The 71,685-nt window shown below is 44.9% G+C and overlaps 3 protein-coding genes across 3 annotated transcripts in view; 2 read left to right on the top strand and 1 right to left on the bottom strand.

The window, feature by feature from the left end:
• Nucleotides 1-2,802, top strand: part of HEBP1 (heme binding protein 1) — a 21,143-nt gene extending 18,341 nt beyond the window's left edge. Inside the window, exon 4 of the mRNA XM_006084261.3 lies at nt 2,270-2,802. Coding sequence (XP_006084323.1) covers nt 2,270-2,441 — 172 coding nt within the window. The 3' untranslated portion in view covers nt 2,442-2,802. The remainder of the gene's footprint in view (nt 1-2,269) is intronic.
• Nucleotides 2,803-20,782: 17,980 nt separating this feature from the next.
• Nucleotides 20,783-36,852, top strand: GPRC5D (G protein-coupled receptor class C group 5 member D). The gene is made up of 3 exons (XM_023749834.1): nt 20,783-21,696; nt 26,238-26,294; nt 36,629-36,852. The coding sequence occupies exons 1-3, from the start codon at nt 20,802-20,804 to the stop codon at nt 36,850-36,852; spliced, it is 1,176 nt and encodes a 391-aa protein (XP_023605602.1). The 5' UTR covers nt 20,783-20,801.
• Nucleotides 36,853-42,861: 6,009 nt separating this feature from the next.
• Nucleotides 42,862-59,606, bottom strand: GPRC5A (G protein-coupled receptor class C group 5 member A). The gene is made up of 4 exons (XM_006084260.3): nt 59,367-59,606; nt 45,227-46,155; nt 44,164-44,222; nt 42,862-43,865 (listed from the first exon to the last, which is right to left on the bottom strand). Exons 2-4 carry the CDS (start codon nt 46,146-46,148, stop codon nt 43,773-43,775), a joined length of 1,074 nt encoding a protein of 357 aa, XP_006084322.1. The 5' UTR covers nt 46,149-46,155; nt 59,367-59,606; the 3' UTR covers nt 42,862-43,772.
• Between the last annotated feature and the right edge of the window lie 12,079 nt (nt 59,607-71,685).

The following is a 71,685-nucleotide window of genomic DNA, read 5'->3' as shown; positions in this document are numbered from 1 at the left end:
AGCATGGCATTCAAGACCCTTCACAATGTACCTCCAGTCAATACACGTTTCCTGTTTGAATTCCCTCTACTGCCCCCTCAATATGTACTTCCAGTGTTTATTATATGAGTATGTGAACATGGAGGCAAACAGGCTTGAGGTCTATCAACCCGAAGACAGTAACTTCCATTGTTTATCCCAGAATTGCTCCATCTACAAGAAGTCTAATATGTGTCAGGCAGTGTGTTAGGTGCTCAGGATACACCAGTGAACAAAAAGTGACAAAGATCCTTGCCTTCATGGAGCCTGTATTCTATCAGGTAACTCAGACCATAAGCTATGAACGCGATGAGTAAAGAAAATGATCAAAGGAAGAAGAAAGAGGAACGGAAGAAGGTGTATAAGATTAATCAGGATTTTGAGATTAAATCTAACTGAGAAGGTGAGATTGCTAATGGAGTTTATTCTTTATTATTAGGCTTTCTTCCTGTGTTCATATACTACTTTCCCTCACCTCTGGAGTCAGGGAATTGAATGGTTGTTCTGAACAAATTATGAAATAACAATAATAGCTACAATTTCCTGTGACAGGAGCTTACTATGTGACAGGCACTGGGCTGAGAAGTTTGCATAGTTTTTTCTCCTTTAAGCTTTACAACAGCCTTCAAAGATTGATGCTATCATCCCTATTTAACAGATTACAGACCAAAGATTAGAGAAATTAAAGCATTTGCCCAAGCCCATGAGCTAGAAAGTAGCCAAAGTAGGAGTTGAGCACATGACTAGCCATTTTGCCTCCAACTGACAAATGAAGATAGTTGAGAACCACTCCTTTGGATGTTTCCCAAAACCAGTAGCTTAAAGAGCCAACACCATCCATTTTCACAAGAGAACAATTTCGTATCACAGCATGAGAGGGGCTACAGAGAACACTCAACACCTGCTCCCACATCCAGCATCTGATTATTTTCAGACAGATGGTTCTCAGCCTCAGTGCAGGCTTTTATTGCCAGAAAAATACTTCCTTCATGTCCATCCTCTGTCTACTAATCCAGTTTCCTCTCATTTGAGCCTCAATGAAGCTAGAGCTCAACTTTTTTCCTGCCTCATAATTTTTCTTCGATATATTTGAAGAGCCAAGCCTCCTCTATTCCAAATTGGTCTCAGCTCTGTCCACGTTCTGTAGCTGTTGTCTAGACATTATAATAACCAATCTCTTAGAGATGAAATCCTGGGTGTTTTCACATCAATAGCCCTGTAATCAACGTGCTGAATGCTTGTGGAGCATGACTAACCACTTATAAAAGAGCAAAGCATGAGTCAGAGAACCCCACCAAAAATAATGCATTTGGCCTAATCTTGGCCTGATGCGGATTCAGACTTCTGAGTCATAAAGCTCATTAGAAATGGGAATGTATTTGACTCTCATAAAGATCTTAGGGCAACACAGATTTAGAGTGGTATATTTAGGGTAGGCCACAGGACGAATTTTGGAGCGTAGGCAGATGACGTAAGGAGAGAATAATAATCTTGAAAAGAGAGACTTTGTTGCTTTCCTGTTCCCACCTTCTGCCATCAGGAGAAAAGCCTGATTTAGGGAAAGTCTCTTTATTTACTAGGAAAAGAAGGCTTTCGTGATCTGAGCAGGGGAAGGGATTTATTAGAAGCCATTTCTTTCTTTGGGCATGCTTAAAGCTTGCCAAGGAGTCCTCCAAAACTTCCTCAGGTCCCTGCCTTTGGCAGCTCTGTTTTTGAACAAAGCTGGCTGCTACTTCTCACTGCCATGAGGTGCTCACTCATTAGAAAACTGCTCTGCTCTGGGAGAAACGTTACCGGCAGCTGCACCATGACTCCCCTTGATCCTTCCTCCTTCCCCAGCTGGAGATAGAGGCCAAGAAGAGGAGCCGCTGGACAGTAGAGGGAGCTAGAGAAAAGGGTGTGCCTTGGGGCAGAAGGTCAGCCTGCCCTCTCGGGGTAATTTCAGAGAGGGAAGGGGAAGCTCACATTTCCTATGGAACTACTCTGTTTCAGGCTCTGCATTAGAGTTTTTCACATCCATTATTGCACTTAATGCTCATAAAAACCTTGAAGAAAAAAGAAAACATATCCCAATTTTACAAATGAGGATCTGAGGCTCAGAAAGCTCAAATCTACTCATCTAGGAAGTTCACAATCTCACCATCATAACGTGATTGTCATAATAAGTGTGGTGAGTGACCTTTTTTGAAAGATCCCCCTCTCTCAGAGACCATGTCCTTTCTTAACCAGTCTTTTGCTCTTGTACCCTCAGGCAGTTTGGGGGTTATGCCAAGGAAGCCGACTATGTAGCCCAAGCCGCCCAGCTACGCACCGCCCTGGAGGGCACAGCGACCTACCGGAGTCACATCTACTTCTGCACTGGGTACGACCCACCTATGAAACCCATTGGACGTCGCAATGAGGTCTGGCTGGTGAAGACATGAGTTGTTCAGAGCCAGCACTTCAGGGATGTGTGCTGGATCCACTCACTGGACGGGTAGGAGGGGTTCGAACTGCAACATCAGCTCAATCAACTTTCCTTCAAAGCCAGTTACTGCCCATTTTCTGAAATAAGTGTGTTCAATACAATAGGGCTCTTTTCCTCGTGATGGGAAATACAGCGGAGATAGGCCCCAACAGCATTTTCCCAGCTATCTGGGTTTCAAAAAATTGATATTTTAAAATTACCGAATCTGTATTTCTGTGATTGAGGGGGAAATGTAATTTGTGTGTGATCTTTATCTGTGATTCTTATAAGAGCTTTGTCTAAAAAGAAACTAAAAATAAAGTTATTTGACTTAAATAGCTAAGACAAATCCAAGTGTAATTATTTCAAGATTCTACAGTCCTTGGTTGCCAGAAGGGAAGGGGTTGGAGGGCTGGGTGAAAAAGGAAGGGATTAAGTACAAATTTGTAGTTACAAAATAGTCACAGGGATGTAAAAGTACAGCATCGGGAATATAATATAAATTGTAATAACGATGTATAATGCCAGGTGGGTACTGGAAACAGTGGGGGGAACACTTTGTAAAGTACATGATTGCCTAACCACTATGCTGTACACCTGAAATCAATACAAAACAATATTGAAAGTAAACTGTAATTGAAAAATAAAAAAATGATTTTACCATCTTATAAATAATACAGTTATGAGTATTACTGATGGTGTTTACTGTGGCAGGAATCCTATATTTAGAATTCCAAAATCCTCCCAAATGTAAACCCAACGATCCTGGGGTAGGAGGACAGGCACCGGACTCGGGGCCAAAAATGCAGCTGCATTAGGTCATGTCAAGGAGTTTGAATTTTATCCCAAGAAAAATGACAAGTCGATGGCTTTGAGCAGGAACATGATACTTCATGTGTAAGAGGGAAAATTCTGTCTTCAATGTGGAAACTGGATTGGAAGTAGATGACACAGGAGGCAGGGAGACCAATCACAAGATTCTAAGTAAAAGATGATGGAGGCCTCAATTAGGGTCATGGCGTGGGGATGGGGAGAAGTGGACAGTTTGGAGAGAGAAATAGGATCAACTGGACCTGGTGAGCAGCAGGTGAGTGAGATAAGGGAGCAGGGGTCAAAGTGCCCAGGATGGGGCTGCCACTCTCTGAGTAGGAAGCACAGGCGAGAAGCAGGTTGACTGGGGAACCGTGTCCACAAGAGGGTATTTAGGCCTGTGGTTCATCTGAGTGACACCATCTCATGAGCAGCTGGAAGTATGTCTGCTGCTAAAAAGAGAAACCTCATCTAAAGATATGGGTGATATCAGCAATATACAGACAGAGTGCATGAATTATGGACCCTGAATGGAGTAAAGAGAGAAGAGAGCTAGGGAGGAACCCCAATATTTAGAGGAGAGCTGAGGAAAAGAGCCTGAACAATGATCTAAAAGAAACGGCCAGTAGTATAGGAGGAAATCAGAAAATTAAAAAGAAAGAGGTGCCCAGTGAGTGTTAAACTCCATCATGAGCTGCCATGAAGCAAGTCCTAAATGATCTCCAGTTTATCTCCACTGGCACCATCCTAGAACACGTCGCCATCTTTCTTCCCTGGACTCCTGCAGCGGCCTCCTGACTGGTCTCCACATCTCCACTCTCACCTCCCTTTGCTCCATTTTCTGCCCAATATCCAGGGGGATCTTTGCTTAAAAACTCACTTTACCCTTAGACTAAAAGACAAACTCCATTTTATGACCTGCCAGGCCTGTGTGCTTTGGCCCCTGACCACCTCTCCAATTCCTGTCTTTCGAATCTCTCCCTAACTATCCTCCAGCCACGGTGAGCTTGTACTTCCTTGCACATACTTAGCTCTTTTGACCTTTGCACTAGCTGTTAAGTTTGCCTGAAACCCTTTTTACTTCCTTTGTGAATGGCAGGGTCTTCTCATCCTACAGGCCCTAACTTTACCTCCTCCTCCTCCAAGAGACTTTTCATGACCCCTGATCTAAAGTGCCCCCCCCCCCCAGAGTTCTCTGTTATAGCATTATTTTTTATGTCATAACGCTAACCACCATTTATAGTTTTTGGACTTATTTCTTTCCTTTTTTTCTGTGCCTCACACTGATTACGTATGATAAGAAGAACCCCCATACCTGCTTTGTTCTTCATTATACCCCCAGCACCCAGCTCGGGGTCATATATCATTTAGGAGTTAATTAAACTGTACCAGAAAACTGAACCAACAGTAGCTTAAACTACTAAGATTTTATTTTCTTGCATAGCAAGAAATCTAGAGGTAGATTTAGTGGCTACATGATTACATCTCTGCACTTGCCTTCCTCTTTCCCTCATGGCTGCAAGATGGCTGGTGCAGCTCCTGCCATCTCATCCATGTTCGTTCAAGTCAGGAAAAAGGGGAGAGGAGGCAAAGCTGTATCTGTTGCATCTGTCTCATTTTTTGAAGAAACAAAAGAGTTCCCAGAAGATTTCCATTTACCTCTAATGGTCCAGAACTGACACTGCAGTGGAGATGGGAAAGTGTATGTGTCTGGTTTTCCAGCCTCTCTAGTGGGGAGCAGCAAAGGTGAATGATATTCAGCATGGCTTTAGGGCAGTTAATCTACAGTGATTTCTGCAATGAGACAGTGAGTAGGTATGTACACCTTGAGTCAAGAGTTTGGAAGGTGAGAATTGGGGGACAGTTGGAGAGACTGACTGAGGCCAGATTGCACAGAATCTTAAAGGTTTTAGTTCTACATTCTAACTTCTGAGCCAATGCAAATGGATCAGGAGCACCAAACAAGCTCTCTTCCCAGTGTCTCCTGCTCCCCCCATCTCTCCTCTCTCCCCCTATGAAAATCCAAAACAGCCCTGGATTGAGCATTGTCCTATGCACCAAGAGGTTGCTGGTTCGTTCTATTCCCTGTCAGGGCACATGCTGGGTTGCAGGCTAGATCCCCAGTAGGGGGCATGCAGGAGGCAGCCTATCAGTGTTTCTCTCTCTTATGGATGTTTCTTCTTTTTTTTAATATATTTTATTGATTTTTCACAGAGAGGATGGGAGAGGGAGAGAGAGTTAGAAACATCGATGAGAGAGAAACATTGATCAGCTGCCTCCTGCACACCTCCTACTGGGGATGTGCCCGCAATCAAGGCAAATGCCCTTAGCTGGAATCAAACCTGGGACCTTTCAGTCCGCAGGTCGATGCTCTATCCACTGAGTCAAACCAGTTAGGGCTCTTATGGATGTTTCTATCTCTATCTCTCTCCCTTTCCCTTCCTCTCTCTCTAAAATCAATAAAAACATATTTTGAAAGAAAGAAAGAAAGAAAGAAAGAAAGAAAGAAAGAAAGGAAGGAAGGAAGGAAGGAAGGAAGGAAGGAAGGAAGGAAGGAAGGAAGGAAGGAAGGAAGGAAGGAAGAAAAGAAAATCCAAAACAGTGGAACATTCTCAAGGTGAAGAAGGAAGTGGTTGTCCCCTCCCCCACAGTGAGGACATAGGTTGACTGGATAGTGTGGATATAGTGATTAAGAAAAAAGAGGGGCCCTAGCCAGTTTTGGCTCAGTGGATAGAGTGTTGGCCCACAGACTGAAGGGTCCCAGGTTTGATTCTAGTCAAGGACACATATCTCAGTTGCAGGCTTAAGCATGTGTGGGAGGCAACCAGTTGATGTGTCTCTCTCACATTAATGTTTCTCTCTGTCTTTCCCCCTCCCTTCCACTCTCTAAAAAACAATGGAAAAATATCCTGGGTAGGATTTTTAAAAAAGAAAGAAAGGAAAAAGAGGGACAGGAGCTAAGGAAATAAGTTGTTTATCCTCATTCTGGATTCAATAATGAAAAACAGAACCACAGAGACCAGGGTTGCTAATTGCCAATCAGTAAAGCAATCTCTCTCCCTTACTCTAGCCCTGTGGTCGCAAGACCCCTTGAATGTGGGTCTTCCACAAAATACCGCCACACTCAAGGGGCCAAAGAGCCGCATGTGGCTCGTGAGCTGCGGTTTGCCGAGCCGCAAGTTTGTCGACCACTGCTCTAGCCCATTCTTTTATCAATATCTTTCCCAAAATAAATGTTGATGAAAAGACCACCCTGTGGTCCCATCTCACTCCTCCTCTCCCCAGGGTCTGGAGTAGAGCATATGGCCAGTTTTTTAGATTGTTGTATAATTAAGTTGGAAAACCATCAGCAGTAGAGTACAGATATTAATTAACAAGTATCCAGACTATGCTCTGGGGTTAGTGCTTATATAAGGATGCCCCGCCTTCTGCCCGAAGCCATCTTCCTGTGACATTAATCCTCTTGTACATTTTGTAAGCAACACCCAGTAAACGTCCTGCATGCAGCACAGCACAATACCACATTGTCCCGCTCCTGTGAGTGTTTAAGGGCCACCAGCTGATCCTGTGTATAAACACTGTGGAACCCTTGGCTGAGCTCAGGGAGTTGGTCACCACTTGTTTAAGGAAGACCTCCCTCATTTACATTTGGCTTCTCCACTCTTGAGTAATGGCACTTTGATCTTTGAGCACAGTAATTAAAGCCTCACAGCATGCCACATTGCTGGGTATTTATTTGGTTGAGTGCCATGGATTTTGCCTTAGAATCTATATTCTTGACTAGTTCTAGTGTGTGTGTGTTTTCTTTAGAAATATTTTGTTCCTATAGCAACCATCACTCTAGGAATTTGGGGAAACACCCAAGCAATATCCAGAAATGCAGAATCAAGAATCAATTCATGTCAAGTAGGAATTCCAGAGCAGACTGAAGGTGTGGTAGGAATTGGTGTGAGCTGTGTAGACCTACCTCATAATCAAACTTCAGGTAGAACGTGAATTAAGTTTTCCCTGGCAATGAATTAATTAGACTTTCATCGAAAAGTCATTTTATGAGCGGGCTGGAATCCCAGCCTCCTCTCATATCATGCTTCATCCTCCCTCCTGGGTTCCTTTTCCTAGTATCACAAGAATAAATGTTTGTTCCCCTAAGGCACTCCTCACCTCCCCATTCCAAGCCTTTGCTCACACTGCTCCCACACCTTGAATCCCCTCATGCCTGCCTGTCCATCCTCTACCCATCCCTCAAGTCCCAGCCTCAGAGTCTTTGAATTCTTCCCTGATCCCTCCAGTCACACCCCTCTTCCTCTGTGTTTTATGGTCCCCACATCACCCCCAGAGGACAAAGATATGTGCATAGTAGATGCTCAGTCTTATTAATGTAGATTAGTTTTAAAACTTACTAATTTAAAAAATAAGAGGTGTTGATAGCTCACATTTATTGAGCATTCATCCTGTCCCAGGCACTATGCACACTCATTCCATGAACTGCCTTATTTATTTGACACAATAACCCTAAGAGGTAGTCACAGGCACTGTATTCTCTACCCATTTACAGATTAACTGGGGCAGCTCAGCAGGTTCATTAACATGCTCCAGGCTACACAGATGGTACATGACAAAGCCAGAATTTGAACTCAGGCAGTTTAACTCCAGAACCAAATACTACTAAACACTCAGTTCGGTGTCTGGTTTCCTTGTCTGGCAAGAAAGGAAATGAGGCAGAATGTGACTCTACAAGTGAGTACACTGGGTGGATGCTCCCGCCTCCCTGTAGAAGTTATTTTGAGGCTCAGCCAAGGAGGCAGTGATATAACCCTATGTCCCTAGGGTGTATGCTGCAGAAATAGCACGGGTACCCATCAGCCACCTACGTGCCACCTGTTAGATCCGCAGCCCTGTCTATCTTTTCTCCCCTTCCCTCTCTAGTTCAGCTAAAAGAAGTTCTTATGCCACCAATACAAACACAGGACCATTTCCCCTCCTTAAATAAAAATAATGTTTATGAAAAACTTTTAAATATATAATGTGTGCTTGTAATCATGTTGTCTCTGCTCTCATTTTAGAGCCCTTTCTTATGGGCTAACAGGTTGTGGGTGTTCACCCTGTGTTTTATGAGTGGGGGGCCCTAAGCTAGAAGCAGAGCCCAGTGGAGGCTCAACCATTCGAGGAATCAAGAGGAACTTTCAGCACTTGGATGTCTCCTCAAGGGCTTCATGAAGGAAGTGGAGCTCAGGGAGTTGATTTCATTCCTTGAAGAAGCTCGATGGCCATTAGAAAACTCCATCCTTGATTCCTTTCCTCTCTCAGAGGATAAGGTGTCCCACCTGCCAACCAAGGTTAATCTTGTCACCTATGCTGGGGGTCAGCTCTCCCACTTCCTTAGGAATTCCATTCTATTTCACTCTGTCCTTGTGATTTCAGTGTCTCCCTCTTCCCTGGCTCTTTCCTCTCAACATATAATCATGCTCAGACTCTCCAATTAAAACAAAAAATACTTCCCTCAGTCCTATCTTGCTTTCTAGGTACCACCTCAGTTCTCTCGTTTTCTTCACCAACTAGAGACCCGATGCACGAAATTCATGCATGGATAGAGTCCCTAGGCCTGGCCAGCAATCAGGGCCAATCTGTGGGATGACTGGAGTGGATCAGGAGGCCCCCGGTGGCACCTGCCTTGGCCAGCCTGGAGCCGCCCGCTCACCAGCCCCACCCCCCACTGCTGCCGCCAGTTGCCTCCCTCTGTGGGGCTACTGGCAGGGCAATTGGGGGGCCCCGCTGGCACCCACCTTGACTGGCCTGGGGCCTGTGAGCTGGGGGCAGCTCCTGCATTGAGCATCTTCCCCTGGTGGTCAGTGTGCATCATAGCAACCAGTCGTTCCACCGGTCCTTTTGCTGTTTGGTCGATTTGCATATTAGGCTTTTATTATATAGGATTGCCTTACAAATTACTCACTAAGTGTTTTCTTTCCTTTCATTCCATTCACTCTATTCATCCACATTTACTTCCTCTGAAATGGACCTCCATTCGCAAAATCCAGCAGGTGCATTTTTAGTCTTTATCAAGTTAGCTGGCTCCTCTGGCTCCTCTGTATCACTTGACACTAAGACAGCTTCTTCTTTCTCCTTTGTGTTCCTTCTTTGGCACCTGTGACCTGTCATTCTCCAGGTGCACCTACTCCCCTACTTTCTTCACAGTCTTCTCTCTCCCTGCCCAGCCCTTAAATGTTGGTGTTCTCTGGGGAACATACACTATCCTCTATTATATCTAATCACTCTCCCAAGATGAGCCCATCAATGACAATTCGGATTATGCCCATAGGTTCTGTGACATTCATGTCCTGGTGACTCCCAAGGATTCATTTCCAGCCCACCTCTCTTCCTGACTTTATTTTTTTCTACATACCATCTCCTTTCAAAATGTGACCTTCACCAATGCTGAAATAAGAAATGGATCCATTGCTAAGACATACACTGAATAGTCCCTCCCTTAGCGAACACAAACAAATAACTAAAGCTTTGAAACTATCACTCATGAGGGCTCATAAGGAATTGATAAGAGTCCCTCTCTTTTGGGGGGGGTCTCTTTCTAGTAGAATTTTCACTAGTATGGAAGTATTAATTTATTCTTCAAGTTACACAATACTAAGAATACATAGATTTCAATGATTTGTCAGCATATCTCCCCAATTAATTGTGATTTTCTTAAGTGCTGATATTTAGTATTATGTATTTTCCCACTCTCAGTTCCCAGCAGAATACTAGTTCACAGCAAAAAAAGCTCGGTATATGATTGTGGGAGGAAATAAATGAATGAATGTGTTTCCCAATTCATGCAACTGCTGAAAGATCACTGGGAACTGAGGATGAAGAGGGCTAACCTGTCTGTCTGTATGCCACACAGCTTGGTACATGTCTAGGAGGCCAACAGGAACCTGGCACATAAAGGAAAGTAGAAAAAGAAAGAAGTAAGTCTATAACTCCCAGATGCTATGACCCACTTGACATAGTCACACAAGTAATTCACAGATAGCTCAGACTTGACATGTCCAACACTGAACTCTTGCTTCAGACTCTTCCATCCCCCAAAATCTTTTCCTCCCTCACTCTTCCTTGTCTCTCTAAAAAGCACCACCATTCACCTACTTGCTCAAGTCAAAACACTGGAAATCATCTTAAGGAGAGACAGAGTTTCCCTGTTTGCTGGATGGTCCTCCCCCATGCAGCTATCATCTGAAATCAGAATGTTTCTCTCGCCAATGAGGCCATTTGCCCCACCTTGGATAGCCCTACTGTGAACTTAATCAGTTGGCCAGTTGTTTTCTGTCTCCTCCCAATTTCTCTTACTTAAAATGAAGGGGTGGGTGGGGTAGAGAGTGATCCTCCCACAACACAAGGCAACAGTGCCTCCAGCCATTTCTGGCCAAAGTGAGAGTTTAGAACAGCAGTTGTCAACCAGTGGTACATGGACCACTGGTGGTCTATGAGGTCTGAAATGTTGGCGACCGCTGGTTTAGAAGACCACAGGCATTTTTCTACCCCCTGTGTCTTTCTTCTCTATTAACCCTGGTTTGCCTGTGCTTGTCTCCATGCTCTGGCTTAATACATTCTTGGATTCCATCTCATCATTCATTCATTTTGCAAATATTCATCAAGCCCCTGTTATATGCCAGGCATTGTTCTGGGAATTAGAGTTACCAGTGAACAAAACAAAGACCCATCCTTGTAGAATAGGGGATATAGATAGTAAACAATAGGCATAATAAATTGTTTCTTGCATTGTGTTTTAGAAAGTAATAAATGCTATGGCAGAATTAAAAAGTAGAGCAGGATAAGAAAATAGACAGTGTTTGAGAGTACGGGATGGAGATGGTGGTGTGAAATTTTTACTAGTATGGTCAGGGAAGGCCTCATAGAGAACAAAGATTTGAAAGGAGTGAGTGAGTTAGCCATGTGGGTATCTGGGGAGAAAATATTATAGGCATAGAAACAGTCAGTGCAAAGGCTCCAAGACAAGGTGAGTCTATGTGATTGAGGGACAGGTCAGAGAGGCTAAAGCAGGGTGAGCACAAAAGGAGATCAGAGAGATAATGGGAAGGGCCAGGTCATTTAAGTCCTTTGAGGCCACTTTCAAGACTTGGGCTTTTTCTCTATATAAAGTGGAGAAACCCATTACAGGATTAGAAGCAGAGAAGTGACATAATCAAACCCAGCTTTTCAAAGGGTACCTCTGGCAACTATATTGATTGTACACTGTAAGAGATTCAAGTTGGGATTGGGGTTGAGGGACAAGAGTGGGAGCAGATAGCCAGTTAGTAGGAGTCTACTGCAGCAATGCAGACAAGCGATGACAGTTACCAGGACCCAGGTGGTGACATTGCAGTGGTGAGAAGTGATCAGAGTCTGTATATATATTTTCAAGGTAGAACCAACAGGATTTCCTGTTCAACTATATTCTGGGTGAATGAAAAAGTCAAGATGACTCCAGGATTTTTTATTTGAGCAACTGAAGAATTGATTTGCTATAAACTGAGATATGGACGGCTGCTTGTAGAACAGGTTTGGAGGTATCATGAACCCAGTTCCCTTCATTCTTCTTCTCCCAACCACCAGCAAGACAGAGATTCCACTTCCAAAGTGTCTTGAATCTTACTGGCTCTCTCCATCACCTCTTGGTGTACCAGATGACACTCGAACCAACTGAGCTACACCAGCCTGGGCCATAATATCTTTTAATCATTCTTCAGTATAAGCATTAAATTCATTTATTCTCTTCCTTGTTCACCAAGTTTAATTCAATTTTTGACTGAGTTTTGAAATGCAAATAGATTGCTTATTCAAATGTCTTTCTTTACAGTTTCAACTTTTCCTCTAAAAAGTCATGACTGTGACTGAGAGAAAAGTGAGGTAAAATATCTCTAATTTTATTTTATTCAAACTGACTTTATAATGTTCCCTTCTATGTGTTATAATAATATTGGGAACATACAGCAGCAAAAATTATTACATTTATTAGAAAAATGGAATGAACATCCTTTCAATGGAATGCTGGTGCCTCTGGGATTATCTGGTCCTATATGGATGTGTGCCTTTGGCTTTGACTAGGCTTTTTAGAACTCAATAGAAATAGATGTTAACCTGTAGAACACTCATAGCAATCCTAATAATTCTTACATGTAAATTCTATCTAATAAAGAGGGGATATGTTAATTGACCCTCACGTCATTGCAAAGATGGCGGCGCCCACAGCCAATAAGGAGGGAATATGCTAATTGACTGTCCCACCCTCAAAGATGGCAACGCCCACAGCCGCAAGATGGCTGGCAGAGGAGGGCAGTGGGGGTGACCAGGCCTGCAAGGGAGGGCAGTTGGGGGGGACCAGGCCAGCAGGGGAGGGCAGTTGCGGGCAATCGGGCCAGCAGGGGAGCAGTTAGGCATTGATCAGGCTGGCAGGGGAGTGGTTAGGGGGTGATCAGGCTGGCAGGCAGAAGCAGACAGGCAAGCAGTTGGGAGCCAGAGGTCCTGGATTGTGAGAGGCATGTCCAACTGCCAGTTTAGACCAGATCCCACTGGCAGTTGGACATCCCCCAAGGGGTCCCAGATTGGAAAGGGTGCAGGCTGGGCTGAAGGATCGATCCTCCCCAGTGCACAAATTTTGTGCACTGGGCCTCTAGTATGTATATAAACTCTGAAGGTTCAGTTGAACAGTGGGAACAAGAGGATCCATTTCCTAGAGGGCGTTTCCATTGCCATGTCCAGTGCTTTGGCAAGGATGACTGGAAGGCTGGGCTCTGCTGGTGCTGTTGACTAAAGTACCTACGTGTGTGTGGTCTCTTGTGTGGCTCAGGATTCTCAGAGCATGGCAGCTGTGTCTCAGGAGAAAGCATCTGGAGACCAAGTATCCCAAAGGAGCAAAGCAGAAGCTGCAAGGCTTGTTTTGACCTAGTCTCAGGACTCATGCATCACCACTTCCACCACAGTTTACGGGTTACAAGAGAATCACTAAAGCCAGCCAAGATTCAAGTGGAGGGAAATTCGACCCCTGATGGGAGGAATCTCAGATAATCACAGCCATTTTTAAAAACTTCCACTTCTTTTGGAATCCTTGAATGTGTTTGACATGTTAAAATATATCAGTTTTCTCCCAAAATTGTAGTTAAGAATGCCCAAGAGTTATCTAAGTATGTGCTTTTATTATCCAAATATCATGTCCAAAAATATTTGCCAAGTGAGATTCTTTTCCAAATCTAGAAATCTAAGTTTATGTATCATGCTTAGCTTAATACTTTACCTTATGACAACCAGCAATTCTACCATGAATACTAAGTGGAAATGGTCGGCTCCAACATCTGAACAAAATATTTCTAAAAGTTGTGTTTACTGACATCTCATCTGATTTCAATAAATCCATGGGGTTCAAGTAAAATTTATTTAGGAGCCAATGCTTTGTGATGAATAAACCATGGTTGTTAGTCATTTTGAACAACTTTTAATAACTGCCATATTTTCTGGTCATATTTGTTGTCCAAGCTTATAATCCCTTTACCAATTTTTCCAGTTTTGTTGTCCAAGCTTGTAATCCCTTTACAATTAAATAATATTGAATCAACAACAATGCACTTTTCCAACTTGGAGATTATACCTAATCCAATTGTAAATAAAATTAAATTTAAACAATACAAAAAATCTTCTGTAAAAACTATATCACTCATATCTGATCTAACTGCAGGTATTGACAATTGATAGCATCAGTGCTTTCATTAACTTGAATCACAAAATCTATATCAGATTCTAATTGTGTTAAAACATCGCTTTTCAAATAAGTCACAGGTATATAATGTACAGCAGAGGAAAAATAGGCAATATTATCATAATAACTTTGTATGGTGGCAGATAGTTACTAGACTTACTGTGGTGATCACATCATAAGGAATATAAATGTCAGATCACTATGTTGTACACCTGAAACTAATATAATAGTCCATGTTAACTGTACTGTCATAAAATGGCTTTCCTATATTCTATGATAGTACAGATTTGATGAGATATTATGGTATATTAAGAGGTATCATATTAATTTTGTCAGCTGATTCACCATTTTATCATCAATATCATATGTACTAGAGGCCCAGTGCACGAAAATTTGTGCACTGGGGGTCAGGGGTTCCTCAGCCCAGCCTGCCCCCTCTCACAGTCCGGGAGTCCTCAGGGGATGTCCTACTGATGGCTTAGCCTAGGCCACAGTCTGGCCTTCCTCTGCTGGAGGCAACAGGACCAGTCAGGGGAAGGCGCCACCCCCATCACCCCTCTGCTGCTGCCACTGCCGGCTGCCACAGCTGCAAGGCCTGAGCCCTGGGCCTCGCAGCCGCTGTGGCTTTGTCCAGATGGACATCCGAAGACATCTGCTCTAATTAGCGTATTACCCTTTTATTAGTATAGATTGTTCCATACATCCTGGAAGAATAATTTTTAACAGCTGTGTGACCCATTTTTGTTTTGCCACCTACTACACTACTAAATTATTATAAAGCTTTTTTATTAATAGTAGATGACAACTTAAAAACTATTGACAAATTTATGTATTTTTCTTTGGAAACATGTGAGGGACTTACTGATAAGATAGCATATTGTTTCCCCAGGTATGTTTTTCATTTTGAAGATTTTAAGTTTTCATTTGTAAAATTTTCATTATAAATTATATGCTCTCTGTCATTTTATTAAGCTTTGCTTATCTTAATAAGTCATATTTAAATAATATTTATTATAAGGGTCTATATCTACTTTTCCTTTTTATAATGCAGCCCAAGTAAAATCAAAATTTTTATTAGTTAACATTTTTCTCACTATTGTTGTATTTACACTTCCAGATCCAGCAACTGACCTTAAACATGCCTCTATACTTTTCACACCATCTGCTTTCCTCTAATAATGACAAAACAACCCAATATAAGAACAATGTATACTACTTCACTCAAAATGTTATAATAGTCACAAACTGGGAAAAATATCAGAAAACTTTCTTTCCAAAAAATATCCTGAACATTCATAAATGACACCCAGTCTTGACGATTTGCTGATCCAGATAAAACACTGAGGTTCTTCGCAACTCACTGCACATCACATAATATACAATTCAACGGACCGTGTTTACATCCTGATATAATATTAATCAAGTTAACCACCATATAGCAGACAACTGAATTAATGCCCATGCCAGCTACCTAATTTGCAGGGCCCAGTGCAAATGAAAATGTGACACCCTGCCTAGACATGCTGATGTCAATCCATTTTTCCAAGAGCCCACTGCCCAACCCGTGATGGACAGGTGACCCCAGGAGGAGTGTGGCAGCATCCATGAGGCAGAGGCAGAAAGGAGAAATGGGGTAACCCAGGGCACCAAAGGGTAGCATGGAGTGGATGCTGGGAGGCAATGGAGGCAGGATCATACATGGGCCAAGGCTCTCAGCCCCTGCACATGCTCCACTGTCCCATCTGACTTCACTTACAAAACACAAACTCAGAGATAAAATGTTTAAGAATTTCAAGATGGTGACCACAAAGCATTAAACTCCAAGCACAGGATCCTTCTGAGTGGGGGGTCCTGAACAGCTGCACTGGTCGCACCCCCACAAAGCCAGACTTGGAAATGACTGTGAACAAAAGAGCAAATGATGTGTTCCTGGCTAGCGCACCCCGTCTCACACAGCCAGCCTGCACATGGCCAGTCATGACAGCTGCAGGATTTGTTGCAGAATGAAGAATATCTGATGCACTCTCTCTCATAATCTATTCTTTTCTGGGTTTGTTTGTTTTGTTTTGGGGTGGGTTTGTTATTGTTGTTGTTTTGTATTGAACTCTATCTTTTTATTTTTCAATTAACAGTTGATATACAACATTATATTAGTTTCAGGTGTACAACATAGTGATTATACATTTATATAACTTACAAAGTGAGCACCCCAATAAGTCTAGTACCCATCTGACACCATACATAGTTATTGCAATATTAGAGGCCCAATGCACAAAATTCGTGCAAGGGGCTCAGTCCTTGCAGCCCCAGCTTTGTCCGTAAGGACGTCTAGAAGGTCGTTCGGCTGTTCAGTCTAATTAGCATATTACACTTTTATTATTATGGACTATTGACTATATTCCCTAGTCTGAACTTTACATCCTGTAATTATTTTTTTCAATTACAGTTTACATCCAACATTATTTTGTATTAAAAACAGAATATTATTTTGTATTAATTTTAGGTATACAGCACAGTGGTTCTTTTTTTCTTTCTTTATAATTATGACCCACGTGTCCTCTTGAGGTAGGAAGCCTGTCCTCCTGGCAGCAAGAATGTGACCAGGTAACAAATATAAAGAAGGAAAGAAAAAAAGAAATGTGACCAGGAGTCAGCAACCCTGGCTGCTTCTCTACCTTTCCACATGTTTGCTACATTGCTTCATTTCTCTGGCCCTCTGCTTCCTTATTATTTAACTCCTCATGTAATAAAGTTGGCTTTCTTATTATGAAAGGGTTAGGACAGGTGACCTCTAACATTTCCTCCAGCTCTGTCTCTGGGAGAAGGAAACAACACAAATAGATGTTTGACAAATGGCATTTGACCTCTTGACTGTTTTAACTCCATTTTTAATGGACTCGTGGTAATCAATACACTTAGATTCATCAAAGCCATATCTGAACTGTTTCGTGTGATGTTGCTGCCACACAAAAGCCAAAAGAAATGAGGCGTGCGATGTGGAGGTGCGTAGGCAAAAGGAGGCTTCATTTCCTTAAGGCCTAGCAGCGCATGGGTTAATTCTATCACCCCAGGTGTTTAAGTAACAATAATTAGTACCTAGGACAAGTTCTTTTATCTCCGGTATTCAAAGGGCTTTGTGTCGTTAACCCATTAATCTCCCTGCCTCAAGCCCTCAGGTGAGGAGGAATCTCCTTAGAAGACAGGCTGGCCAGAACATCACAACAGTGAGGAATGACTGACTAACTAGAGGGACAGGAAGGAGGGAAAAGGTCACCAAAATAATTCTCTTGGAAGAATTAAGTGAGAAATCCTCTCTTGGTCTACTGACAACAATTTAACCACTCACTAGGCTTTTTGAGTGAATTCCCATGGATGTCACATTTCATCATCTAGAAAATCTCTTTACCGTTTAATGTAAACTTTAGATTAGCCTTACAGCTTCAGTATGACCACAATTATTCCTAAAGCAAGTAAAGGGGAGGACCCACCTCCCTAGAATATTCTTCTCTCAAAGGGGGAAAAAAAAAACCAACAACACAGCTTTTTAAAGTTAAGCCATCTCTAAAATAGAACCACCCCACTTCAGGGTGACTTTGGGGTCAGTTAAAGTCCTGACTTGTTTAAAGTGGGTTTCATTAGGAAGCATCTATTGGAAAAGCACACTGATGAAAAGTACCTTCACAAGGCCTGGAATGCTATCATTAGGATCCTTCAATTAAACAATCTGTCCACCACCCAGGAGTTACTCCACTTGGGGCCAGGTGCTATGGGTGCATAAAATGTGGAACTTGACCCCTAAGCAGCTATCAATCTAATCGAGAGGATGAGGCTAATACAAATAAAATAAATTAATAAATGTAGTTATTATTTTTAATACATTTATTTTATTAATAAATTAATTAATGCAACTAAAATAGGCAGAAAATATGGTTTCTTTAATTTTGAACAGATAGGCCCTATGTGCTTGCTTGTTGAGTTCACAGAAAGAGGGGACAAATGAGAGCTGGAGTGATCAGGAAGGCAGGAAAGCTCATAGACGAGATAGGATGAGCTACCAGTGATGGCGAACCTTTTGAGCTCGGCATGTCAGCATTTTGAAAAACCCTAAGTTAACTCTGGTGGCGTGTCACATATAGAAATTTTTTGATATTTGCAACCATAGTAAAACAAAGACATATTTTTGATATTTATTTTATATATTTAAATGCCATTTAACAGAGAAAAATCAACCAAAAAAATGAGTTCACGTGTCACCTCTGACACGCGTGTCATAGGTTCGCCATCACTGACTGCTAGACCTTTCTTTTTTTTTTTTTTTTTAAATCCTCACCCCTGGATATTTTTCTATTGATTTTTAGGGAGAGTGGAAGAGAGATGGAAAGACAGCGAGAAATATCGATGTGAGAGAAACACATCGGTCGGTTGCCTCCTGTGCACGCCCCAACCAGGGCCCAGGCCAGGGAGGGGCCTGCAATTGAGGTACATGCCCTTCACCGGAATCAAACCTGGGACCCTTCGGTCTGCAGGCCAACACTCTACCCACTGAGCCAAACCAGCTAGGGCTGAGCTAGATTTTAAAGGTAGGGAAAGTATTTGGGTAGGAAACAGGATCAATGGGAATAAAGCACAAAGGATAAGTAGGAATAAAGCAAAGGCAGTCCAGGTCAGGGACAACATCAAAGAGAAGGCAAGCAGATGGGCGCTTGTTTACTTGGGAGGCAATGGGAAAACCAACCTGGATAAACCACAGGGCCAGGAGATCTGAAAGAAATATGGATGAGAAAGGTAGGGCCAGGTCACAGAGCAACTTGAAACCAGACTAACAGGTACTGATTTGGGGTCTTCAGATGTCTCTGTCAAACTACAAATATCTAGGGAAAGAACCAAGGAGTACATTGGGAGCAGGAGTGGAAGAATGAGGAGGGGGCCCATAGCCAGTATAGGTGGGACACAGTATTGTATGTTCTACTATATGTGACCGCAAGAGAAAAGGAATATGATCTGCCAACATCAGCTGGTAACTTTCAGTTTTGGGTTTTATCTTGGGCCCTAGGAATTCCCCAGTAGAATGAGAGCCAGAACAAATACATTCTGATACAGGATGAGGAAAAGAGGGATAGAGGGAACTTAAGCCAAAGCCCACACTTGATGGACAGCCAAGACTTGAGCAAGGACTTCTAAAAGAGAGTAGCAGAGAAGACAAATTTCCCCCAATTCACAATTTTGCCAATGACTGGCCCTTTAAATGCACATACCGCCCTAACCGGTTTGGCCCAGTGGATAAAGCGTCCTGCGGACTGAAGGGTCCCAGGTTCGATTCTGGTCAAGGGCATGTACCTTGGTTGTGGGCACATCCCCGGTAGGAGTGTGCAAGAGGCAGCTGATCGATGTTTCTCTCTCATTGATGTTTCTGATTCTCTATCCCTCTCCCTTCCTCTGTGTAAAAAATCAATAAAATATTTTTTAAAAATAAATAAATAAATGCACATACCCTCTTTCTGGCCCAGTAAAAGTTTTATTTCTTTGTTGAATGAATGCTCTTTGGATCTTACAATCAAAATCAAGATGTGAGGAAGACTCTGGAGACAGCTTTGCAGGAAGTAGGTCAGGAGAAGAATGAAGGGTCCTCATGTAAGACCAACTAAAGGCCTCTCTCAGCTTCCAGAACACATTGGCATATATGGGGAGCAAGCAGTCATTCCGAAGTTCACTCCCCCTTCAGGACCTCCCTAAGGCCAAGGTGCCTGGAGTGAGCAGTGGAGTGGAAGATAATTGTTATCACCAAAGAAGTCTCTGTAGAAAAGTTGCTGTGAAACTGGAATAGGTGTGTCTTTCTGACCTTCCGGGTTTTTTTATAGGCACAACAGGAATCTGAGTGAGGGCCTCAGTCCTTCCGCCCATTTGGGGAGAGAATAAAGAAGCTGAGGTTGTCTCCTTCTTACTCATTGGCAGTTACAACCTCGCAGTCACCACAGCCTCAGCTTCCAGGGTGGACACAGAGAAGGTAAGTCGGAATGAAGGGACCAGCTGTAAACCTGGGACCTGGGTCACTCCAGCCATCTGGCTTGGGAATAACTGAAGAGGAGGAGAGCTAGGAGTATTCGATTGCAAGGTACTTTTTTCCAAATGAATATGTGGAATTTTTTTCCTAGACAACCTCTGTTAAGACATAGATTTTGGTGCTAAACTATCCAAAAAGTTATTTAAAGGCAGGGACCATGTTGTATTTGTTCATTCTTTGATGAACAAATAATAAATATTGAACAATAACATGATGCATTGAATTGACTTGAATTTAAAGAAGGGACAGTCATTAATATTACTAGGAAAAATCACCTGTCTGTCTCCCTCAAGCAGTGCATCAGTGTCTTGAGTGATCCAATGATCCATTAATGTCAACAGCCCTTGTCCTGGAGCCTGATTTAACTGGAATCCTATAGATTATGCATACCTTGTCAAACACACCAATTTATGAAAAAGATTCTGCATTAACTTCAAAAAGCCTTGTAACAGAGAAATAGTAACATGGAAATGGATGAATTATCTGGAAAGACTGTTCTGTTCTTCCCAACAGGAGAGAGCTAGGATAGTTTTGAGGGCTTGATAGTTTGGGGCTATTTCCTTTAGTATGTGCAGATGTCTTTATTTTAGACTGGGACATTATTGTGACATGCATATACCTAACATGCATTCTTGTGGGTAGATGTAAAGTCATAAGTTTGTCTCATCTTTTTTCTGCAGGAAAACAGAAGTCCATTCTCGTGAGGTCCACTTACAGTCACCATGTATGAGGACTACAGCCAGTCCACTGGGGACTATTATTTCCTCTGTGACACAGAGGGGCCATGGGGCATTGTGCTGGAGTGCCTGGCAATAATTGGCATAGTGGTTACAATTATTCTGCTCTTGGCATTTCTCTTCCTCATGCGAAAGGTTCAAGACTGTTGCCGGTGGAATGTCCTCCCCACCCAGGTCCTCTTCCTCCTGGGTGTGCTGGGGCTCTTTAGCCTTGCTTTTGCCTTCATCTTCCAGTTCAATCAGCAGACTGCCCCTGTACGCTACTTTTTCTTTGGGGTTCTCTTTGCTCTCTGTTTCTCATGCCTCTTGGCTCATGCCTCCAACCTGGTGAAGCTAGTCCGCGGTGGGGTCTCCTTCTCTTGGACGACAATTTTGTGCATTGCTATTGGTTGTAGCCTGTTGCAGACAATCATTGCCATTGAGTATGTGACTCTCATAACGACCAGATGTATGATGTTTGTACAAATGGCACCCTGTCAGCTCAATGTAGACTTTGTGGTACTCCTGGTCTATGTCCTTCTCCTGATGGCCATCACCTTCTTCGTCTCCAAAGCCACCTTTTGTGGCCCGTGTGAGAACTGGAAGCAGCATGGAAAGTTCATCTTTGCCACTATGCTCATCTCCATCATTATCTGGGTGGTGTGGATCTCCATGCTCCTGAGAGGCAACCCACAGCTCCAGCAGCAGCCCCAGTGGGATGACCCTGTCGTCTGCATTGCCCTGGTCACCAATGCATGGGTGTTCCTGCTGCTGTACATCATACCTGAGCTCTGCATTCTCTACAGATCGTGTAAACAGGATTGCTCTGTACAGGGCAATGCCTGCTCAGCCCCCGTCTACCAATGCAGCTTCAGAGCGGAGAACCAGGAACTCTCAAGAGGTACTTTCCTGGGGGTATTCAGAGAGCAGGGAGGTTCTTCTGTGGGAGAAACAGGAGAGACATAGGACAAGAGGATAGCCAAGAGGGAACAAAAAGGGAGTGGTCAGAATTTAGTGGATGGCTAAATAGTTCAAGCATGGAAATGAAGACCCCCGAATCAAGGTTAAACTGTTATGAAAAAATGAGGTCTTCCAAAATACAGAGCGACCAATGGAATGAGACCAAGACAAAAATGAATCAAAGGCCCTAAGTAAAGAGGGTGTGGCTCTAGTGCTCATGCTGGGTAAAGAGAGGCACCCACTATAAAATGAGCTAATCAGCCCCAAATTAGGCTTGCACCACGCAACTGCATGACATATAATGCTAAATCCAGATGTTGTGGCTGTCAAGTACAAAAGTCAATCCTGGCAACAGTGATTGACATTTTAGAAGTTAAGTCTCCAAGTTAATTTGCCCAAACATCATAATAAACTGATTTGCAGGACTCAGCACCTCGTTAAAGTCACAAAGCCCAATAACTCCGGATCTCTGCTTTTCAAAGTGTTCACTGCTTAAAACCCTTCAGGGTTTACAAAAAGGGACAGGAAGAGGCATTAAATCAGAACCCTGATAAAGGCACAGATGTACAATCATTAATAGAAATAAAGCAATGTGCTTCTGTGACATTTTCATGATAATTTCTAGGTCACATTTTGATCCTTATGTAAGACAAGCCACCTGACTATCCTTTATTAAAGAATAAAATATATTATCTATGCCAATAAGGAGGCTTGGACACCAACAACCTGGGGAAAATGGTGGCTAATTTCAGTCATCTGGAAATATGTCAAAATTCTTTATTTCCTTTCTAAAACATCTGGCATATCATTCATAACCAAATGTCATAGTTGTACATCAATTCCTGTGTCTTAATAGGCATCTGATTTCTCACAATTTATTTCTAATGTGCAAAGATGATGCTATTTAATAGACTGCAAAGCACATATAATGTTCACTAGGCTCAAAAAATTAATAGAAGCTTTCCTTTCAAGTGCATACACTTTTTAAAGCTGTAATCTATGGCTAATTACACATTCCCATTAAATCCTTCTCAGATAGATGCATCCATTAATTCTTTTCACTTCAGATGACCGAGAGTCAGACCCTGACAGTATATATCCTTCCGATAGCAGTTTTTCATTGCTTGCTGATGCTGTGTAATCAGCTCACTGAGGTTTGTGGCAGAATTGCCAAGTCCATCTTTCTTGAAACTACTTCTCATAGTTCTCACCAGAAGATAGGATAAAACTTCCTGTGTTTGTTTTATTGTTGTTTCATGTTTCCAGGGAACAAAAGTCAGAGACAGGAGGAGGGAGAGAAAGAGAAGTCTTAGTTTCATAAACCCCAGACACACTGGAATTGGTAATGATCAATATTCCATACCTCAAAAATATTGGGCCAGTGTTTAAAGTTGTTGAAGGAGTGTCCTGGTGGAAGATTAAGAGCTTGCAAATGCACAGTGTTTCCCGGGACTAGCCCTGTTTCTCGAGCATGGTTAGAAAGTCCATTTCTGAGCAGAAAATAGCCTGCCAGTGATAGTCAGTGTCAGCGTAGTTTAATACTTTGTTGGGTGGGGTGGAGGGGACAATTGTGTAGTAAAGAACACATAGATTGTGCTCCAAAATCGGGCAGAATAACCAGAACCTTCAGTTTTAGAGAATGGAATCAGAATTTAGGTCACCTGGAAAAAGTACAAATATCAAATATTAGAAGAATGATTAAAATTCAATAAAAAGTACAGGATTACACCTAGCTAGGAAAAACATACAAAGAGACACAAAATAGATAAGAACCAGGCAAGTATAGTATAATAAGTACAGTATAATAACAATTACTTGAAAAATCCTAAGTGTGTCATAGGTCGCGAGCTGACAGTGGGACAGCAGCTTAGCACTCTTTGTTTTTGTTTGCTCAGGAAACGATCACCGTTCTATATAAACAGACATGTGGTCAGCAAGAACAATCAGGCCATTGTACTCAACATGGGTCAGTCTCTAACAAGAACACCCCTTCCAGTCCTGGGATCCACTAATGAGAAGTGTGGGGAACTTGGAGAGGTTTCGGTGGGAAACCACAATGATGATTAAAGGGTTAGAACGTCAGACCTCTTCGGAAAGACTAAGACAATGAAACTGAGATGGCCGTTCTGGATGTGCCATTCTCGTAGACTGTTTAAATTACCTCTCTCTCAGTTCTGTACTAAAACATGACATCTTGTTTGAGTCTGTGAAGTATGCGTTTGTTATGTGACTCTTCTGATTAATACTGTTCGTAGCTGTGACTCCAGCCACATAATTATTTGATTTACCACTGGGTTGTGGGACCAGAATTATTCAACTGCAAGAAGAATAAGCCAAGAGGGAATTAGCAGGGAATTTCACACAAGTATACAAACCTCTCTCCAAGAGGCTGTTGTCCTGTTATTTTCTGTCTCCAACGGAAGACAATGGGTAGAAATGGACTCAAACCAAAGCATGAGGGACTTAGATGAAATAGGAAAATAAGGGTTGGTAAACACTGAAACAGACCAGCAAAGGGGATTAAGGACCCCATTTCCCTGGAAGGCTTTCGAAAGAAGATTAGGCTTTATCTCTCTGAAGTGGCTTACGGACTTAACTCCAAGATATAAAAACATCTGGATGAAGAATGACAATGCAGTCATGTTGCCACAGGACACCAAACAATTGGGTATAAATAGTCTATGCCCTGTCACAAATGTGTTCCTAAAAAGCAGTATATTGATTGATCTTTTTAAATTAGTTGTTCTTTTAACTGAGAATTTTAAATGTGATAGAATTTGCAGAGACCTTAAGTATAGTAGAATATCAGCTATGAATCTTTTTTTAGGATGGGAAAGCTCCTTTTATAATTATTGCCTACTTTACCTGTTTTAGACTAATTAGAATATAGTTGTATCAGGCTTGGTAAAAGCAAGACGCATGAATATTTGAAAGTATCACATTATTATGGGCATTTTTCTGTCCAGTGTTTGAATGTGTACAAATAAACCTCATATTATTTCATTTGAAGGTTTTAAGACAAAAATAATAAGTCCATGTAATATAAAAATGGGTCAATGACTATAAAACAATATGAACCAAGAGAAAAATGTTTTTGCAAACATAGGCTTTTTGGGTTGTTTTCCTTATAGCAACTCCTCACTTTTGCTGAACATAGTTCTTTTTGAGAATTCTCAACAATTTTTTCTTCAAGGCACCCACCTTACTATGAGAAACCCAATTTGAATGGTCCCAGGGGGTATGACTTTCATTTGTTCTTTCATGGGAACAAATTGCAAACCCGCTCTTTTGTCACCCTCAAGAGAGAGAACTGGCATAAAATGGGGAGGAAGGCAGTGAGCTGGAGAATTGGGCTTCTCTAATTTATGATCTGTTCTGATAAGAATGTTGGATAAACATTGGTTACCAAGGGGTTGAATGTGAAGGAGTCTTGTTATGCCACAAGGAACAAAATTAAACCAAAAATTCAGTTCATTCTCCTGTGAAGGAAAAAAGAGCCTTTCATATATCACCGGATCCAACCCCTCTAAAAAATGCCAGTAGGAGGATGCCAGAGCATCATTTATAACTATGCCACCAGCACTACCACCAATAATAAAACACAAAGGATAGCACTGTGGTGGTTTTTATATATCATACCCTATTCCAAGGGCTTTATATCTATTAGTCGATTTAATCTCCAAAACAAACCAATGAAATAGATTTACTGTTTTGATCATCATGATCCCTCTTTTACTTCCATCAGGAAACAAAGGCAACCATCAGTTAAGGAATTGGGCCCTGGGTCACACAGCTAACCAATGAGAGAGCAGAGCCAACTCTACAGCCACCAAGTGTGAATACTAGTGGCCTAGCTATGTCTGTAACCATCAAACAACAAACGTGTATCGAGCCAGGGCCTAGCCTTAGAGACAAATACAGCTACTTTCTTCATAAAGCTACAGTCCTGTTGAGGAGACAGACATTCAACAAATAACTACATGTGTGATATTCTACAACAATACAAAATTGTCTTTAATGATGTTTTATATCATGTCCAGTTTTTTTACATCGAATCAAAATGTGTAGTGTCAAGCCTCAAGAGACTTTAGAAATGACTTGGTTGAGGGTTTTTTTTACTGTTGAAGACAGTGAGATGCCCTGGTCTTGCGGTGATACTAGAGAGCCAAGGCTCGGACCCAGTGCCCGTGTTTTTTCTCTAGAAAGCAATGAGGAATCTTCAGCCCCTTTCGTTACTAACCACAGATGAGCTTCTCCTGAACACAAAAGGCTCTCCATAGACAATCTTCCTCAGAAGCTTTAAAAAATACCCTTTTTTAAATTACAGATTTTTTGTTGTTGTTCGAACAGCCTCAATGGAGAATTCCTTTTTAAAGGGCCAAGAGCCTCTTTGCAAACCATGAAATCTTCTCCTAGTCCTCGTGTGCGGTTTCCCAGTGAAGCTCTGACACTAACCCAGCCCTTCCCTCCTTTGGCTTTCAGCCCGAGACAGTGATGGAGCTGAGGAGGATGTAGCATTAACTTCATATTCAGCTACAGGTAAATGTGCTCATCTACGTTCACCAGAGAGGCCCAGACCAAGCACTCCCACCTTAGGAGAGCGGTCAGGCTTCGTCTCCCACGGCTTCTACTGACCTGAGAGAGGAGTGGCAATGCAGGGTCATCCTTACAGGCATGTGGAGCTTGAGCCTTCTAGATTAAACCATACCAGGGTGGCACAATAAAGGCAAGTCAGGCCTTTTGCCTCTGCCCAAGCCCCTCCCAATCCCCATCGCCACTGCCATCAGCAGTATATTCTGGTGCAGTGAGTGTCCCTGGAAAGAAAAGGTAGCTTGAGGTTTTGTTTGAGGTTGCAGAGAAGCCTGCTGTTTGCCCTAGGCACAAGAGCGGGGGATTGTAAGTATGTTTTTAGTATCAGCTGTCGAAATGATCCCCTGAGCCCCACTGGCTGCCTGTCTGAGTCACTGTCCAGCTCCAGCTGCCCAGGCTGCCCCAAGAGCTGGGCTAGGTCTTGACATCATCATCTGCATGTCCAGATGGATGTACCAATTTTAATCCTTCTGGGCAAAAGCAGAGGGAACACTGCTGAGTAGAATTGGAGGAAACTTGTTTTTGTGCTGGGATAGCCTGAAGTCACACAATCCAGACACAATTCTTGTACTATGGGGATCAGAAGTAACTAAAATGCAAGAGTGAAAGTCACAAACTGTACTAGGCAACTCTAGGCTAATCCCTCTGGTCTGTTATCTGAGACTCGGCCTTTTCCTAGAATGACGCACAGTCCAGGACATAGCTGTATCATTTGCTATAATTAACCCTCTGGGGGGCCTTTACACGATGGGAAAATCTTTAGTATCCCCTGTGAGAATTTCTTGGGTTACTTTCAACTTCCGGTGATCAGCTATTCAAGAATCTTGCAGAGATTCTTGTTAACAACTAAGAGTAAAGAAGTTCTGATATGGGTAGACTCAATGTTTTTTTCCTTTTTTATTAAGAAAGCATTCAATGATGGTGAAATAATAATATTTTAAGCATAGTTCTAGAGAGTATCATTCCCTATGTTGGCTCAGAAAGTTTATGATGGCATTTCTTCCTTTCTAGACTGTTGATCTCACACAAGAGTATGTCATCCCACGGCTAAACTCTGATGCAGAATTATAAAGTCCCCAGGAATCATGAGTAGTGAAAACCCAGAAGACCATCCTAATGTAGCCCTGGTGGGCCGCTGGGGAGCCCATAGAATCACACTGCCAACAAATATCGCCTCATCCTTCCTGCTCTGCTTCCTGGTCCTCTCCATCCATCTGGACCCTTCATCAGAAGACTGCCTGTTCAAGCATAATTACAGTCTTGCTGGCCACCCTACCTGACTATGTGTCTCTTTCTTCATTTTGTAACTGAAAGTTTCCCTTCCTTAGCAATGCTAGAACAAATTGGTTCCTCTTACCAATGGGACTGAAAGACCCTGGTCTGAAGAAATTAGGGTCACGCTAATATGACAAAGTCTAGAGGTCAGTAGCAACTCACTTTTGGAATACTCTTCTAGTCATTTTTGTTTATTTGTGTGTTTGTTTGTTTTGTTAATCCTCACCCCAAGGATATTTTTCCATTGATTTTTAGAGAGAGTGGAAGGGAGGGAAGAGGGGAAGAGAGATAGAAAAAGAGAAGAGAGAAATATCGATGTGAGAGAAACACATGGATTGGTTGCCTCCCACAGGCACCTGCCCAGGGTCAGGGATCGAACCTGCAACCCAGGTAAGTACGTGCCTTGGACAGGGAATCAAACCTGAGACCCTTCGGTGTACAGGCCAATGCTCTAACCAGCCAGGGCTAGTCACTTTTTATAAGGGGCCCTTACATATCAGTGACCCAGCATTTGTGATAAAAGTCATAGCAGAATCCTCAGGATCCCACAGTTGGGTATTTTAAATAACGCAGACATTTCATAGACTTGGAGGCTGGCAGGCTCTCTTCCATGATGTCTTCATCCCAGACAGCGAGTATGATGGCATATGCAGCTGAGGTCAGTGACCTGCTTTGATGAACCAATAACAGCAAAGAAAGAGCCACCCAGTTGATGCTCATAAAGGATTTTAGGTGCTGCACATAAAAAGCAGGGTCTGCCTGTCTTGAAGTTTCTAATGAACCGATGCCTCTGCACTAATAACTCTGCCTTCATTCCTCATGCAGCCCCACGTCCTTCCCCATGGATTCATCTGTCCTTAGTACCCACTTGTAATATGTAGCAGGTAGACCAGGACAGAGTCAGAGGTGTGCTGCCAGAAGGGTTCTAAGGATCTAATTCAGTCAAGCGACCTTGCAGATGAGGAAGCAGAACCCTAGAGAGATGGAATGACTTGCCCAAAATCACACAGTAGTTAGTGATTTTCCAACACATAGACAACTCTTTTTCCCACTCCAGGAGGCTTGCCCATGCCTACATTTCTGTATTTACAAGTAAGGTGTGCTCCTTCCCTGAGAACCAAATGGGATATTTCAGACCAGTGAGTGTTGAGCGCTGCTGTGTGAAAGATCTTTGAAAGATAGCTAAGACTCCATACATGGGTGCAGGGGGGGGGAGCCTTTTTAATGACCAATGTACAGCATGGACTTCTTCAATGTCAGCAGTATCTCCTGAGCATGTGCAAGGTACCCGGAACCATTCTCAGGCTCGGTCCTGGGCAAACAGCACTGCTTTGGTAGATTTACGTTATATGTGGGGGAGATAACACAATGCAAATTTTTTTTTATTTTTATTGATTTTTAGAGAGAGGGAAAGGCAGAAGGAAAAAGAGAACAAAACGTCGATTGGCTGCCTCCTGCACATTCCATACTGGGATTGAGCCCACAACCCGGGCATGTGCCTTGACAGGGAATGGAACCGACGACCTTTTGGTGCATGGGATGCCCAACCAACTGAGCTACACCAGCCAAGGCAACAGCTCTCTCTTTTTAGAGATGAGGAAAGGGACTTGCCCAGGATAACATGGCTTGTTAGTGACAGAACCATCTAGAATCCAGGTCCCCAGCTTCTGTTCAAATGCTCACCTTCTACACAATGTTCCATTTTCATATATTTTTCTGCTACCCTCAAATTAACTGCTCCTTTTTTAAATCTGTGCCCTGAGCAATGTTCTCAGCACAAACCAGGACCTAGGTTACATGACCAGAGTTTTACCTTCTGCTTTTATTGGTAATAAGAAAAGAAAAAACACACAAAACATTAAGCCTCGGACCTATTGATTAGGTGGCATACTACTTAACAAACCACATAAAGACCCTAATTTGAGAGGGAACAGCAATCCATGCAATCTCCCATCTCTGGAAGAAAACCATCATCACTGAGTCTCCTCGTTTCTAACCCCCAAATGATAGCAATGACACCTTTGACATAATTTTGTTTATTTTGTTTGTTTTACAGGCAGGAAATATTTCTGTTGAGTCGGCTCACAATTTTAATGAACACATTGAAGCCATATATGATAGCTCATACTGTTTCCCAAAATGTTTTTCCTAAAATTAGTAGAGGTAAAATTGAACATCTTTGTACCAAATTGCCTCTGATGTGTATATAGCACAATTTAACCAAATGTTGGACTACGTATTAGTTAGATTTGGGGGGCTGTATGTTCCAAGTATTTCGTTCAGGCTGTTTCAGGAATAAAGTTGTACTGTAAGGTTACACATGGCAGCAGGGAGACAAAACTTTCTCTGGGAACCCAGTATAGTCACTCATCTGGCTTCATCTAGAATCTATGGACTACTGTCAGACATTGGGAGGAGCTTGTTGTCCCCTGCCCTGGTCCCACAACCCCTCCGTAGCCACTATCAGCTGACTGACTTTCTCCCTATATGTCATAATTCAGACTCCTAAGAGGGGGTCTGATTGGTCCAGCTATTCATCACTGTCTCTGATTGGTAGCTCTTTTGCGTTGTTCCTCCTCTTAATTTACAGTCAGCCTGTGGATTGGATGCCCTTGGGTCCAGTACCCACCATTGGTCCATTCAGCTGGGTTGGTCATGTGGTACAGACTTGGTCACATATGTCTGCTCCCTAGTGAGAAGTGTTCTCTGGGCAACAGGGGAAGGCATAACATGCATCATGACTGACCAACTCAGGAGAGATTAATCCAGGAAAATAAAATTTTATTAAGTTATAGAATATTTTAATGAAAATACAATTTTATTCCTTTTGAGTTTATGAAGCAATTCACATAAAGCTAAAAACCCCAATAGTCTTCTAAGTTGAAATTCATGAGGAACCATTTAAAAGAATAAATAAAACTATGATTAGCCTATTGTACTCAATTACTCAATTCAATAAGTATTACTTGATGATCTAAACTCATTTACTTATATGTAATGGGTTACATGATTTGAAAGGCACTTATTCTCTTAAGTATTTTAAATAGTCCTCTTCTAATTTTATTTATTTATCCAAAAGAAAGGGTATCAATGAAAAACTTCACTATAAAATACCTTCCTGATGTAAATGGCTGGTTAGCTCAGTTAGAGCACAGAGCTAACAAAATATCTGCCCGAGTAGGTATTATTCAATATATCCTTCATCTTGATGCTTTTTTTCCTAATTCAAAGAGCATCAAAGGTTTATGTCCCTCCACATTAAATCTCATAATCGCCCCATAAACTTAAAGGGTCTCTACTTATCATCCCTTATTTCAACCTGTGGTGTGGTTAGGCTAACTTTCCCTCACTCTCTCTACCCATTATTCCTTCATTCTTCTTTTACATCAATGCTCCCTTTTCCTAGGATTATATCTTCTTCGTATTGGTCAGATTTGTGCCTTTTTATCCTACTTTTCATCCTCCCACAATCAGTTCTAAACCTACTTTTTCTCAGAAACTTCCTCTGGAGACATGGGGACACAGAGTTGTCACACACCAAGACCAACTTAACTTATGGCACAATGAGGTTCCCTTTTTTCTCTTCACACTTAGATAGTAAACAAGACACTTCTGTAGCACCTTTCTCAGAATAAGCCTAATCATTTATTTTAAAAGCACACAATGAGAAATAAACCAGAAAATCTATGTTGTTTCCTTGGTAGAAAAGCCTCTGTATTTTGCACTTGAGGGAGATGCTTCTCAATTAACATTAAATGCGAGTGATCAGGAAGACCTTGACTTTGAGAAGTAATACTTGACATCTGAGTAAAGAAAGACTTCTCTTGGAATTGTTAAAACTGTCTTAATGGCTCAGGCCAGTTTGAAGCTACTGGTCTCTTCTGAGAGATCATGTTTGCTGCTCTTCAAAGATAGATTAGTTAGAATTAAGTTTGCATTTTAACATATAGCAGAACTCGCTTATTTAAAGAACTTCAAAGTGGCTACCTCAGGAGACACAGAGATGCACCATTGCTTAAACTCTGATTAGAATGCCTTTCCTGGACTGCCTTCAAGGATGTCTCAAGGAAATCAGTGGGACTGGATTACTATGGGGGTTAAACTGTCTGATTGAAGAAGTGAGTTGAATGATGAATTTCTAATATTGATCTTATCAAAATACTCTCCCATGTTTTAAATCAAATAGAAAAAAGTTAGTATAAACTCTCAAGCCTGGCTGGGTAGCTCAGTTGGTTGGAGCATGGTCCCAAAGCCAGGGTTGCGGATGCGATCCCCGATTGGGGCACATGCAAGAATCAACCCATGAATGCCTAGATAAGTGGAACAACAAATCAACATTTGTCTCTCTCATATTCTCTCCCTTTTTCTCTCTAAAATCAATGACTAAAAAAATTAAAAGTAAAATAAACTCTTGAAAAATCTCAAGCGCCTCATTGCCTAATCTGTTTGCAGCCTTGGTCAACCCTCCTAAACCCATGAGAGGACTGTGACAGCCACACCAGCCTGGGAACCCCAGCCTGATTGGGAACAATTGCTCCTGTTGCAAAATAACACAGGGTTATAAAGCAAACACACCAACACAGCCTGTTTTATAAAAGTTTGATGTGTTGTTTATCATGGACTTTTTTGCATTAATTTTTATTATTAAATTGTTGTATAAAATATTATTGATCGTGATTACTGAGGGTTTGGACACTCCCTTGAATTCTGTGCCCAAGGTAAGTGCCTCGCTCTCCTAACTCCAGCCCTGCAGATCAGACTTGCCTCCTGTGGAAGGGTGTAAGTGGGGAAGGAGGGGGAGCCCTAGCTGCACAGTAGAATCACCTGGGAAGTTTTAACAGCTCTCCATGGCCTGACCTCACCACAGACCAATTACATCAGAATTTCTGGGAGTGGAGCCCAGGCATGGTTATGTTTTAAAATCTTTCCAAATGATTCTGTTTTGCAGCCTGAGTTGCAAACCACTGCCATAAGCAGATAATTAGAATTGGATGGAAGGAATTAGAAAGAGAGAGACATCAGGATCCAGGCCTGGGTAACTAAGGGGATGAGGGTTCCACTTGTAGAAGAAGTAACCCAGGAGGCGAGCTCAGGAAGAGAAATAGGTGTGGGTTGGAGAGGACAGCAAATGAGTACAGAGTTGAACCAGTAGAGTGTGACATGGAAACACACAGATGAAGAGAAGGCTGTGAAGTTCCAAAAGACAGAGTAAAAGATTCAGGAATGAGCTTAGAGGTGGTGGAGGAAATTGTGGGGGGAGAGGTGATTGGATTGGGAGCATAAAGAGAGGCCTCGAGAATGCCTAGAGGTGGAGAAGGCTGCTCCCTCCCTAAAGGGATTCTCTCCTGATACCTCTGCCTCCACATCCAGTTCCACCTTTAACACTGGGGCATCTCCACCACGGTCCTGTTGGCAGAACCACACTCTAGCTCTGAATGAGTAAACCAAGAGAGCATACTGAGATTCTTCAAAGATTGGGAAGGCAGCTGCTGGGGCTTGCCTGGAAGATGGGTGAATCAGCAAAAGAAGGAGAAATGGGGCCAACTATCCAATGCCTGTCCCCAGACCTGCCTAATCAGCACAATCAGCTGGGGTACTTGTTACACATAAAAATGTTCATACCGGGGCCCAGACCTACTCACCCAGAACCTGCAGGAGGGGCCCTGGGATTCCTCGTTTTTAAGTTCCTAGGTAACTCTTAAGATTGGGTGAGTTTGGGAAGCACTGTTCTGTTGACCAGAAATGGCTTCCTCTGTGCTCTGGTTTGTAGCAAACACCGTCCAGGCTTTGCCAATTTGGCCCCGGAAGGCAGAAAGGGATTGGCTTTTATGGCACAATCAATGGAAAGATTTTTCTGTCAGGCCCTTGGGGACATTCAGCTTCCAATTTGCATCTTCCTTTCTCCCCTTGTCTGGTGTAATGTTCAGCCCACCCCCACCCCACAGCTGCTGCATCGTCACCATCCAGGACACACTCGCCCGCCCGCTTCTCCTAAGAGAACATGTGACCAGAAGCAGCTTGTTGCCCTGAAATTTAGGCAGATAAACCCTTCCTGAGCCTATTTGCTGGCATCCTTATCTCCTTCCGGCTTGGTTTATACGGTGTGAAAGGTCCTTGTTCATCCATTTGGTTCAAGTCAGTTTAGGACAGTAATGCACTTGGGGAAAAGGACTGCACTTGATCTTTGGGGGGATCCATCTGAAAGACTTCTCTGCTGTTTGGCTCTGAAGCATGCGTCTCTCTTTCTTCACATTTTGAAGTTTGTTCTTGTGTAATTCTCCTAGGAGACAGCACTTTGCCAAGCTTGACAGAGAAAAGCTTTGGGGAAATAAAAACTTGGACTTGATGAAAGGCATTCAGTCCAAAGAGTAAAAAGACGTTTCTTTCTTTCCTCCAAGCCTCGGGCTTGTGAGTAGCTTTTATCACATTGGTTTTCCGTGTTCTTTTATGAAAACAAAAGAGAAAACTGATGGTGGATCAGCTGAAGTTCATCAGAATTATTTAAGGATAAATTGGCACACAAAACACAAGGGGGGAATCTGACAGTGGTGTTCTCAGAGTGAGATGCCATAATCTTAATTGTGGCAAACGAACACAAAATGAACAGATAAATTTTTTTGTCCCTGAAAGTTTATTCGCCCATGAACAAATGCTCCTATGTGTGCATGCGCTGTGCCAGCCCCTGCGAATACAGAAGGAAACAAAACAATTTCTGGTCTTCCAGAAATATACAGAATAATGGGAGAAAAACAAGTAAAAAACAACAAGTAAACGTAATTTCAAAGTATAAGTCCTCTGAAGGAAACAGACTGGCTGCGGAAACTGAGGCCTCACTACGGAAGTGACCTTTGGGCTGAGATGCAAATGTTCTGCAGGACAAGAGTTTGGGGGGAGTTGGGAAGAGTTGGGGGGAGACTCCAGTGGGAGGCATTTTGAGCTGGGGGCCCTCAGAGGAAGGACTTCTGGAAAAACTTGTCCTGACCAGAGTGACTGGAACCATTGAGAACTCTAACTTGAAGGATCAGAACCAAGAAGGGCTGGCAGACCCGATAACAAGCAACACGTGCCTGGATCGGATTAAAGGATGGTGAGATGTGATTGCCTGGGCTCTGGGGCAGTCAGGCGGGGTCTGAGGGTCACAATACATATGAAGCTTTTTAAGACGGGAATGACTTTCTGGCGGAAGAGGCACCTTGAGAAAAGCAGGGATCTGGGAAGCCGTAGAAAGTGACAGAATGCCATTGGGTTGTGACACAACCCAAAGGGCACATGAGAAAGTGTGGAAATCCAGGTCTCGGGAATGGGTTGCTCACCCAAGTAGGGGACAGTTGGTGGCATGCATTCCTCCTCAGTGATACAGTCTTCAGATTTGCTACCTATTTGCAAGGAGCTGTGTTTTATTTGGCTTGATAATATATTTGCATATGGGCAGTGGTTAGGATTAAATATAATGGTTTCATCTCTCTTACAGAATGGCCCTCTGTACCTTGCAATGACATCTGATCTGTGTATATATGGATATGTAAGTGTGTGCGTGAGTGTGTACATGTGCTCACACATCCCCCAGCAGACACCTCACTCACATAATAGGGAGTTCAGAGACTCCCACTATCTCTAAAAAAGATATTTGAAGAGCATAAAAACTTCTGCATTTATCCTTTATGCAGAATTGATAAAGAACTATTTTTCTTCCTATTCTCTTAAAATGAAATCTTACACACACACACACACACACACACACACACACACACACTAACCCCAGTGACCTGGCAAAAACATACAGGCCCCAATTTGGTGTGTCATTGCCACCAGGTATGTTAGGAAAACGGAGGAACAGAGGACCCAGCCAATGCCTTTGAAGGGGCTTGGGGTGGGTTGGAGTCCAATCAAAAGAAGCCCATTCTGTGCACAGCAGGGTCTGTGCCTTTCGAGGCTGCTTCTCCTCACATCGTCCCCCTCGCTCATGATGTGGCTGGGACCTTCGGGAACTTACAGGAGGATATAGCCGCTCTCACTAGGAGGTTCTGTGATGAGGCTGAGCCCCTCTGCCCAATGTCTCAGACAGTTCATGATACTCTGGGAATTATAACTTAATGTTCTCCTGAATTTCTGACTCTTAAGTCTTTAACTTCACCTTAACATAATTTTCTCTTTATTATTTTGCCAGGTCTCTGATTTTACAACTCTTCCTCCTACCTATCAGCCCTCTCTTCCCATTGCTTCACCCCCACTCCACTTGTTGTCCCCCACTCAACCTTGGTCCTCTCCTCTCTGTCCCTCTCGTCTAGGTAAGTCCAGTCAGATGCTCCCTCTGACCCTCACCCTGGTTCCCCATGTTCATAGAATTCATGGGCTTAGGCCTCAGATGACTACACTCGTGCTATGCAAGGGCAACCCACAGACCATTTTTATTTTGCTGAGCAATACAAATAATAGGATTCTTTCTTACGCAATTAATCATCCTCAAAGAACAATATAGACTAGTATTTTTGCACTTAAAAATGGTAGCTTTTATGTAGAGAACTAAATGGGGCAATATTTCAGGCATTGACCGCATGTATCTGAGGACACTGGTGTTTATAAAGTTCAAGTATCTTTGCAAAGGATTCTACATTATCACCATGTCAACATAAAGTGATATTAAATGTAGCAAATACAACAAGCCCTCCATATTCACAGGTTCCGCATCTATAGATTCAACCAACCCAGATTAAAAACATTTGGGGAGGCTGTGCCCTCAGTGGTCCCCGAATCTGTCTCTTGCTTCAACAGTGTTTAGACAGGACAGACCCAGGGACGCCCCTTCTTCCAGCCTCCGACCAACCTCCAAACACCACCTTTTCCAGTCATCACCTTCGGAACCACCTCAGCCTCCACGACCAGCCAACACCAAGACCAGCCAACACCAAGACCAGCCAACACCAAGACCAGCCAACACCATTTTGTTTTTTTGTTTTTTTACCTTAACTCCTTGTTGCCAAATAACCATGAGCTCCCAAATTCATCAGAATTATTCCACACCGCCAACCACCTTGTCAGCCTGCATCTGCGGGCCTCTTACACCTACCTCTCTCCGGGCTTCTATTTTGACTGCGATGATGTGGCTCTGGAATGTGTGGGTCACTTCTTCCCAGAGTTGGTGGAGAAGAAGCACGAGGGCACTGAGCGTCTCTTAAAGATGCAACAGCAGCCACATTCTCTTCCAGGACGTGCTGAAGCCTTCCCAAGATGAGAGGTGAAACTCAGGACACCAAGGAAGCCACCATGGTCATGGAGAAGAGCCTGAACCAGGTCCTTTTGCAGCTGCAGGCTCTGGGTTCTACCAGCACAGACCCTCATCTCTGTGACTTCCTGCAGAACCACTTCCTGAGTGAGGAGGTGAAACTCATCAAGAAGATGGGCTACACCTGATTCACCTCCGTAGGCTAGCTGACTCCCAGGCTGGCTGGGTGAGGATCTCTTCCAAAGGCTTCCCTCAAGCAGGACCAGGAGCCCTTGGAGCCCAGAGGCCTTTGAGGAGCCTCTCTGCCTCCCCCTGGTGTCCGACTTTTGCCTGAGCCTCTCCCTGAAACCACTAGGCATCCTTTTAACTGCCCTGGAGCCCTCTCCCATGCAGTGGACCAAATGGAAACAATAAAGTTTTTTGTAGAAAAATTAATTAAAAATATTTGGGGAGGAAATGTTACCTGTTGCTGGCATGTATTATGTAGTTAGGCCTGCAATGGTTGCTTCTGTACTGAACATGTACAGACTTTTCTTCCTTGTCATTATTTCCTAAGCACTAGAACATCTATTTACATAGCATTTATATTGCATTAGGTATTATAAGTAATCAAGAGATTATTTAAAGTATACAGAAGGATATGTGTAGGTTATATGCAAATACTACACCATCTATATATATAAAAGCCTAAGTGACCAGCCGACTGGCCTGTAGCTATGATGCACAATGACCACCAGAGGGCAGATGCTCAAAGCACAGGCATGGAAACATGCAACAGACTGATAAATCTTAGAGGGAAGCGAGGAGGGGGGAGGGAGGGAAGAGATTAACCAAAGATCTTATATGCATACTAGAAGCCTGGTACATGGATTCATGCACTGGTGGGTTCCCTCGGCCTGGTCTGCAGGGATTAGGCTGAAACTGGTTCTCCGACATCCCCCAAGGGGTCCCAGATTGTGAGAGGGACCCCACCAGTGCACGAATCTGTGCACCAGGCCTCTAGTTTTATATAAGGAACTTGAGCAAACACAGAGTTTGGTATCAACAGGATGGGGGATGTGGTCCTGGAACCCATAGCTGGTAGTTACCAAGGGATGACTATACTCTATTCATATAGCAACTTCCCTAAAGCAAGACTATGAAGAACTGTTCTGTAAAATGCAATCACCACAATACAATATACTGATGGTGTGTTATAGAATTATACATCTGAAACCTATATAATTTTATTAACCAATGTCACCCCGATAAATTCAATTAAAAAAAATTTTTTAATACAACTGCCAGCCAGAAAATGGATTATAACATCCAGTAACAAATAACACTCACAAAAGGTGAGGGTCATCCAAACAATGGAATGCATTTTCATTTCACCTGAGGGCTAAGGAAGTGTTTGGGTTGCAGATGTCGGGGAAGAATATTGTACAATAAAACTGGTAATCTCTCCATGGTTCTTAAGATTCAAATACCAGGCACGACAGTTTGGCAGGTAAAGTCCAGAACTCTGAGAATTCCAAGAGTCCTTAAGTTTATCGAGCCCAGCCTCTCTCCTAACACAGAATTCCCCACGTCATCCTCAACAGAGCATCATTGAGATTGAACACCTCCAGTAGCAGGTAACCCACCACTTTGCAGGAAGTTCTTCTGGGATCTGCCTCCCTAAAACTCCTAACACTGAGCCACCTGCTATGCTGTCATTATTCAAGACGGCTGGGAGGCAACATGGGGTTGTGCATAAGGGATCCAAAGGCAGCCCTATCACTTGGTAGCTGTGTCACCTTGGAGCTTCCATTCCTGCAGGTGTTAGTAAAAGGGGATGATAATCATAATAATGTATAAGGCTTCATAAGTATTAAATAATATTATACAAGTAAAGCCCTTAAAATGGAGCCTGGCACAGAGTAAGCACACATTAAATGTTAGCTCTGATCATGACAACACACCCTGCAAAGTCCTCTCCTCTCCACATGAAATATCTCCATTTCCATCAATCGTTCTGTATAGCATGTAGTTCTTTTAAAAAGCTCCTCTGTTAGAAGCTCCTTCAGTACCAGGAGATCCACAGAAATGGATTTAATATTCTGATGCCGTGTATGTAACATGCCCCCAGTTCAGTGGGAACAGCGCCAGCCTTGACCTACACTACATGACTGTGTCAGTACTGCCTGTGATTGCCTTGGCTCTTTGCCTGCTGAGCCACATCACGGGTCCTCATCAGTCTTACAGCCCATTCTGTGCACAGCAGGGTCTGTGCCTTTGGAGGCTGCTTCTCCTCATGACTGTCAAACCAAGTACTTACGTGGTTTATTTGGGGGAGGAGGGGCATGAATACATTTATAACTATTAAACTAAATTTGGGACCTTTATTCTAATCGATTCCAATACATTATTATTCAATCTTTCCTAATGTTGTGTCATGTGTGTCATGGGCTTATCAGAGGGGTGGGGTGTGTGTGTGTGTGTGTGTGTTTAGTTGATGGATCTTAATATGGAAGGGGGCCTGAACTAGAAGTAGCTGGGACCAGACAGTTGGGTATTGCACACGTGGTAATCAAATTTCATTAAAGTTTCCTCTTCTTTTCTGTTGAAGATCGTGGTTGAATCTGGTGCTTGAGGTACACAGCTCAGGTCATTATACACAACAGTTACTTGCAAAGTTTTTCCTGGGACTGCCTCTGAAATCTGCCATCAGAAACCGCACGGGGAGTGAGAGATTGCCCTTGAGGGGGCCCTGTAGCTCCCCACAAAGGAAAGGAAGAGGTGCTGGGTAAGGGGTTTTGACTCTATGTGGGACTCAGAGAAGTGGGAGGATCATCATGCTGGCTGGGGGAAATGAAGAATTCTTTTTTGCCTTGAAATCCGTCTTTTGACAGCCTACTTCCTCAAGAGGCATATGCTCATTTGGCTTGGGGGTTGCAGGACAGTAACCTGTGGTTTGACCAGAAAATGTCAATCACCCTCCAGTCCCTCTCCCCACAGCTTACATGCAGAGGGGAGAGGAGATCATTGGAAGAGAAACAGGGGAACAAAAGGCAATTGGGAAGACAAAGGAAAAGGAGAGGGATTTAAAATATGGGTGACCATGGTCACTTTGTCTGAGTCTTTGCTCAAACCCCCTTTTGGAAAAAATGTATCTAACCCTGACCTCCCAAGTGTCAACAGTATTCAGAGCACAGAACCAGAAATCTGGTCCCAATTGTATTATATCCATCAGTCCTGAGTTGCCTTCTCTGAAAAGTGAGGGCTGTGAGGCACCAACTAAAGAAACTCTGTGATCTTCTCAAACGCTAACACTTTAGGCACTGGAGTGTCCACTCTGAAGGGTCAAGAAAACTGTAATAATCCAGAGGTTGCAGAAATCAGGGTGAGACACCGATGTACTGCTCCCCACACCCATCTGCACACCTGAAGCATCCTGAAGCCAGGGAGGGCAGAGCACTGTCTGCCCCGGGTGGAGGAGTCCCAGGGAAGCCCAATGGTTGGACCAGAGAATTCCCCAAAGCAGCGGTCCACAAGCTGAAGGCTGTCTTGCCAGATCCCAGATCTCCGCAGTCAACACTGAAGAAAGGTTTTTCTGAAGCCGCCCCTTCCAACTCTGAAATAATCCCTGTTCAGATTATGGCTGGGACAGGGGCAACCCTTCACACCCTGGTAGTAACCGAAGGACATGGGCAAGGAAGGAAACGACCAGCTGTGTGCAGCTCAGTTCTCAGCAGTAAGAACAAGTCTGGAAATGAGGGAAGGAAACCCAGAATGCACCGGGAGGGGGGAAGAATGGGTGTTATTGTTGCATTTCCAGGGCCAGGCTGTACCTTTTGATTTGGCACACGTTTCCTGACAAAAAGCCAATGTTCTCACCACAAACATGCCCGTCGGCATTAGTAACCACAGCATATGAGACCATTGTCTGTAAAGATGCCAGATTGCCTGCAAATGGGCTGGAAATACTTTGGAGAATTTCACAAAAATCAGACACAGGGCAATTAAACTCTGGCAGAGGAGATCGGAGCAAATTCTCTAAAGACGGTGGGAGGAAGGACGCAAACAGCTCATACACAGCAGCCTTTCAGAATTGGACACGTTTGCCTCAAGCCCACTGAATATCTGCTGTTCTGCCTCACGCCCTTCACCGGAAAGCAGCTTTAAATGTTTGTTTTTTGAGGGGCTCTGTGTCCTTGAGGGCCGATGCCTGAGGTTCCACTGCCACCAAGTGGAGCCACGCGGTGTGGCAGCGAGGGACGTTCTCTGGGCCTAAAGAGAGAGGCAGAAGTGACATACAGTCTATTTCTCATCTGACAATGAAAGATGAGAGGAAGGTTGTGAACTTCATTTTATTATCATCCATTAAGTTCAAAGGAGGTGTCATTTTGGTTCCCAGCCATCAATCAAACTGGCTTCGCTCAAGGACCTGGCTGGGCTAAATTTGCACCTTCTATTTCCGCCCAGGTGGAGACCGGCTGGGAAACCCTCTTCTCCAGGATTATCACAGTGATTGTCAGAGGCCAAAACCTCCAGCCCCCAAGATGTTCCTCCTTTAACAACAGAGTTCAATTATGTGCAGGAGGCATAGACCTGAAGACAGATTATCAGCTGCGGGGGGCCGGCAGCGGGGGTTACAAGTGTGGTTGGATGGGGAGGAGCCTTCCTCTACTGCCTTTTAAGAACAAGAAATCAGCGAAATGATGGCCCACTAGTCCAAACGCCGGAGGCCACTTTATTTCTTAGAAAAGAAACCAATATCCGCCCTGGTTGGGTGGCTTGGTTGGTTGGAGCGTCATCCAGTACACCAAAAGGTTGCAGGTTCGATTCCCAGTCAGGGCACATGCCTAGGTTGCAGGTTCCATCCAATCAGGACACATATGGGAGGCAACCAATTAATGGTTCTCCTCTCTCTTCTCTCTTCTCTCTCTCCTCTCTCTCTCTCTCTCTCTCTCTCTCTCCAGTAACATATCCCTGGATAGGGGTATTAAAAAAAAAAAAGAAAGAAAAGAAACCAATTTCCAGCGATGAGTCCCCTTCCATGTCCTTTTCTGTTTTGGAAGAGGTTGACTTGAGTCCTGTGGATACAAAGGCCTGGAGACTCTTTTCTAACATGAAAGCAGATCCAGGTGTTCTGTGGCTCTACTTTTTACTCAGCCCCCTTGGCTGATAGGCCAGAGACCGAAGGGAAGACAAGAGGGAAGGAAATGGGTGTTTCCTGGGTACCTACACTGTGGCACAACGATAAATGTGAAACTATATTGCTTTTTCCTCACTGGATTATGCCCTCTTGGGAAAGACTGGGATAGTCTAGAAGGATATAAATCATTATTTGTAATTCCCCTTTTCAATACAAAACTTGGCTAATGTTGATGCAAAGCCATTGAGAAACCATTAACCAAATCTTCGTGGAATGTAAATAGCTCTAATTCAGCGTGTCATCCATTCACCAACCTCACCTCACCCCTTTCCACGCTGGGCTTTCTTTTTGATGAAAAGCAGAGCATCGGGCTCTTGGGAGGTAACTCCTTAACTCAGCTACACGTGTTTAAATGCCATTCCGTTTCTGTGTATGGGATTTTATGTTTTCCTTCACCAAAGAGCAATTTCCTATTGCCCTGCCCCACAGAGCTGTTTCGGGGATTAAGTAAATAATAATTGTTAGGTACCATGACTTTTCCGAGAGATATTATGAACCAACTCTGTCAAATAAGGGATATGGATTTATTTCCTCCTACAATTAAACCGCAGGTGAATCGTCAAACTGGCTTTCAGGTCTCCTTCCTGTCCTACCTGGGCTGCCAAGCCCCATTCCACAGTCGCCACTCCTCTGCCTTCCTGGAGCAACACCTCAGGGTCCGTGATCCCTCTTGGCTTCCCCCCTCACCCTCGCCACTCACCTCAAAAGTTGGGGAAAACACGCTTGTCTTAGACACATACAGAGAAGAGAAGGAGAAACACACGGAGAAGGGTCAAGCCCACACCCAGTGGAACTGAACCTTGAACTTCAGCTGCAACATGACTAATGTCCACCACTCCTACTGCTGCGGCCACAGGGAAAGAATTGCCACCACATCTTTATTGCTTTTCCAGGTACAGAACGGTGAATAACTTATAATACAAGGCACACTCCCCTCCACAGACAATGCCTGCTTACAGAACGCAGGAGGTGAACACAGTGCAAATCTAGTTACAGAGGCTGGGATTCGGATCAGTGCCAGGAATATACAGAAAGAACAGTGCACAAATGCTCCTGGCAAAGAGAGGCCGGGCTTGCCCACACTAGTGAGGTCCAGAAGGGAAACTCCTGGTAAGACATGGAGGGGAGAATAGTTGGGGGGTTGACAGCAAGTTTGGGAGTGACCCAAGGAGAGAGGGGGGACCTGTGAATCGGTGCTGGGGACCTACAGAGGCCCTGTGTTAGCACCATAGAGATGAGTAAATTTAGGGTGACCTTTGGCCTCTCCTACCCGGGCAAGAAGGGAGGGTGCCAGCAAGTTGGCTTCCAGTGTAGATTTAGGCAGGGAGGGGCTGAGAGACAGCCCTTTGCTATTTTTGCTCAGATTTGCAGTTCTGCTCTGGACTGAGCAATCCTTACAAAACCAGCATTCAGTGCTGGCTTCTGAAGTTGAGTGAGCCAGTATGAAGTTAGATGGCCAGAGCTTGAGTCACATGTACAGTGACAGAGAATAGTAAGAGAGAAACCCTGAGTTGCCTGAGACTCCCACCTATAAGAAGCATCCTAAGTATGGAACAAAGGAAAAACTACGATGCTGCTAAGAACTGGAGTGTCCTAGCCCCCAGCAACTCCAGAATAGAAGAACAGTTGTTGAGGTTGGCAGGGCGGCCGGGTCTTCCCATAACGTTGTGTATGGTTTCCTTAGAAGACTCGGGATTTGACCCACATCCCATTAGTTCTGCTGACTTGTCGTGTTCATCCCGCTATTCAGCTAACTGCCGTTTTTCCTTCCTTCATAGTCATTGTAAGGGCTAACCCGAGTCTGGGCCCGTGGAATGGAAAAGTCCTTTTGGGAGGTCCGATTCTGAAAAGCAAGCACCATATTGTTAAACCCTCTCCCATTCCCGGATATTTCAACAGACCTTCAATGTGGGCAGGAATCTCATTTTCTTCCCTTTCTCCAACCCCTCCCCCTAAAGTCCTCCCTGTGCCCTACACTCCAGTCGTCTGCCCTAACCCCAGAAGGTGGATGAGAGCAACACAGACATGTCATCTTTTTAAGGTGGCCATTTAGGAGCCATCAGAATGGTAACACCATCTATTCCCAAGGGACACGTGCCTGGGGTGCTGAGGCTGCTGATGAAAAAGAAGAGATCACTTACCTGCAGCTGGAAATGGGTGGTATAAGGGGCATAGGTAGTATCACCTAGCTCTTCAAGACCTGAAACAGAGGGAGATGAGAAATTAAAGCATTAGGGTCCCCTTCCTCGGGCACCCACTCGTGCTCACCCCAGTTGAGTCATCTACCAAAGCAGGATAGACACCTTATCCATTGAATTTTCTCTCTGGGTGGCTTCTGAGTACCCAGGAGAGGGCCCCCCTGCTGCAGGGAGAAGCACCAGAAAGCTTCGCACCTCAGGCTTCAGGAGCAGAGAAATTGTAAGCAGCAGCTAAGAACTGGGCCTTGGAGGCCCCTCACTCCTCTCCCAAACCCATTCCTCTCCCCTGATTAGGTCCAGAGATTGGTGTAAACCCTGGAGAGCAACACACAGATCCTGACGGGCAAGGGCAGTGTCTGGATATCAGTTGAGCCTCTTTATGTTACTAGAACAACAACAGAACACCTGTCTACTCACAACACCAGGCAAGAGCAAAATCGGTTCATTCTTTCATGTCAAGATAGGATCTCTTCCCTCCCATGGGCCCAGCCAGATACATACAATAAAATGTAGCTCTTCAGGTTAAATCGGAATCCTTAGTAACTTTATGGAGATTTCTGCTGGTTTATGATAAAAGGGCTTTCTAACCTCTCTGTGCCCTGTGTCACTGCAAGAAATCCTGGCTTGGCTTTGCACGCCCAAATATATGAAGGCCTCACATTTCCAGAAGGGGTGCTGAGTTATCTTTTATAAAGAACACAATCTCACCTGCTTATCTCTAAGAATGTTGAGTCATCCCTTTTCTATTTCTTTGCTTCATCCTATTTTTATTCAGAGAAACCTACATGGACTGTGTGAAAAGTGCTGGACTACAGCTGCAGAGGCAGCTTCTAGATCCACTTGTTAACTAGCTGGATGGTTTCAAGTATGAGCTGAGCCTTGGGGACCTTATCTGTTCTGTCAGGGGCACGAGCTGGATAAACCTGCATGTTCCGTACAGATATAATACCCTATGATTCTCCCCCATCTCTCTACAAAGGACTCTCCACCCAGCCCGGCTCTGTACCTTGAGTGATTTCCTCTTGAGTGTAGGCTCTGTTCTCCACGCCATAGCTCTGCTTCATGAATTGAGGTTTACAAAAAGCATCCTCAACAGGGTAGTCCATGGGGTTCTGTTGCTTTGTGAGCCGCTGAAACTCAGGTACAACATAAGCCAACAGGAAAATCCAGCCATTGGCCACCAAGGCTGCGCTGAGGATGGTATCATCCCACATGGTGTCAGGGGTAGGGGTGATCAAGAGCAAGGTGATCCATGCCACCCAGATGGCCATGGAGAGGAGCGTGGTGAGATAGATGTGGGCTCCGTGTCTCTTCCAGCCCGTGAAGGGGCCACAGAAGGTGAAGCAGGATGTGAGGAAGGTCAGTGCCATCAAGAAGAGGACGAAGATGAGCAGCATGACAAAGTCTTCATTGCGCCGAGAAGGAGGAAGCTCAGCGAAGATGTCAGTATTGGTCCTGTTCATGGTGAGGACGACATACTCAATAGCGATGATGTCCTGCACCAGGCTGACGCCCACAGCCAGGCCCAGCATCACCAGCAGGGAGAGGGGCTTCCAGCCACGGACCAGCTTCGTCAAGTTGAAAGCATGGGCCAGGAGGCAGGAGAAGCAGAGGGAGAAGAGGACGCCGAAGAGGAAGAAGCGTGTGGGCCCCGTGAGGCTGTCCAGTTTGATGATGAAGGCAAAGGTCAGGCCGAAGACCCCCAGCACACCCACAAGGAAGAGGAACTGGACCGGGAGCACCTTCCTCTTGTTGGAGTCCTGCACCTTGCAGATGAGGGCCAGGAGAGCGAGCATGAAGGCCACGGAGGTCACAGCCCCCACGGCAGCCACAGTTTCCAGGACGATGCCCCAAGCTTCAGACGTATCACAAAGTCTGTGGTACTTGGCCTCCAGGTTACTACGGCAACCACTAGGAGCAGTGGTCATTTTGATCCTGTGTAAAAGCAAATTAGAGGCAGAGGGTGAGTGTCCTAACAAACTCAGGCACAGAGGACCCAGAGAGATTCAGAAAAAAATTTTGTATGTTCAGCCAAGGTTTTGCCCGTGACCTCACTATATTAGATAAAGCTACTACCTTTTCTCTATGTGCTCATGGCAAATCCTAAAGGCTGATGAAGGGAAAGAACAAATCCCATATGTCCTTCCCCACAACTGAACTATAATATTAATATTTACCCTGAAGCTAGAGGACCCAGTGCTCTGTTGAGGGGTTTCAGCGTCTCAGTTCAAAAAAATATGTCACAAATAACTTCCAGTATTCCTGATATTTTTGTCTAGTGTTTTCTTAGGAATCAGTGAACATGGGAATACCTGTCTCAGACATAATTTGTAAGCATCCCATTCTCTCATGGATAAAAGGAGTTACCTAAATTGTAGATTTCAGAAGCCACTGGATTCTCTTCTTAAACTCTGCTATCACATAGTAGGTATTTTTCCCTCCTTAGCATTTGTAAGGATGGCTCTACTAATTCCAAAAAATAATGGAGTCTTTCCTGTCATAATGAACTCTTAATTATATACTGTATGCAGTATAACACATACATTCATATATGAATGAATATTGTGTATATATTAAAATATATTTGTGGTATGTCAGCATAAGTTAAATAAAATAAATAATTTATAGTTTAAATCTATCTTCCTAACTTCTTGTGAAACTGGCCCTCCAAGTTTATCTTTGTATTACATAATCATTCATTCAACCAATATTTTTTAATATATGTTTATTGATTTTAAAGAGAGAGGTAGGGAGAGGGAGCAAGAGAAAAACATCAATGATGGGAGAGAATCATTGATTGGCTACCTCCTGCACGCCCCACACTGGAGATAGAGCCCACAAACCGGGCATGTGCCCTGACCGGGAATCAAATCGTGACCTCCTAGTTCAGTGATGGCGAACCTTTTGAGCTCGGCGTGTCAGCCTTTTGAAAAACCCTAACTTAACTCTGGTGCCATGTCACATATAGAAATTTTTTGATATTTGCAACCATAGTAAAACAAAGATTTATATTTTTGATATTCATTTTATATATTTAAATGCCATTTAACAAAGAAAAATCAACTAAAAAAATGAGTTCGCGTGTCACCTCTGACACGCGTGTCATAGGTTCGCCATCACTGTCCTAGTTCATAGGTTGACACTCAACCATTGAGCCATGCTGGCCAGGCTCAACCAATATTTATTGAATACCACTGTGCCAATCACTAGTCTAGATACTCAATGGAGGAAACAGGCATGTTCTCTGCCATAGTAGAAGAGACAGACAGACATAATTTGCCACTACTGCCCCAGGCATCCCTTGGCCTTCTCTTACCATGGGTCTGTCACCTGCACTCTACCCCACGGGAATTACACTCCTCCCACATGCAGAGCACAGAGCAAAGCACGAGCTAGGTTCCACCTCTCCAGGGGAAAGAATGAGACACAGGGGAAAGAAAGGTAGATGAACTTCAGATACAGGCAAGCCCTGAAATGCAAGTACCCAAAGCCTGATGTGCTCTGCCTACAAATGTCCACTCTGGGGTGCTATGGGAAAGGGAGATGTGGAGGGTGCCATGGTTACGGAAGAGGAAGAACCCTGTCCAATTCCAGGGCAGCACCAACAAGGGAAGGGACCCAGGCAGGCCCTGTGCATTTCATCTTCACTCACTTCACCTTCCTCTTCACTCCCTCTCAGATTAATCATCAGGGTGGTGTCTGGCTGGAAAGGTATTTTTCTCACCATCCCTGCCCTTCCCACTGCTCCTTCCCCACCCCTCAAAGTAGTGCTGTTTGTTGGCAAGTAGTTGTTATCACACTGCCTGATAATTAATTATGAAGGACTTTGAGCCTGACGACTCTAAATCTTGACAGAGACTGATGAGGTTTTGCATGGAGGATAGTCTGGGGCTGGACAGGCTGGTAAGGCAGAGACCTCCTGCACCCAACTGGACCTCGAGGCCCCTCACTCTGGGGCAGCAGTGCAGGAGGGGGTGGTGTCTCAGAGCCTCCTGACACCCACAGACCAGGGTCCGAGAAGCGCAATGGGCAGTGGGTGTGGAGTGCGAGAAAACCAGTTTCCCCAATTTCACCTCCACCTCCCTCCCCAACCATGCCAAGGAGATGAAAAACAGTCCCTGAACTGCCTTTAAAACAGTGGTGTGCTTTTTAATATTTGAGTTTTTATTATAGACATTTTCAAGCATATTAAAAAATAAATAGTATAATGGAGGCCCATGGACTCGTCACATAATTTCAAAAAGTATCAATATATCGTCAATCTTGCTTCAATAATCTACATCCCCACCCCACTCACTTGATTACTTTTAAGCAAGTCCAAGACATCAGATCGTTTTATCAATAAATACATGCATACATATATATGACAAAAACTCCTTTTTAACTTAGCCATACTTAAAAATTAACAGTAATCTTTTTTTAATATACTTTTATTAATTTCAGAGAGGACAGGAGAGGGAGAGATAGAAACATCAATAATGAGAGAGAATCATAGATCGGGTGCCTCCTGCACGCCCCCAACTGGGGATCAAGCCCAAAACCAGAGCATGTGCCATTGACCAAAATCAAACCCAGGACCCTTCAGTCCACAGGCCAACACTCTATCCACTGAGCCAAACCAGCTAGGGCAGTGGTCGGCAAACTGCGGCTCGGCAAACCACGGCTCGCGAGCCACATGCGGCTCTTTGGCCCCTTGAGTGTGGCTCTTCCACAAAATACCGGCTCTTCCACAAAATACCGACTTCTGTGCATGGGCCACGAAGTTTCAATCGCACTGTACGTGCACGCCTGCACGTGATATTTTGTGGAAGAGCCACACTCAAGGGGCCAAAGAGCCGCATGTGGCTCGCAAGCCACGGTTTGCCGACCACGAAGCTAGGGCAACAATAACCTTTTAATATCAAATATCCACTTAGGGTTTCTATTTCCCAATTCTCTCAGAAATGTCTTTAAAAAAACTTTTAGTAAATATTTTTTATCTGAGTGGCTAATTTTTTAAAATATATTTTTATTGATTTTAGAGAGAGGAAGGGAGAGGGATAGAGAGATAGAAACATCAATGAGAGAGAAACATGGATCGAATACCTCCTCTCTAGTGGGGATCAAGCCCACAACCTGGGCATGTGCTCTGACTGGGAATTGAACCGAGACCTCTTGGTTCATGGCCTGACACGCAACAACTGAGGCTCACCAGCTGAGCATGAGTGACTAATTTTTTGAACTAATATCCTTCTTAATTGGCCTCTATTAGCCCTCCCCACCCCTTCCCCAGCATGACAGAGATTACACAACAGGTCTAAAATGTTCTAAGTTTCAATTTAGTCAGAGGGAAAGAAACCTCACCAGACTCATTATCAAGCAGCCTGTACTGAGAAGGAACCGTGTTGCCTAGGGAAAGGCCCAGATGAGGGAAAGAGCCGGGGAAGTTGGCTGGGAGAGGGCAGGTTCTGGGGAACTGCGAGGGACTGCTGAAAAGCAGGGTGTGAGGAGAAATAGGGCAGCAATCGGCACTTGGGAATATAAACTGCCAGGAGCTAAAGCAATAGCCTTGGAGAAGAACGTAAGAGCTGGAGCAAGAAAGAGGAAATGTAAGGAGCCTAGCAGTGACGTGGACATCGTTCGTAACCAAAGTGAAGGGCAGAGAGACCTAGAGTGGACTCGCTCCAACAGAGACCAAATGGGGGTGGAGAGAAACCATTTCCTCTTGGACTGCTTTGAAGGGGAGGGAGGGTCTCATAATTCATTCACACCCAGTTGTATGCACTTACTCATTGAACCCTCACAACCACCTTATGATACAGCTCACATCATTATTATCCCTGTCCCACAAGTGCAGCAACCGAGGCCCACGTTAGCTGACTCACCCAAGTCACACAGCTAGTAAGTGGAAGGTCAAGGATTCAAACCCAAATTCCAGCTTCAACGTTGCACATCTTAACCATAGAGCCCATTTGTCTGCTCAGAACTTTAAAGCTAGTAGGGACCCTCCAGTTAGAAATGGGGTGACGACATCAGTACTGGGTGCTGCTTTAGGCTCTGAGCATGGATTAAACTGCTGAGAGCTCAGCCTACCCTTGTGAGTTGCCCCAACAGTTCGGAGTTATACACACCCTCCAGTTCCTACGCAGGAAAGAAATGACTATTTGCACACTGGCTGTGCGTGCTCTACTGAAGAAGGCAGGGCAGGAAGGGCGATCCTGTAAGAAAGATGAGAAGGCGAGGCAGGAGGCATATCAGGGTCTCCCTGTGGTAGGGGGCTAGACAGGCATGAGCAGAGCAAGGACGATGGGCCAGGTACAGAGGCCACCAGGGAGGAAAGCCCTGGGTGCCTAGCAAAGGACAAATGTAAGGTGGGACCTCGCCCCCAGGTTGACTTTTCTCCCCTAGCATATCGCTGGTGATGAGGTATGGACCCCCTGACCTTTCCTCCCTAGAGATAACATTTAGGCCTCCATTGGATTGTAGCTCCAGGTCCAGAAAAGCAGTAAAACCAGACCAGTGACCCCCTGCCTGACCTCAGGACCAGCTGCATTGGGTAATGACCCCCTGCTCTGGTGCTGACCAAGCAATCAGCGGCGACCACAACCCTGAAAGGACGCACGTGGAAAGTTGATGAGTATTCTATTGAGATTTTACCCCTGGGACATACCCTAGAATCTCCACCCTTAAAACCCTTAGGGTGGAGGACCCAGAGGGCTCTCTCTCAGGGAGCATGTCTGAGCCTTTCCCTTTCTCTCCACACCCCCCCCCCCCCAGGCGTATTACCATTGGCTTCCTCACTCCCAGGCTACAAGGGCCATTCTTTTGGCTCTAGAACAGTGGTTCTCAACCTGTGGGTTGCAACCCCTTTGGGGGTCGAACGACCCTTTCACAGGGGTCGCCTAAGACCATCGGAAAACACATATATAATTACATATTGTTTTTGTGATTAATCACTATGCTTTAATTATGTTCAATTTGTAACAATGAAATTGGGGGTCACCACAACATGAGGAACTGTAGTAAAGGGTCGAGGCATTAGGAAGGTTGAGAACCACTGCTCTAGAACTTGTTCCCTAAGCCCATTTCTTCCAGGAATTACTTTTTCTGCCTCTGTGATTTTATAAGTAAATGTTCTCTTATAGTTTGGGTCTCGGCTCTGAATTCTTTCCTAGCCAGAACCCAAGTACCGAGGTTGCTGAACCCAGGTGCAATCTGACCCCATGGATCAGACACCTGGTGCGTTCTCGCCTCCTACAACATCCCCATTTGTGAACCCAAGGCAGTGACACTAAAAGCCAAGTTAAGGTCATACCACTGAGTTGGGAAATGGCCAAAGAAATCTCTATTCCACATTAACAGACCCATCACCCACGTCCTAGCACTTCCACCTCTTCACTGTCTCTTGACTATGTCACCCACCAACACCTCCACTTGGACCACTCAGAAGCCCAACCTCTGTCTGCAGACTTGCCATCTCTAAGCCACTCTTTGTGGCCAGGGAAAGAGCCATAACCTGCACAGCCGGTGGAAGGCTCAGCCCTGCCTGCCTCTCCAGCCTCATGCCTTGTCCCCACACCCTCCCCCATATCCCCAATATGCAAGCTTCTTGTCTCTCCTCCAAACCAGCCCTCTATCTCACTTCAAGCATGCTGTCCCATCTGCGTGGGGCATTCTCCCCGCTTCCCCACCCCCTTCATTCGACTTAGAGGCCCCTTCTACCAGGTGCTTCCCTTGATGCCCATGTCTCGTGAGACGCGCGTCCTTTGAATTCTCAGGGAGCCTCCGCGTTTCCTACCACAGCACCTGGCACGCAGCCCTGCCACACCTGTTGAGAAATCTGCATCTCCCGCTAGACAAACAGGTCCCTTGGAGGCTGAGTTATTAAATGTCTCTCCCCAGCCTCTGGTCTAGTACCTGACTGTGGTAAGTGCCCCACCAGGATGGGCGGGCGAGCATATGGTCAGGAGAAGTGGAGTCCACGGAAAAGAGGTTGTTCATGAGACAGGGAGGGGTGGGCTGTACCTCACAAGCCCCTGTCTGCTGTCCTTAATCCAACCCCCACCACTGGCTCCCATCCTCCCTCTCACGCAGGCTGTCTGAAGTTGCACTTTGGGTCTGAAGTGGGGAGCTCTGGGCCGTGTCTGGAACCCTGCTCCTAAGAGACTCCAGGTGTCTCCTAGGAGACCGTGAATCCTTCCCAGCAAGCAGAGAGGAATTTACTGGAATCCAGTCATGCGCTCCCACCCAATTTCCTGATGACTAAACCCTGCACTTTGAAGGAGGATGGTGAGGTTTTAGAGGCCTGGGAAATGAGAAATGACTCTGAGTCATAAGGGTGAGACCCCCTTTCACTTATGACAGCGGCTAACTGCACTAACTACCTGCTGTCCAATAACCCAGTGACACCCACAGCTGAGACCCTGAAATCACTTGGCGATGCCTTAACCCTGCTGGAATGAGTCAGCCCACTGACCCAAAGGTTAAGAAATAAAGAAACATGGGGGGAGGGGCGGAGAAAACAACTGGAGGAGGAGAGAAAGGCAGGGAGGAGAGGGACTTATTGAGCTCAATTCCAAACCCTCCCTTTACTCTGCCCCTTTAGAAGGAAGGGGTTTCGGCTGCCTTGCCGTGCGTGGACACTATCTCCCACAACCTCCATCCCCTCTGTAAAATGAGGGCGGGTGCTGAACTAGGCGGTCTAGCCCATGTCCAGCTCCATGGGGAGCTCCTTGTAGACAATTTCTAAGCCTCTTTCTCCCTCCCCCTCATCCTCCTTCTTGCCCTATGTCCTGTCATTAAAAGAATACGTGCCACAAACTCCTAACTCAAGGCGGGAGGCGAGGTTGAAGGGTCTGAGTGCAGGCCAAGGAGAACGCCCACCTGCAGGCAAAGCCACAGGGTCCTGGAGCAGTACTGACCCTCCCCACGGCATTGACCAACAATTGGCTTTGCCTGGTATGCAAGGACAGATGGCAGCATTTGACGGAGTATCTGAGCATGAATTAGCTGGGGCCCTGAAACTTCCCAGTAGCTGATCTCATCTTCCTCCTTAGGAGATTCATCTATTTATCTCATCCGTCATCTAAAAATGAAAAGGACAAAACCTTCCTCTGAGGACTGCCTGGGGAATGACATCAACTAACTTAGGTGTTTGTTGAAGCTGAGCCATCACAGGCAAATTTGTGATTTTCTATCATTTTAATTTCCTCTCTGCCCTTGAATTCCCACCTTCAACCCATAGTAATAACAATAGTCACAATATAATTATGAATAAAAAGAATGATGACTACCACTGCATGCTGAATCCTCTTGTGAGCCAGGCACAAGGCTTAGCGTCTATATGTTTTATTATATGTATTCTCTCATTTACATGTTGTATACCTATTATCTCATTTAATATTCCCACAACTCATTTTGTAGGTGAGAAGACTGTGTCTTAGATGAAGTTACATACCCCATGTCACGTAGTTAGGAAGAGTATGCCTTCATGAGTTTAATCATAATTGAATCTATTTCATCTCTAAATCAGTTATGATCTCAGAAGCTTTTCTCCCTAACTCCAGCTTCTCTCCATTTAAATCATCTCTGGGAAGTCTCCAAAGCAAGCAGTCTTGCCTTAGGTCAATCTTCCTATCAATCAACAGACATTTAAGTGCCTGCTAGTGTCAGGTACTGTGATCAATGTACAAGTCACTCAGACCACAAGTGTGGCTGCTGCCCTTGGAAAGACCAATAGAGTCACACAGACATACAAATAAGGAGTTTCTGAGTGTGCAGGGAATGCTGAGGGCACATGGAAAACAGCGGCCCAGTCTACCTAGTGGGATTTTTTTTAAAAGCTTTAGCAAGGAATCCAAGGAGATGAGGCATGAAAGATGGGCAGGAAATGGCGGGAGATTGGGGAGAAGGTAGAAGAGACAGGACTTGGGGAATAAAGGAATCCAGTTAATTCCCAGACTTCTAGTTTAGGCAACCAAACGGACCTTAGAAATACAGGCTTATGAGGGGAGATGCCACGTCTAGCTTTGTTGAATCTAAGATGACTACTGGACATGCAGTTGGAGGAATCCAGAAAGAACAAACACGAAGTTATCCTGAGAGTTTACTCTGGGCCACACACAGCTTCATGTAATCCCTACACCGCCCTATTATGATGTCCCCTTTTGACAGTTGAGGGAAATGAGGCACAGAGAAGTTAAATTACTTGCCCAAGATCACATGGCTCTGAAAGGCCAGGCTCTTAGCCACAGGTTGAGCTGACCCCTCTGCATGTGGACATGTGGGTCTGAGGTTCAGGAGAGATTTGGGCTATACACACAGACTGGGCCCATAAAAGGCATCTGAAGCCTTGAAAGGAGACGGGATTACAGAGGGTGCACATACGGTGAGGGAGAGGGCCGAGGACAGAACCATGGGAACACCATCTCATCCAAGCAGAAGTCAGCAAAGGATGTCAAAAAAGAAATTATTGGAGGTTAGAAAAAGAGATAAGCCCAGGTGGTTTCCCAGCCGCCAAGGAACAGTTTCCCAAAAAAAGAGGGGTCAATGGAGTTAAACAATTCAAGGGGAGCAAAGAAAAGAAGGCCTGGGAAGAGATCCGTGGATTTAGCGGTTAAAAAGCATATTAACTCCTTTTTGTCTATTATAATAGATTCAGCCTCAATTTGAGCTTCAAGGCTTTTTTCTAGCTGGTCCTCCCAGCCACCTCCTCGGCCTTTCCAGCTCCTCTCTACCCCTCTGTGCAAGGCAAGCAAGGCTCCCAAGAGTATTTTTCTATCTGGTAGGAAATTGGGGCTCCTCTAAGATCTTCTTGGACAAAGTAACCCTCTTTGCCTCAGCACACGCATTATTCTTTTAGCCAGAAAGACCCTGCCTCTCCTAGTCACAATCCATTTGCCGTATTTCTTCAAAACTTGGCCCAAATCTTGAGGTTTTTAAAAATTATGAGTCCCATCTCATTTTAAATTTGTAGGTCTCTTCATAGTTTTTACAAGTAACTACTTCTTGGCACCGAAGGTTTTCCATATATATGTTACATATTATACTTTAGTAACAAGTTGACTCGCCGATCAGATAACAGGCGTTTTAAGGATTAAGGAAATAGAGCAAATCTTCTGTTTGTTGGTACCCTCTCACTGTGTGCTCTGCACAGTGGTTGCTGAGCAAATGTTTGGAATAAGACTGCCCGCTGAATATTTACTCAAAGCAAGTTATTTATTAGCAAGTGTAATGGGGAGGACAAATTTTTGAGATGAATATGTGCTGACCCTCATATTTTTATCTAGGCTAAGTTCTAAGACAAGGGTGGAGTCTCACAGAAATTTCTCCGCCCTGGATGAAGGGTAAGTTGTAATTGGAAAGTGTCTCTAGGGAAATCTCCAGATCCCCTGTTCTGAGTAGCTGTCCGTATTCTGATGACATAAAAGTGATGCGTCATGGCAACAGCTTATGAATAACATCCCTGAATTGAGTTTCTATGCAGTAACTGAAGAGAAAATAAACGATTCCACTACCATGGGCAGAGCTAAATAAGTATAACAATGGTGTTCATCCCAATTTAATTACTTTCAGGTAGTTCCTGGGGATATTATCATCTGCCTCTAGTCTAAACAAACCATGTGAACTTTAGATTAATATAAAATAAATTACTGGAATATAAACTAAAAATACTGAAAATCATTTTTTTAAAAACTTAAGAATTTGAGTGAAACTTTCAAATCTTTTAGGCCCAGAATTTTAAGAAATGAAACTTCCAGCCCGAGCTGGTTTGGCTCAGTGCATAGAGCATTAGCCTACAGACTGAAGGTCCCGGGTTCGATTAGGTCAAGGGCACATGCCGGGGTTACAGGATCAATCCCCAGTAGGGGGCGTGCAGGAGACAGCCAATCAATGATTCTCTCTCATCATTGATATTTCTATCTATCCCTCTCCCTTCTTCTCTGAAATAAATAAAAATATATTTTTTAAAAAAAAGAAATGTTGCCAAGACCGGTTTGGCTCAGTGGATAGAGCGTCGGCCTGTGGACTGAAAGGTCCCAGGTTCGATTCCGGTCAAGGGCATGTACCTTGGTTGCGGGCACATCCCCAGTAGGAGATGTGCAGGAGGCAGCTGATCGATGTTTCTCTCTCATCGATGTTTCTAACTCTCTATCTCTCTCCCTTCCTCTCTGTAAAAAACCAATAAAAATATATTTAAAAAAAAAAAAGAAAAAAGAAATGAAACTTTCAGAAAAAAAGGTGGTTGGATAAAGTGAAGTCCTCTACTGGTATACCATCTCAAAGCTCTCAAAGACCAATTTTAAAATATTTTATTTCAATATATAATGGCAACATATTCATGTTTGATCCAGCAAGCCCCAAGCTAAATTTGTCATCTTTCCTTGCAAGCCTGTATTTCTAAGTCCTGAAAATGGCACTACCATCCACTGAGTGGCCTAGTAGATCTAAAAATACAATATAGACTACCTAATGTGGAGAGGATGGAGAAAACAGAATACATGGCCAAAAATTAGATGACAATAGCAAACAACTATTATTACAATAAATGTAAATGCTAACATTTTTTATTTTGAAAAAAGACTAAATTAAACTATTCTATACCTATAAGAACCTCACCTAAAACAACAGGATTTTAAAAGTTGAAAGCCAAAGGAAGGAAAAAATGAAAGTGAATGCAAAAAAAAGCACAATCATAATAGATAATGTTTATTTAGCAGGTATTATGTGTCAGGTACAAAGTTAAATAGCTTTCTCAAGGTAAGACAATTAAGAAAGAGTTGAGGTATTAATATCATGCAAAGTGTAGGCAAAAAGGTATTATATTATAATAATCAGGATACTGCACATTGAAGGTAAAATCATCATGAACGTGTATGCACTGAATAACATAGCACTAAAACACATAAAACAAAACTACCAGAAACACAAGGAGAAATCAAAGGAAATACTACAATTATTGGAGACCTTAATATTTTATCAGTCCTCAGCAGATGAAATAGAAAAAAATGAATATTAATATGGTAAATGTTTATATATGTTCTGCGGATACTTTAATCAAAATATTCTCTATCTTTATATCTTATTAGCTCTCCATTATTAATCAAATAATTCAGATCTTCTATATCTAATATCAGCAAACATTTTCTGTAAAGGGCCAGATAACAAATAGTTTAGGCTCTGCAATCCATACGTTTATAGCTGAAGCAGCCATAGATAATGCATAGACAAATGAGCATGGCTGTGTTCCGATAAAACTTTATTTACAAACATAGGCTGAGGGATGTGTTTGGCCATGGACCTAGTTTACCGACCCTGGCTCTATATGATTGCTTCTATGGAAGTGGCCTTGGAACACTTACCAAAAAAACTATATTTTAGACCACTCACAAAAATGTGAAATCCTAAAATAAGAAATGTACAGACTATATATTCTAACCACAAATCAATAAAAATAGGAATAAAAGTAAAAACAAACACACCAAACAACTCCGAAAATCTACCCTTCAAGAGAAACCACTGTTCAATTCACTGTTGTTAAAAGTCCTATTATACCAACACTTCATTTCCTGCCCATTTCCTCAACTCAAGCTGCGGATTTTTAAATAGCGGTGGACTTGAAGTCCAACACCCAGAGTGAGAAAAATAAAACCACACGATTAAAATTCTTCTTCACACCCCTTTATCTTCAGTGCCCACTAGGGTGAAACAGGAAGGCAGCGCGGGCTCCACGGAGGACTGCCAGGGCTGGACTCAGCCTGGGAAGGAGCTGGGGCCTTCCCAGGACCCCTGAGGGCAGTGGTTCTCAACCTTCCTAATGCCGCGACCCTTTAATACAGTTCCTCATGTCGTGGTGACCCCCAACCATGAAATTATTTTCGTTGCTACTCCATAACTGTAATTTTGCTACTGTTATGAATCGTAATGTAAATATCTGATATGCAGGATGTATTTTCAGGGGGCGCGACCCACAGGTTGAGAACCTCTGCTGGGAGAACTCAGGGCCCAGGCCCTGCCTCCCAAGGCTGCACAGTCCTGTGGAGTCAGGAGGAGGAAGGAGGGTTCCTGACCCGAGTGGAGAGCACTTCCCAGGAATGTTCTGCTCATTCCCTTTTGCCCTTGAAGCAGCACCTCTCCAAACCCTGGAGGAGCCTGTCAGTCTCCCAAGTAAAATTCCTCCGGACTCTTCCTCCCCTTCGTTCCTTCCCTCTCCAGGGTAGCAACCAGCACCTCGCCTGGAGAGTGGAGCTGGGCCTCCATCCTCACCCCTCTTGTATCTGAAGTGGCTCAAGTGTTCCCCCTCAGGAACGAGCCCACAGCCGTGGGTGATTCAGCTGAAGCTGCAACAGGTGTGGCATTTACAGACCCTCCGAGGACAGCATCAGCCTGGAGAGAAGTCAGGAATGGCAAGTCCTTCAAATTCCTTGAACCTGAGCAGACCTCCCCCTGTGTGCTAGCCTTTCCTCCCCTCGGATGCCGTAGGGCCTCGGGGGCATCTTTGGGGCCGTTCCCGGTCCTGTTTCCTTGTTTGCAAGGTGGGCTGTCACTGAACACGCGGGAGTTCCTGAGCCCCGCCGGGGACAGCAGCGGAGGGGACGCTGTGGAGCTGAGGGCCCCACGCTCGCATCAAGAGAAGAGGTGGCTGCTATGAACCCACTTCCCCACATTCGCAAGGGTACGCTTGCTGTGGAAGGACAACACACTTGGAAACTTTTCAGTAACTGGGTAAAGTAACAATTGTCACCATCTTTCCCCTCCTGCCGCCCTCCGCAGGGTCCACCCCTCTCCGCCCCCGTCCCGTCCGGTGCCTCCCCTTCCTCTAAGATCTTTCTCCCTCTTTTCTCTTCTCCCGGATGCCGGAGCTGCCCCCCTGCCCGGCCAGGATTCCGCCTGCTAAGAGTGCGTAGAACGCGTCTGAAACTCCTGCCTGATGTTCATTTCGCTCTCCGCCTCTATCTTAGCCTGGGAGGCGCAGAGGAAGAAAACAATCCGAGTTGTGTTAAACTAGTTACTAAAGGCATTTCTTTCTAGGGATTCTTTCCTGCTCACAGCCAGCTGCAGCCTCATTACCAGGCTTTCTCTCGCGCATTCCACCCTCCCGACCCGCTCACCCCCAGGATTTACATCCGGAGGCGGGGCGCGCTCCGGGCTCCGTGCGCCTCGCTTACCCTGTGCCTGGGCTTCGGCGCTGAAACTGGCGCTGCTTCCCGCGCGTTCGAGGCAGCTCGGAGCCCCTGGGTGCTGGGGAGCCCGCGAAAGCGATCCCGCCCTCGAGGCGCCGAGCAGTTATAAAGGCGGCTGTCGCCGGAGGGAGGGAGCGAGCGAGGAGGTGAGCGGAGGGACAAGAGGCGGGAGAGGGTCAGGGGGGAGGACACGCCTATTCCAGTTCCATGGCACTGCACGCTGTTATGAAAATAAAGTCCTCGCGCCAGGGAATGAACCAAAAGCTGCCTGACGTCAGCGGCACAGTCACCCTTGAAATGGGGAGGAGGGCACCGCGGCCCCGCCCAGCCGAGCAGCCGGCTCCGGGAGCAGCGCACCCGCACGTCTCCTGGCGCCCGAGTTAAAGAAAGGGGCCCGCGGACTCCGTATCGGTCCAGAAAACTGCCACCTCCATCCGCGTGCAAGCCGTGCTCCCTGCCTGGCACTCCTGTTCCCCGGGGTCCCACACCCATGGGAGGTGGGGGACAGGGAGCTACAAACTTACTGTGTTTACTCGAGCAAACAGAACGGAGAGCTGGCCCCCAGGTGGCCCTTCCCTGTCTTTCCAAGACTCTCGCCGGCCGCCGAGCTGGGAAGGATGGGAAACCAGGGGCAGGAAAGCGGTGCCCCCAACACTCCTCCCCACCAGCCCAAGCGAGGTGGAGGCCAAGGAAAACTTACTGGGCGTCCAGAGTTAACTGGCGGGTCCACAGTTAGGTGGCGGCTCCACTTGTTAGTAGTGTCCTCAGATGAGACCCATTAGTGCTGCCCCGGGGCGGAGAGATCATTATCTCTCTACTTTCCTAACTACCTCTCTCAGAGCCTCACAATGCAGCTTGAGAATGGGGATGCCAGATACAATTATGAAATAAAGGAATTTGCCTTTGGTATCTGGTTCCCCTCCCTCGGGCTGCCCACCCCTCTCCCATTATCAAGCCAATCCTACTGAAACTTGTCTTTGTTTACTTGTCAAACAATCCTTAAGTGGCTGCCCACACCGTGTCAGGGCTCAGGCGGGGCTCTACCCCCCTGCCTGCGGGGGAGGCCTCTGTGCTATTGAAGTGCCCAACAGCACACCTGGTAAACCAACCTGTGTTACTGTGCAAATTAATTAATGAGGGAAGATCCAGGGCTCCCCAACTTTTTTAAAATATGACTTCTTGGAGAGAATACCTCCACCTTTGTTAGGTTTTTATTTCACACCCAAGGAACCACAGCCATTGTCTTGGAACACTTCTCTTGAGGCCTGCAGCCACGGGTCTATAAGCCCACCTGCTCCTTTCCCGGCCGAGGGTGTGTGTGTGTGTGTGTGTGTGTGTAGGAAACTGAGAAATGGGTGGAAACGGATGACAGTGCTCTTTCGCGTGTGCCATCTGCCAAGTCAGGTCTTCCATCTGGACCTCAGTTTCCTCCTCTGTTAAAGAAGGAAGTTGAACTAGACCAGCCTTGTCCAATAGATAGGTCATTCGAGCCACAAATGGGAGCCACATTTGTAATGTTACATTTTCCAGCGGCCACATTAACAGAAGTAAAAAGAAATTTTAAAAAATAGGGAATGAATTTTAGTAATATTTTATTTAACCCAATAGATCCTAAACATCATCATTTCACCATGTAATCAATCTTTTAAAAAATACGAATGAGCTATTTTACATTCGTTCATTTTAAACCATGTCCTCAAAAGTTCAGCATGCATTTTATACTTACCGTACTTGCCTGTGTGGGTAGCTAGCCAAGCTGTGAATGCTCAAGAGTCCCGTGTGGCTAGTGGCTCCCACCGGATGGTGCAGGTCTAGAGGTCTCTAAGGGCTCTTCCCGGCCTTAGAGTCTGAATTTCCATGCCTAGGGTGAGGTTCGTGACATCAAGAAAAAGATGTCAAGTCAGAGGAGGGAGTAGAAGCAGAAGGAAATTACTTTGGGGATTCCTTCCCTATCCCCCCACCCTTCCCCAGGACAAGAAGCCCAGGAAACCTCCTGAGAAAGGATGGGTGTGTTTTGTTTTCCTGTTGCTCCTTGTTCTCTGGGTGACGTCGGTGTGGCCTGTCCAGGGCTGTGTGTGGGAGAGCTTAGTGGGGATGCTTGTTTTGAAGCACTGCCCTCGGTCCCCTGCACCCATTATTCTTCACTTTGCCATTGATTTTGGATTTCCCACCTTGTCCTCTTAGCACTGTCTCTTCTAACCTCCTTTTAACCTCTTTTTCTCCTCCCATCCTGTTATCAGTACACAAGCCCAGCACCAAGCCAGGACTGGGGCGAGGCACCTGGAGCACCTCATTTAAGGAAGCACTGAGCCCTGAGATGGGGCACCTCCTTATACCGTGAGTCCTGTGCACCTTGCTCCTCTTGCCTAGCCCAGCCCTGCCCCAGAACCTCCTTAAGGTCTGGCTGTCTGGGAGGTGGGGAGGAGACTGGCAAGGTGGAACAGCAGAGTAATTTTCAGATGCCCCTGAGGGGGACAGGCAGGGGGACAATAGACGGAATGATGCATTTGCTGGGTCTCTCATCCTGCTAAAATGGTCTGGAGAACAAGGTTGGGGCCCTTGGAAATCAATGGACGAAACAGTATAAAAGGAGCCTGGAAACCAGGTGTGACTCCAACTCTAGTTTTCCTCCTTTGAGTGTTACCTGGCTTCAGGTGACAGGTGGCATTGTTGAGGGACACAGAAGAGACGCTCACATGATTGGAAATGAGATGAGAAGGGAGAGCCTCACAATAAGGTGCCGTTTTCCTCCTAAAAGAGAGGCTGGGCGGGTGCTGCCGAGGCCTTCACTCAGCAGCCAGGCCAGCCAGGGGTCACTTTCCAGGAGGACGGGCCCGGCTCAGCCTCTGTCTGGGAGTCTGAGAACTGGGTCTCCGTGGACACTTCTTACGGATCCCACCAACCAACACCAGAATGCCCCCCACGCTTGACTGCAGGAATGAGCCAGGAACGTGGACAGTGTCCTGGTCATGGCCCCTTTACCAGCTTTACCTCGGAATTCGGGGCTGTAGAACCTCAGGCTAGGGGCTCCCCCTTTCTCTCCCTCACTTCTTCACTAGCAAGACCCCCTCCCTGACCTCAGCTAAAGCTCATTTAAAAGTCACCTGAGACAGAGGAGAAAAGCACAGGGACTTTTATTTCCTCAGGTAATTTCACTCATGGAGCTGCCAGTGTCAGCTCACAGGTCCCACCAGGTTCCTGCTCACTGTGGCTTTTCCATTCAGCAGCTTACACCATGCAGGAAGCGTTTGCGAGCCAACTGGGCACCAAGCATTGTAGGAAGTAGACGACGAGGATGAGAAAGATACTAGTCAGTCTGTCACCTGAGCACAAAAGGCCACAGTCATCTCGCCCCATGGCATTCAGGGTGGCCCTCACCCAGGGCCAGAGGCCTAAAGGATCAGGAAGAGTCTTCAGATGGAGAGGAACGAGGGGTGAGGAAGGCGGGGTGGGGCATTCCAGGCAGAGAGGACAGAATTTGCTAAGGAATGGAGGTGTGGAGCAGCCCTGTCCCTGCGCACGGTGTGAGCACAGAGTGCGGGCTGTGGGCAGATTGAGCGTGGAGCCCCAGACTCACCATGGAAGCAGGAGGGCATTGAAGCATGAAGCCGATGCGGTGGCCCTAAACCCAGTGACTGGTGTCCTTATCCGAAGGGGACACAAAGAGATACACAGACACAGAGGAGACAGAGACACAGAGAAGAAGGCCATGGAGAGACAGACAGAGATTGGAGCTGTGCTGTCACAAACAGGATCGATGGCAACCACCAGAAGGCAAGGGAGAGGAGAGGGGGACAGTGTCCCCCTCAAAGCTCCGGAGGGAACCAGCCCTGCAGGCACCTCCTCCATGTCAGACTTCCAGCCTCCAGAGCTGTGAAAGAATAAACTGTTGTTTTAAGCCTCCCAGTTTGCAATCCTTTGTTAGGAAACTAGTACACCTCTGAGGTGTAGGCAGTTCTGCATATGCCAGAGGGTCGTGTGAAATGCTAAAAAGAGCCTGCCCAGCACAGCAGCAGTCTCAAGGGCTTGTTCTTGGAGTAGCCTTGGTTTCATCTTCCCACCTCCACCAGGTCGAAGGGAGCGAGGTGGAGTGTGCAAAGGGTAAACACGCGTGGTGCACGGGAGAGGACACTCGAAGCCCCGGAATGCAGTCTGCAGGGAACCAGAGCCTGCGGTCGGCACCCGGGCCAACCCCCAGCTCTGCCGTCTCCGGCCTCTTGTTATCAAGTCATGAAAAATGTCGTGGTTACAGCCTTTCCTGGGACTGACTTTAAGATTGTGCACATCTCGTACTCAGCGTCTCAACTCAGAGGAAAGCTATGAGCTGAAGTGTCCGCGCTGAAACCAGAGAAGGGCCACCAGTAACCTCAAGGCTGGGTTAGAGGCCCATTAAGTGCCCAGACTGGTTCTGCGATGTGAAATCCAAGCGGCTGGAGCCCAGTGGACCTGTCCTGACCTCCCTCTTTCTCTCTCTTTCTCTCTCTTTCTTTCTCTGTCTCTGGCTGTGCTCAGCCCAGGATAGGGAGTTAGTGGCCAGGGCAATTTGTATTGGAATGAACCTGAACAATTAAAACCTTGGAGTTAGAAAGACCTGGCCTGAATCCTACTAACAATTCCGGAGTCTATCCTCACCTGAACGTTTCATTCAGTGTTGCCATGAGCATCAAATAGAATGACATGGGGGACATGGAGATGTTCAGTGATGTTCATTCACTCGCTCTTGGATTTCTGACACTGAAGGCAGGAAGGCAGCTCCTGGAGGCTGTACACGAAAGACAATCAAGACAGGGAAGCCACCCTAACCGGTTTGGCTCAGTGGATAGAACATTGGCCTGTGGACTGAAGGGTCCCAGGTTCGATTCCTGTCAAGGGCATGTACCTTGGTTGTGGGCACATCTCCTATCAATGTTTCTAACTCTCTCTCCCTCTCCTTCTCCCTTCCTCTCTGTAAAAAATCAATCAATCAATAAATATATATATATATATATATATATATATATATATATATATTTTTTTTTTTTTTTTTAAAGACAGGGAAGCCAACACAATTGCCTTTTAGTGCCTTACCTTTGTCACTTCAACTTACCTAAATATCCATATACTTTTCTTTTGGGGGGAGGGTGGGGTTTATCCTCACTTGATATGTTTCCATTGCTTTTCAGAGAGAGTAGAAGGAAGCGATGGAGGGAGAAAGAAACATCGATGTGAGAGAGAAACATCAAACAGTTGCCTCCACTGGGGATTGAACCCACAACCTGGTTATGTGCCCTGACCAGGAATTGAACCCACGACCCTTCGGTGCTTTTTAAAGGGGGGGGGGGGGGAAGGGTGCCTATTAAAGAGGTTGATGCTTAACACTAAAAGATTAATCACTAAGAATAGAATTTTAAGGAAACACAAGGATGACACAGCCAGTTCCTGGAGAGTCCCGTATAAGGACCCATTTTATGAGAGGGTCCTGGTCTGACAAAATCTTTCCAGGCATAAGAAGCTACTTTGGAAATGTGGGTTAGACACCTGAGTATTTATGTGGATAAAAGGGGCCACATGCTAACCTGACAAGCTCAGGGAAGACCTGCATGGCGGTCTTGCAAACTCAGAGACCTAAAGTAACAACAAAGGATGGTCTGAAATTAAACTTTAACTAAAAGCAGTTATGGTGGGTAGTTATATCCTAGGCCGGTATCTTCACTGACAGGGTCAACCTTTACCTTAACTGAGCCTATCTGTCTTTTTGCATCTATAATAACCCTTGAAATGTCTGAGTAACTTGTAACTTCCCTTTTTCTGGAGCCCCTGGGGCACAACCTAATGTGCTGGGCAGCAGGACAGATACCACGAATTCCTTCATCATCATGTTAATTGTTCCTGCACCCACCTAAGTATGTGTCCATCATTTTACTTTTTATCCAATCCCAGGGGTCCCCCCGCCCTTTGCTTTCTCCCGCCTCTCTAGCCTATCACCAATGGATTTCATGTAACCCACCTACATCCCTTTCCTTTGATTGCAATGTATAAATACAGATGTAACCTGCCATTCTCCGGAGCATAACCTCAATTCATTGAGGTTCTGCTTCCCAGCAAATGTCGACAGTTTGGCTCAAATAAACTCACAAAAATTCTTTACAGGTTTCAATGGTTTTTTACATTAACATTTAGAACTCTGAGGTTACCCACACTCCTGCCTTGCCCACACTTCACTCCCTGGTTTGAGCCGAGGATGTTAATCATGCAATAAATATGTACTGGATCTCTCTATCCTCTTCCAGAAGGCAGGCATCCCACAGTGAAGGAGACAGAGTCTCTGTCCTCATGTCCTCTGTCCACAGTCAGTGGAGGGGAGAAAACAATAATCAAGTGAACATATTATGTTAAGCAGAGGTGGGAGGAGGGCAGCAGGGAAGCCTCTGTGAGAAGATGACATTTCGGCAGAGACCTGGAGGCAGTGAGGGAGGGAAGGGAGCCTTGCCGAAATCTAGGAAAGGCATCCCAGGCAGAGGGAACAGCAGTGCGGGGCCCTGTGCTTGGCATGTTCATGGGGCAGCAAGGAGGCCTGAGAGACAGGGAGGAAGGTGCAAGGGAGAGCGGAAGAAGCTGAAGTCAGAGAGGAAGTGGGAAGGAAGAGGGTGCTGACCACGTCCAGCCTAGTGAATCACTGTCAGGTCTACGGCTTTCACTCTGAGTGGGACAGGAAGCCGCTGGCGGTGAGGAATGACATGATTCACCTTACATTTTACGGAGGGTCACACTCCCCGTGTGGAGAACGCACAGGAGGGCTGGGGGCAGGGCTAGCCAAGCCGGGAAGTAGGGTGGCCAGTGAGCCTCCACTAGAGAAGAAGGTTGCCTGGAGCAGGTGCAGGGGGTTGGGGCAGGTAGTAGGAAGTGACCGGATTCTGAATATTTTCCAAAGGGAAAGCCAACAGAACTTAATGAGTTAAATGTGGGATATCAAAGAAAGGAAAGGAGTCAAGGAAGATTCCACAGTTTGAGGCTTTGAATGTAATTGAAAAGAAAATCCTTTTGTTATCTGTGTTATCAATAAAAAACTGGGGCTCTTATAGCTAAATTCCTATTTAAATTAAATGTCCATATTTTCGAAATAAAACAGTGTGGACTACCAAATGGTTTTGATGCCTCTCACAAAGTGCAGGAGACAGTTTCAAAAATATAAAGACCTAAATATTAAAATTTCTAAGACATTTTCAAGGCTACTGGGATCAATCGTGGGATGAAGATTGAAAATGGGATGATCCCAATAAAATGTTGTAAGCACCAACTTTTCCCAACAGAATTATAGAAATGCTTTCTCACTGGTTCTCAGAAGAATCATGAAATTAGAAATCATTTCATGGTCAAGTCACTTGCACCAACGTGGCTGAGTTGGATGGGATGAAATAATTTCATGTTGAAATAGGAGTTTGGTGACACAAATCAGATATAAGATAGAAATTAACATGAAGCTGTCAGTCCCTGGGTGGTTTAGAGTAAGTCAGTCACCATTTAGCCAAAGGGGGAAATATCACAGTATTGATTACAGCTTTTTCCATCTTGGTTTTGTTTTGTTTGTTTGTTTGTCTCTCCTCAATGGTGCCATCTTCCACAAGTTTAAAGTCATAGGTTTTAGCAGGGGACGGGGAGGGGAAGTAGGGGGGTTCCACAATTGTTCACAGTGATGATTCATTTAGATTCCTAGCATAGGACAAGGAATTCCTTCCTATGCCTTCAATCCACAACATTTATCTCCAAGCAAATAAAATGAGAGGAATCAAACATTTCTACTGGAAGTATTTGAGGTCTTGGTCCCTAACATATGTCATCAGTTTGACTCAAATAAACTCTTATAAAAATTTTCTCAAAAACAACAAACCAAAACACCAAAACATTTAGACTCCCAGTGACTGGGACTCTTTAGAGTTTCGACTTAGGAAGACATGGAAGACCTTCACTTCTAAAGTGAAGTAAAGTATTTTCAAATAAATGAGCTCCCCAAATACCCAGGTCTCCCTATGTCCCTAGAGCGGTAGCCTTGGCTGAGACCCGTAGAAGAAAACTGACTTATCTTGATGAGACAGTAGAACCCAAAAAACATTCCTACCAAGATAATAAGGTCAATAGATGAAGTCAATTCTCCTCTGAGTACAGAGGAAATATTTGGCTTTCCAATGCAGACTGGCCTGAGGTTTTAAAATATACAATGGTGGGCAAAAGTAGGTCTACAGTTGTGATTACATGAAACAGAATTTATTCTTGTATTATCAGTTATTAATCAGTTATTAATTTTCCATGCAAACAACTTTAAATCTACTTTTACCCACCCCTGTACAGGTGTTAGAACCAAATATTGATCGGAGGTCTACTTTGTGCCAGCTCCCCCTTTTTTATGTAAAAAAAAACTAAGGAGTCCTACTCATACATTCTCTCAATAAACTTATACAAACACCTACTTTGTGCCTGATATGTGTAGTGTTTCAGATGAAACTGAATCAATGAAAGGGCTTCGTCCAAATCAATAAATCATCTTTGCATCAAAATGTCCTTTGCTCCTCCTGGGACTAGAAAATCAGCAGATTGTCACTTTGTGTTGCCTGTCCTTGAATTGCTGAGTGTATTCCATTGTTGATAGGTCGAAAGGGCTAATGTCACACAGGGGCGGAATGAGAGGGGTCCCCAGGCTGCTTTTCAATCCCAGGCCACATCTGAGTCTGGCTCTGGCCTCGTCCCAGAGATGGGCCAATGGCACCAGTGGACAAAATAGATGGATTAAACTATCTAATTCCAAGGACAACATGGACCCAAACCAGAGTGAAACTCCTGTGGAGAGACTGTGGGCTGGCACTCAGGACACACCCTGGGGCTGCCACCAGCAGGGGCAGGTGGAGAACAGAACAGTGTGCTATTGGGCCTGCCGCTCGCCTGCCAGCCATTTCCTTATTTCCCTTGTGCTACCCCAAACCACCACTGCTGGAAACATCTTTTCAAGAAACTGAAGGGTGTGACCTTGGGAGGGAACAGTGTAAATAGGCACTGACAAAGGTGAGTATTGAGAAAAGACTATTTTAAGGAACGTGGGAGACTATGCCACCTTCGTCTTGCTGAAGGTGAGGGCCCCAGATATTTCCTGGTATGACTACTAGTTTCCCATAACCACAGCTTGTCCTAGATCCCCTGACAAAGAACTTCTGAATTGAGACCCATGGACATTTTATTTTCCCACTGTGAAGAAGTATGGATCTCTTCCCACAGAATAACAATACTCTGTGTGTGTGTGTGTATGTGTGTGTGTGTGTGTGTGTGTGACAGAGAGATAGATCTAGAATATAGAAATACATATATATGTTTTGCAGTGTTGAACTACTAGTTAATAATATTTGGGGGTGAGGGGAACACTCAGCATAGTGTGTCTGGCCTTTGATAAAGCATCAGTAAATAGCAGCTCTAGGTGGGAATAGCTTGACCAATGAGAGGACTGAAGTTCAGAAAGACTAAGGGACATGTCTTAGGTCCCAAATCTACTTAACTAGGGAGTCAAGGTTAGAACCCAGGTCTTCAGACTCGTATTGCAGGCATCTAGCTGTTACATCACCCTAATTCCCACTTCATGACTTATTTAAGGATAACAACTTTGATAGCAAACTCTTCGATATCATGCATTTTTCAAATCCCGTATTATTATTCCAACCCACAAAAATGGAAGAAACTTCTTTGATATTCTCAAGGACCACCAACGTTCCCTATTTTCTGTAGTGCATGGGCCCCTAAACTGAGGTCCATGGAACACACACACACACACACACACACACACACACACACACACACACCAGGGATCCAAAGATGGATTTCATGTTGAGAACCCTTCTCCATTGCCAGAAATGTGTGTGCATTGTCCTTGAGGAAATGTCCACAGCTTTATCACATTCTCAAAGGTATCCATGGAGGAATAAAAGGTGGTAACCGTTAGGTCTGATCAAATAATTGAATCGATACCCCCTCCCCTGGGAACTGACCTTTAGACCACTTTACAACCGGCATTCCCTTTTGCTTAGACTGCATTCCACTTGCCAAGACCATTATTCTTCCCCTCTGGACCTGCCCAGAGAATTCTCCACCCAGAAAAAGCCTGCCTAGAGTCCTTTAAAGATCTCTGACTCCCCATCCCTGGGTGCTGGTGCCATTTGGGGGACTCAGTCCATCTGGTATCGAGATGGCCTAATAAATTTATAATCCCTTACCACTTTTGGCCTTGTGCGTTCCTCCTTTGCCTACCCTAACAGTAACCATCATTAACCTATATCCCATGATACTGTATTTGCCAGTGTAGATCGGGTTTTCCCTGGCTCTCGGTTTTAAAGGGATGCCCCTACAGGTGGCATAAAAGCTACAGCAGTGGGAGACCAACAGAGGCCTGGCTGAGAAATGCAGGGTCAGTCTAGCCGTGGTCAGCAAACTGCAGCTCGCCAGCCACATGCGGCTCTTTGGCCCCTTGAGTGTGGCTCTTCCACAAAATACCATGTGCGGGCAGGCACGTACAGTGCGATTGAAACTTCGTGGCCCATGCGCAGAAGTCAGTATTTTGTGGAAGAACCACACTCAAGGGGCCAAAGAGCCGCATGTGGCTCGCGGGTAAGCATTTCCCTACGCTGGTGTTTTTACTTACAGCCAATTTGTTTATTACCACAGTTTTTTTTCTCTCTCTCTAAAATACATGATGGAATATTCATAAGAAGCAAAGGTTTCTTTTTAACCAGTGTTATGGACTGGATATTTCTGTCCCCTCAAAATGTACATGTTGAAGACCTAACTCTCAAATGTGATATGATTTGGGGAAAGGTCTTTGGGAAATAAAGCTAGATGAGGTCATGAGTTTAGGGCCCTTGTGATGGGATTGGCGCCCTTATAAGAAGAAACACCAGATGCCCTAACCGGTTTGGCTCAGTGGATAGAGCGTCGGCCTGTGGACTGAAGGGTCCCGGGTTCGATTCTGGTCAAGGGCATGTACCTTGGTTGTGGGCACATCCCCAGGAGGAGGTGTGCAAGAGGCAACTGATCGATGTTTCTCTCCCATCGATGTTTCTAACTCTCTATCCCTCTCCCTTCCTCTCTGTAAAAAATCAATAAAATATATTTTTTTTAAATTTTTTTTAAAAAAGAAGAAACACCAGAGCTCTCTCTATCCAACAAAAAGAGGTCATCTGGCCCAGCCGGCGTGGCTCAGTGGTTGAGCATCGACCTATGAACCAGGAGATCAGGGTTTGATTTCCAGTCAGGGCACGTGCCCAGGTTGCGGCCTCGATCTCCAGTGGGGGGCATGCAGGAGGCAGCCAATCAATGTTTCTCTCTCATCATTGATGTTTCTATCTCTCTCTCCCTCTCCCTTCCTCTCTGAAATCAATAAAATATATTTTTTTAAAATAGAGGTCATCTGAGCACACCATGAGATGGTAGTCCCCTGTGAGGCAAGAGGACGGGTTTCGGAATGAAACTGCCTGCCGACACCTTGATCTCAGACTCCCAGCCTCCGGAACTGTGAGAAAATAAATTTCTGTTGTTTAAGCCACCCAGCCTATGCTTTCTGTTACGGCCACCCATTAGACAAATACAACCAGGTTATCTTTTTTTCGTGACAATGGACATCCAGAGTTTTTACAGTTTCTACAACACCTGTGCTTTCTTTGTCTCATGTTTTTTTTTATATTTACAGAAACTCTTCAAAGCAGATGCTATCCTGATTTTACAGGTGAGGAACTGAAGCTCGGAGAGCTAAGTGGCCTGCATACTGTTCAACTTCCAGAAAGTGGCCCAGTGCCCACACAGCCCCATCCCTGACTCCAGAGCCAGGCCACTCTCCCCCGCATCCCTCTGCCTTGGCTCCTTGGCCTGGCAGGTGGCTGACTTTGCAGGGACGTTAGAGGCTGTGCTCTCTGCCTTGTCTCCTGGGACCTTGCGTGGCTTCCCTGCCAGCCTCGCCCTGCTGAGCTTATTTGCAGCCCGTGTTGCCCTGCAGCCTTAAACAGTCTGCTTTTTAGACATTTAGGTTTGGCAGGGGCTGCAGCTCCTCCCTTAATTCCTCTTTCCCAAGTGAAAAGAGCTGACAAACCTCTCTGGGGCCAGGCTGGCATCTCTTAGCAAATGTCTCCATTCACAGCTCATTTTCCATGATTCATGCTTGGTGGTGCTCTTGTATTTCTACACACCCTAAGATGCATAACAGAACTATCAAATGGCTGTATCTTTATTTGGTATCAGAAAGGGACTTTACCTGGTTCCTTGGGTTCCAGCGCACCTGTAAAATCTGAAGTACTTCTAG

The sequence above is a fragment of the Myotis lucifugus genome, unplaced genomic scaffold (genome assembly GCF_000147115.1).
Source record: "Myotis lucifugus unplaced genomic scaffold, Myoluc2.0 scaffold_10, whole genome shotgun sequence".
Classification (NCBI taxonomy): domain Eukaryota; kingdom Metazoa; phylum Chordata; class Mammalia; order Chiroptera; family Vespertilionidae; genus Myotis; species Myotis lucifugus.
This window is presented reverse-complemented; position numbering and strand designations above follow the sequence as displayed.

Coding starts and splice junctions, on each gene's coding strand:
- GPRC5D (XM_023749834.1), top strand. CDS start 20,802: ATGTATGAGGACTACAGCCAGTCCACTGGGGACTATTATTTCCTCTGT. Junction 21,697..26,237: donor GAACCAGGAACTCTCAAGAG/GTACTTTCCTGG, acceptor TTTGGCTTTCAG/CCCGAGACAGTGATGGAGCT. Junction 26,295..36,628: donor AACTTCATATTCAGCTACAG/GTAAATGTGCTC, acceptor CAAATTCATCAG/AATTATTCCACACCGCCAAC.
- GPRC5A (XM_006084260.3), bottom strand. CDS start 46,148: ATGACCACTGCTCCTAGTGGTTGCCGTAGTAACCTGGAGGCCAAGTAC. Junction 44,223..45,226: donor TCAAGAGGAAATCACTCAAG/GTACAGAGCCGG, acceptor CCTCTGTTTCAG/GTCTTGAAGAGCTAGGTGAT. Junction 43,866..44,163: donor CCACCCATTTCCAGCTGCAG/GTAAGTGATCTC, acceptor CTTGCTTTTCAG/AATCGGACCTCCCAAAAGGA.